This window comes from Dioscorea cayenensis, unplaced genomic scaffold (genome assembly GCF_009730915.1).
Source record: "Dioscorea cayenensis subsp. rotundata cultivar TDr96_F1 unplaced genomic scaffold, TDr96_F1_v2_PseudoChromosome.rev07_lg8_w22 25.fasta BLBR01000122.1, whole genome shotgun sequence".
NCBI lineage: Eukaryota > Viridiplantae > Streptophyta > Magnoliopsida > Dioscoreales > Dioscoreaceae > Dioscorea > Dioscorea cayenensis.
The window spans coordinates 1-67180 of record NW_024086513.1 but is presented as its reverse complement, the minus strand read 5'-3'; the positions used below and the strand labels follow the sequence as shown (position 1 = coordinate 67180).

The following is a 67180-nucleotide window of genomic DNA, read 5'->3' as shown; positions in this document are numbered from 1 at the left end:
ACCTGACAAAAATTTACCCATATTACTTGTACTTCTATTAACGTATTGACTCCCAAATGCATGACAGAGGTATCACATTATATTAAAACAATATAAAATCAATAGTTGATAAAAGTTGCCACTGGAATGAAAAATTGTTTGGCAAGTTCCAAAATCAAGATGAACGCATAGCAAGAAGCACCACTACAGGTTAACAGTTTTTTATGTATTGTGCTAATGGCCACCTTAAGACTTAGATGCATCCTTTCAATTAGTCCTTAATCACAGGGATTGACAAAAATAAATAAAAATAATAATAATTATATAATAAGGCCACAAAATACATTGATCTCTTTGTGGTGCACAGCAACAAGATGCTGTTGTAGCTAAGGACATAGCTTGATCACTTACGGTGCACAAATGACATCAACACTAGAAAGTTAACCTCCTCATAAATCTCATCCTAAGTCCAGCATACAATCATCATTAAAAATAAAATCTACAATGGTCAATATTATCTGCAGTCAATGTACAAGAAACTCCCTGAAGAAGAAGCAAACTCACAGTAGGGAATGTATCATTTGAAGATTGTGCCTTGTTGACATGGTCATTTGGATGCACAAACTTTCCACCACGTTTATGACCAAGAATCTCGGCTGCTCTATTGGCTATCACCTGTGATGATAGAAAAGCAATGGTAATAGAATATCAAAATTACGGACTCTAGAAAAGTGCATCTTAATCAACACAAAACATTTTTTATTGACCTCATTGGCATTCATGTTGCTTTGGGTTCCACTTCCAGTTTGCCAAATCACAAGAGGAAAATGATCATCCAATTTTCCCTCAGCCACCTCTTGTGAAGCTTGCATTATTGCATTCCCAATAGTTGGGTCAAGACCATAATCCATGTTCACCTGTACAAAAGTGTTACTACGCATACATCCAATTTTTAATAATTAATATGAATCACAAAAGACAGACATACTTCAAAGGAACAGAACAAGTTGCCATAGACCATCAGTGGATTGTGATACGAACCAATCATCAAGATTATGAAAATATGACTCCATGGAAAACAAAACCAGCCATCAGATTACATGATTACATCAAATTATTAGGACAATATGAAAGAGCAATGAATGTTGAAAAAGATGTGTATCTGTGCTAATTACTATCCTTAAGCCAGAACTGTTTGCCGGTCAGGATTCCTTCATGCTCAACAACCAACCAAAAAATCTCCCAATAGTAGGATAAATGGATAATCTAAATAAATATATATAAATAAAGAAGATGCCTATCAAGTAAGATGCGGACCACATAGGATATTCATAGGATGAACAAGACACAAATAAACAGATTGAACAAAGCCAGGAGGTAGTTTTCAGGATATTGACTGAATACTGTTCTGAGAACATCTACTCTTGTCTGACAGAATTATACTCCCAAAAGTGGGAAAAAACTATAAATTTATGCCAAAAATCAATAACAAGAACCACAAAAACACAAAAAACCATCAACTTTATTGCAGCCTTGGAGATTCAAAGAGTAAAATTTATATATGCCACAGGATTAGCATGTTTCCCTTCATTAAAAACAAAGAAAAGGAATAACAAACGTTTTCATGGATGAAAGGAAGCTGACATCAAACAGAAAATGACAGCATAAAAAACAATAACAAGAACCACAAAGACACTAGAACTTCAACTGCATTGCAGACTTGGAGATTCTAACAGTAAAATTTCTATATGCCACCAAATCAGCATTTGCCCCTCCAACACACACGCGCGCACAGACACATTTTTTCATGGACAAACGAAAGCTGGCATCGAACAGAAAATAACAGAAAAATCAATAAAAAAAGAACTACAAAACATGAAAAACTTCAAATTTATTGCACGCTTGGATATTAAAACGTAAATATTTCCTTATCCCACCATATCAACATGTTTCCCTCCACCAAAACAAAGCAAAACATTTTCATGAACGAAAGAAAGCTGAAATCAATCAAAAATGTCATTTTTGGTCTTAAGAAGACAACAAACCTTAGCCGCACACTTCTTAAGGATACCAAAAGCGCGGATGATCTGCTCAGGCATGCGCTCGCGCTCGCCGCCAATCTCAAAATTCTGCAATGATCTCTGCGTCTGAGCACCCCACAACCTAAAGAAACACCAAACAAACAGATCCAAACTCAAACCAAAATAAAAAACCAATAAAATAAGAACTTAAGGTTTCGAGATCAAGACTTGTCCGAGGGGACGAGAATGGGGCCAAAAGTGTCGCGTTCCTCGCGGAAACCAGTGGAGATGTGGCGGGAGAAGGCAAGGCCGAGCAGCAGCGGTGCTGCCTGCTTCCGAGACGTCGCCGATTGGCAGGATGCTCGCCGGAGAGCGCTGATCATGGCCATGATTCACAGGCCCAGAGAGAGAGAGAGAGAGAGGTGGAGGCGGGGAAAGGTTGAGGAGAAAAAGAGCTCCATTTTCTACTTTTGAGATATGTTATTAATTATAAAAATTAAAATTTTATTTCCCAAAAAGCCCTTCTTTTCTGTTCTTTTATTGGATGTCATTGTGTGTAATAGGGCAACCGGCCCGGCGGGCCCGACCCGCCAGGTTGCGGTTCACCGGTCCACTGACCCTGATCCAGCCCGACTGGATGTAGAACCCGTCGGGCTAGGTTGGCCTGTCGAACCCGGCGGGTCCGGGTCATAGGAAACCGAGCCTGGAACCGGCCCGGCTTCCATGTTGACCCGGCGGGCCGGCGGGTCGGGTTGCAACCCGGTTTTAAGCCGGGGTTGACCTGTCGGGCCACGAGTTGGGGCAAGCCCAACCCGTAACCGGCCCGTCTCTATGACGGGCCGGTTACGGGTTGTTGGCCCGACCCACCAGGTTAGTGACTCGGCGGGCCGGGGCTGGTCGGGCCGAGTTGTCGGATGGCTCTCTCTCTCTCTCTCTCTCTCTCTATATATATATATATATATATAGTAAGGGTTTCATGAAAATGAGATTATTTTTAATTTTTGTATTTTTTGAGTTTTATTGTAATTATCTGCAGGCATGTGAGAACTTTGAAAAAAAATTAAAAATTGATGGTTTACTCATAAAAAAAATGAGAATATTGCTCAAAAAATTTTAATGTAGTTTTATTGTGTGTGTGTGTGTGTGTGTGTGTGTGTGTGTGTGTGTGTGTGTAAGGGATGAATTAGCAAGAGGATTAAGTAATTTATGAAAATAAGATTTTTTTTATTTTTTATTTTTTTCTGATTTATTGTAATTGTCCGTATGCATGTGCAAACTGGAAAAAAAAACGATGGTCAACACCTCTCCATTAAAAAAAAATTGCATTGATATATTTTTAAAAATAAAAATTAATATTGTTCAATATATTTTTAAAAATAAAAATTAATATTGTTCAAACTTTTTAATGTAGTTATATATATATATATATATATCAATCGTTTTTTGGTCTATTAGCATTGATTCTCCGGTCAAGAGCTATAAGTGGGATCCAGTATCATCATTTTGGCAGGTCCTCCAAAGTTAAGCATCACTTTCTTTAACAGAAGAAGATACAAAAGACACATCAAAAATATCATTGAGGTGAATAACTACTTCTTCGAAGACTGTGTTTGATGGCAAACTAGATCGATAGTCTGTAGGTTGAACAGATGAACCGTTTCTAGCACCAGTCAGGTTTTCTAATTAGACTATAATTGCAACTGAATCAGTGTTGAGTTCACCCCATATGGTGAATTGGATGGAATACCTTGTTTGGATTGGCTTTTAGTATAAGTGTTTTTTTTTAAGTTCTGTAGAAGCACTTTTAAAAAAAATGCTTTTCAGAGTAAGTTAAGTGTTTTTCTGTATTTTATGTTTGGATAGATTAATGCAGAAGTGTTTTTTTATGTGTGAAGTTGTTTTGATGTGAATTTGTAAAAACACTTTTGGAGATAATAAATTACTAAAATGAGCATTCAATGGCTTTTTATTAATTTACTATTATGTAGTGATATTAATAATGATTATGATAATAATAATAACTTAATGTATTATAATTATAATTACAATTATAATTATAATACATTAAGTATTATATAATAATTATTATTATATAATTAATAGTATAATAATAATTATTATTATAATATTAATTATATAATTATTATTATTACCGTTGTCATTAACCCAAATATGGAAATCAAGGATGGTAGAGAAGAATTGAGGGAGATTGATTGTTTGTGAGGGTTACTTTAGTAATTTGATAATCCCAAAATAGCTTCTCAGAAGTGCTTTTCTGAAAAGCACCTTTGGGGCAGCTTCTGAAAAAAAGCTGAATTTTAGCTTTTTTTCATAGCTTCTGCTTCTGTCCAAAAGCCCAAACAAACATGTTTTTTAAAACTCATAAGTGCTTAACTTATAAAAAAACACTTTTGGGCTTTAAAAAAGCCAATTCAAAAAATTAAAAAAAATTATATCAACTTATGAAAAAGGCAAAAGGGTAATTGCAAGCTGAGAGGTTTTTTATGATGATACTTGCTCTGAGAGGAGGGATTAATGAAAAAGAGAAGAGAGAGAATACAAGAGAAAAGGGAAACTAAGAAGGAAGAGAGGAAGAAAGGAGTTGAGCCATAACAAGAGGTTGATCGATAAATCGGTGTTGGAGTTCATCTAAATTTGTTGGAGTGATCCTTGCAAGTTGCTCTCCTCAGCCTTAGGGTTTGCTTCCTCATTCTATACTCTTCTTCTTAATGTGTGTTGTATGAAACTCTCTATTGTAGATGCATTGTTGCTATTCCACTAGTTTTATCGAGTGAGAACCCTTGCCATCCCATACTTGATATAGTGAGCATGTTTAAGCGGCTCTAAAAAGCCCCATGGTTATTCCTTGATTAGAAGGGTTTTCCACATAAAAACCTTGGTGTTTGCTTATTGTGTTGATGTTCATCTCGTTCTAACACATATTGACAAGTTTGGTAGTGTCTTAGGTTTTGTTTTGAAGGTTTGGAGTGTATTGGACCTAAGAAGGTCATACAAGCCTCATAGAACCTCTACAAGTTCGGCTGAACACTGTACAAGAAACATGCGACTGCACAGAGACTGTATAGACTTGGTAGAGAGTTCTTGTGGCAATTTGCTGGCGCATGCAAACTGCACAATGAATAATAACAATGCTACAGTACTAGTGAACAATGATTTTACTAGACCGAGGAATCTTGTTATTAGTGTGTGACACAAACAGACCGCATAGTAAATAGTAACATCACCACAGTGTCATAACACAATAGCATTGCTAAAGCGACTTTCGCTAAATTTTACTCTGTTGCATTATCAGGAACCCCCAATAATCAGTAAAAACCAATATGAACCTGTGATTTATATATGAATTGGAGGTTAAACCATGGTTTTTTTTAAGTAAACAAGTTTTTAGAAAAATAAAAATATTGTATCAAATTAAATTATTTAAAATATCTATATTGATCTAATATTAACCCAATTAATCCAATCGTTCAACTGATAACCCAATGACTCAACACCTCAACCGGTTTAACGTCCGGTCCAGATCAAATAACTATACCTGTGTGAATTAAGCACAAACTAGGGAGACCCATGCAGGAAGTTAAAATCAAGTGAAAATCCATGCAATGTTCTGTCTTCAAATGCACCGAACCCATTCATTAGATCATAGCTGGTGCAGTCCAACCAGTGTTAGAGGGTGAACTTGCACCCGGATCCAACTGCACTAGACCCATTGCACAAGATCTGGGCTACCCTAATCGCCAGTTGATTAAACTCAAAAAATAATCCCACGGATACGATTTTTTGGTAGTTACTACCGAACCGAGATGTGATTCATCCTCACCCGTTAAATAGCCTCAATTTAGTGATTTCTAAACAAAGAACAACAATCTTTTAATGTAATTATTAACCTATCATTATATTATATAATAAATAAATATCAAAATTTATAAAACTTATGATTAAGAATGAGTCACGTCTTACCACGGAACCGAATCACCTGGATTATTTTTCATTAAACTCTACTAGATCCATGCTCAAATTCAGTCCCTCTTTAAGTCAGGTGTGTTTGGACCAAACCGTGAACCCAACACCGCACCCACCTCCCAAACCCAACAAGCCCTCTTTCCAGCACCCAATTCCTCACCAAGTATATATCACTTGCCCTGAACCCATCTTGGCATCCGAACATGTCAGCATGCTTCACATGATTTGAAGATGAAAATGATCAAAGATTCATTGGGATATGTGCTATGATCAAGATATAGGGACTAAGATTGGTCAACGGTCATTACACAATTTTGACACGTTTTGGAACCCGTTTCCAACCAAAACTCTGAATAGTAAAAGTCAACCATGTTGTTTTTAGTACCTCTCATGGTCCATTCTTTGGTTAGCATGTTTTTTTTCTTGTAAGTTTCATAGGACCACTAAAACCCTACAAAATTTTCAATGCTGAATAAATCCCCAATTTAGAAAAAAAAAAAATTCTTATCCATCCTTATTTTAAAAAGTTATTACTTTATTATTATTATATATATATATATATTCTCAGTAGAGCAACATTCCGGTAATATGAAATTTTAATAAATTCCATCACTTTCGTGTGATTGGTTGCTAGAGTCAAATGAAAGATTGTTAAAATTAAAAACAAATTTATTAGATCCCAACAACCTCTCACAAATAGGGCATAAGAAAGAATTTGTCAATAAAAAGATTTATTAACAAAAATAAATTATGAAATATTTTTTTAAGAGCTAGGATAGGATATTATAATATCAAATTAACATCGAATCTTAGCTTGTTAGTTATTTTTAAATACTATTTTTTTGGCAAAAAAAGGTAAAAACCAAAAAAATAAGAAGTGATTGATTACAAACTAAGTTGGCAAATACTAATTCATACCAATTAAATCATATTAGTAATTTTTAAATTTTTTTAATCTCTACACCTAATTTGTATTTTTACTCCAAATGTGTTTCTTTTGCCTTTTTAGAATTATTATTATAATATATATATAAGCATGTTGCTTTTGCATGTTTTTCCTTTTTTTTTTGAAAAAATAATATAATACTCAAACTAAGAGTTGATGCTTGGAATAAGTTGATTCTTGAAATCTTGTGACCTTATTTATAGCCATATTATTTATTTATTTCTCCATTTATTTATTAATATTATCCATATATGAGAGACATGATGACTTGGCACCATCTTCTTCTTTCTTTTTTGTGCTCACATTTCTATATGGCCCATTAGACGTGGCCATTTTGAATCGAAAACTGCGAACCGAACCGAACCGAATCCCAGAAAAACCGGAACCGAAAAACAGTAACTCGTCACTAAAACCGAACCCGAACCTTCATATAAGGTTCGGTTCCGGGTTTCAAAACTTTAAAACCGTGGAACCCGATGGCTCAACCGTGAGTTTCCATATGCTGGGCTCAACCCAGCGCTCACATACTGGCTCAACCAAAGGTTCAAAACAAAAGTATTATATTATATAAATATAATATGAATAATGTCATACTATATAAATAACGTCATTTATGATTAGGTTTTTATTTTGTTAATATCATTAATTAGTAATTAATTAAGTAATTGCATGTTTAAAGATATTTTAAATAATTAATTAAAGATATTAACCAAATTGATTATTGATTAGGTCTAATTTTGAATACTTGATTAGCCGATTAGGTCTGATTTGTGACATTCGATCCAACTTATATGTATTGTCTTGCACGCGAAACTTTTCATACTCATGCAAGAGGATAAGTTATAATTAATTGATTATGCCACAAAATTATTGAGTTACAAATTAAATATGGATTTATTAAAACAATTTAATTAACGAGAAGTACTTAAATATTCAATTCTTTAGTAGATTTCTATATTATTTTTATAATTTAATATAAAAAAACAAAAGACTAGACTTTTATATATCTTCCGTTTTGAAACTTACAAAAATTAACGTAGTTCATATTAAATTATATTTATTTTTATATAAATGAAAAATATACTAAGTAAAAAATGCTCTCATGCAAAACATTTGAAACATTAAAAAAATATATAAATAAATAAAAATAAAAATAAACATGAATATATATGTGTATATATATATCAATTTGCCTGATTTTGTTGATCATTTAAAGATATATATATAGATATTTCAATATATAGATAAAACTCCCAAGATTTTTTTAATTTTAGAACTATGCAACTTATATAAGTATACTAGAAATCAAAAAAAGAAAAAGGAAAAATAAAAAACAATTCCTAAAGAAAAACAAATAACATACATGAACATTAAAAAAATAATAACAACAAAAATAAATAAAACATTGAAACCTGCGTGATACTCGTATACCTACTAACTTAACCTACTATCATTAAATGCAAAGTGCTTAGTTAAATCTATGATTTCAAAGGGCTTATATTAGTATTAAATTTATTCTTGTATTTTTTTGTGTTAATTAATTTGAATTATTGAATTATTTAGTTAAAAACCAAACCGTATGAACCAGTCAAACCGGAACCGTTGAACTAAACCGCCGAGCCGAAGGCAAAACCGAACCGGGAACCGAACCGAACCTTACCTTATTTAGGGCGGTTCGGTTCCGGTTCAAATTTCCTGAACTCGAACCAGCGGTTCGAGAACTGCATCGGCGGTTCCTGAACCGTGGCCATGTCTATGGCCCATGACCAATCAAATTATTATATTAGCCAACCAAAAAATAATCATTATAATAAATTTTATTATTTTCCACATTTATAAGTCCTTTTCTTTTCCACATCAAATTAAAAATTCTGCACAAAAGAATGAGGAAAAATCAATCCGTGGGCACCATTCAATGCTCCAAAAAAATTTGTAATAATGGATGCAATAAAATTAAACAGCAACATCACCTCAAATAAAAAAAATTTTAAAAAACACCAAATCAAATATATTATCATATTTTCATGTTGCAATAGTCACGGAAAATTTCACCATATCATATGAAAGTTTAATTTTGATGATTAAACCATGTTTCAAAAAATTTTATTACTCCCTTTGTTCTTTTTTATCTGTCGTGATTAACTGTATCTCACGTACTAAGAAATTTAAGTATTTTACAAAATTTAATAAAAAATTATTATGGCGTGATTAAGTATTTTATAAAATAATAAACCATGGTATCAAAATTTTATATTTAAGTATTTTACAAAATTTAACGAAATTTAAGTATTTTTTATCTGTCGTGATTAACCGTATCCTTGCGTTAGTTTTGAATTCAATTTAGGGTCTTATAAAAAACTAGCTCCCTACACAAAGAACCGAGTTTAAACCATGTCTTAAAATTTTTATTATAATATATATATATATATATTAACAAACACATATATGGACCGTCAGTGGCGGTGCCAGGACTCATTAGAGGGTGTGGCAAAAGTTGACAGAAAAAAATTTCCAGCCGTTGAATAAATATTTCGACCAGTTAACAAAAAATCTGGCATAAAATTTCCAACCGTCGAGTGAGAAATTTTCGATTTAATTTTTTCTAATTTTTTCAAAAAAATCTAAATTTTTTAAGTTTTTAAAAAAAGACAATCAAAAGATTTAAACAATAAAATGAATACAATTAAAGTAAAAATATATATGAACCAATTTGAACCTAATAGATATATGAAAGAATTCTGGTGTAAGTTGAATGTGTTTTTCCGTTGAAATTATGGAACTTTCTCGGATGTTTGCGTGGTATCTTGAGGCAATGTGTTTTTCCGTTGTAATTTGAACCTAATAGATATATGTACGCAGATGAAAAATCTAATAGATATATGTTTTCCGTTGAACCAATGTGTTTTTCCGTTGTAATTTGAACCTAATAGATATATGTACGCAGATGAAAAATCTAGAACCTTTGTAATTTATAATTATGAAATTTTTCAGGGTTGTCTTGGTAAAATACTCCCAAAATCGGCTATCTTGAGGCCACGTGTTAAAATGAGTTCGCGACGACCCGTTCAAAGAAAGCATGTGGTCCACGCTGAGTCGGTTTCTAAACCTCCACGCTTCTTCATATTCTAAACCGACTTAAATAACTATTAAAAAACCTAATAATTAATCGTGAGATTCAATCTCACTCCAACTGTTTAATCTCCACCGTTAGATGCATTGCTGCAGACTCGAATCCTCGAAGTCATAAGCAAACAATCCGCTGAAGGGTGTGGCGGATGTCCCTCCTCGCCACACCCCGGCGCCGCCAGGACCGTAATTGTAAAGTCAACAAGTATTTATACCCTCATTTTGCCTGAGTTTTGGGTTTAATCTCGGATCTTCTAAAAAATTAACATCCTATGTAACAGACCCGGTATGGATTATATAGAAGTTAGTTTATTTTTATTCATCAGATTTTATAAATAATAATTATTTAAAAAATAACCTTTGTTCTTGGGGAAATAAATAAGTGCTATATACAGTAATTAAAAATAAATAAATAAATAAATAATCAATGAAACATGAATGTGCTTCATGCTTTTGTCGGGATTCTAGTTGGCCGTGCACGAGAAAAAACACGTTCAGACTAATAATAATAATAATAATTTTTTAAATTTTTATAATAATTTTATTACTTAAATGCACTAGATCCTTCCAATTGGTGGGACCCACATCTCTTTCTCTTACTTTATTTTCTAAATTGACTAACCCTAGCCTGTTTTCTCACCTTTGCTCCGAACCCGACACGTTGTCGATCCTGTCCCTTTCTCAATTTCTCGAGGTTAAAATGAAACCAGGTTTTCTCTTTACTTTCCATACATGGAATCCAAGGCTCTGTTTACATACACAGACAAAAACAGCAAACAGCCTTATCCACCAATGCTTTCTTGCCACGTGTCACCTAAAGCTTCCACTCATTTATTTACTAATTTCAAGATTTTTTTGGATAGGATATTTTAATTTATAAAATAATTACCGGCTAAGTTATCTATTTTTAAAATAGAGAATAACTGGTTTTTATTTTACAAAAATAACAAACATTGACTCCGAAAAAGTTATTTAGGAACAAATATTTAAAATAGTGCATCAATTATGAAGATTCAATCTATTTTTTAGAGATAAATTAACTAAGTAAGAAATTATCACGTCATGTGAGGTAATTAAAATTTTACCAAGTGCACACTGGAAGATTTTCAAGAACCTAACAAAACTAATAAACCTCTTTGTCAGCAACCCTGTAGAAAAGGGGAGGGAAATAACATTCTCCCATATAAACCTAATGAATAATGAATAAACAGTACTAGCAACTACAATATTTTTACAGAATAAAATATTTCTACGATATTTAAATAGTATTTATATAATATTATACCAAACAATTGGATCGTGGTTTATCTACAAAAGAAAAAAAAAATTGGATCATTAATCTGTCAATTTTCCATTAAAGTAACAATGCATTGCACTAGGTAGTGGTTGTTCTATTATAAAAAAAATGGATATTATTTTTAGTTAATTTACTTTATTTGACACCGAACACCGGATCCACAGGTCCCACCCCAAACGAAAATATCGCGAGAAAACGGAACTCAAATCCTCATATCGCGAAACGCCACGTCATCTCCCGACAAACCCAACTCAATGTGGACGCCACGACGAATATACACCCGTTTTAATCACCTTCTCGCGTCCGCACTAACCGACGAAAACTCTACTTATCTACGCCATCATAAGCTATCACATCACTTATCATTGATAAGTACGCCTGCTTATCACTTGATAAGCCGGTGAAAAAGAAGTGCGAAACCGCATCGAAGAAAGCGAGACAAAGTCCTCATCTCTTCTCACGCTCTCTTCCTCTTGGCTTTTGTCTTCAATGGGAGCCGAAACCCTAGCTCGCTCTCGAATCCCTTGAATTCTCTTTGCCTCGCCGTGAAATCTCCGAATTCAACCGTCAGATCCGTCTCCCTTGAGGCGTCGCCGCCATTTTGAGCTCCAATTCGACCTCTGCCTTGATTTTTTCTCGTGATTTTTGGGTTGTTTTCTTTGGATTCTCGTGAAAATGTCGTCGCTGAGCCGGGAGCTGGTTTTTCTTATTCTCCAGTTCCTGGAGGAGGAGAAGTTCAAGGAGTCTGTCCACAAGTAAGGCCTTTACTGCTTTTTGAGCGATTTTCCCGGTTCTTTCTCTTTTTTGAATGGGATTTTGATGGCTTGATTGGATTTCATGGGGTTTGGCTCAGGTTGGAGCAGGAATCTGGATTTTTCTTCAATATAAAGTACTTTGATGAGAAAGTGCAGGCAGGGGAGTGGGACGAGGTGGAGAAGTATCTCTCTGGGTTCACAAAGGTTGATGATAATCGATACTCAATGAAGATCTTCTTTGAGATAAGGAAGCAGAAGTATCTTGAAGCGCTTGACAGGTTTGTAATATATATATATATATATATATTGCTAATTGCTCTGTTTTATTTGAAAATTTGATTTTTGTATTCAAATTAAATTTGTTCGATGATGTGTATATAGGCATGACAGAGCAAAAGCGGTGGAGATATTAGTGAAAGATCTCAAGGTTTTCTCAACGTTTAATGAGGAGTTGTTTAAAGAGATTACTCAGCTTCTCACACTTGAAAATTTTAGGTCAGTTGTGTGTTGTGTTTTCTGCTTACACTTATATCATTACTTGAGGTTCTGATTTTGTTTTATCTCTTGCAAATGCTATTGAACTACTTTTCCATGACTGTATTGCTAGAAAGGGAAAAAGTCATTCTTGCTATATAATAATTTTAGTGAAATTCAAACCCAGATGTTTTTTTTCATGGTCAACTCTAATGTTATCAAATAGAGGAATATACACAATTGCTATTTTTATATGGTGGTCAGCTCGCTTTTGTGGTGCAGCTCTCTTCCCAAAAATAATACAACCAGAAGTACTCCTTCAAATAGCAGTGGTGACAAACAAAAAATTTTTAAACCACTAGAGAATGTTCACTGTTGCACGAGTGAGCCCACAATTTGAGTATTGCCCAGTGTTGTGCAGTAATAGAACTGACATCAACCCTTGAAATTGAACATGCAGATCATGGAATATTAAAGTCAATGCTTTTATTGATAAATCTCAGTTGGTAATTTGACTTTTTTTGTATGCCGCAAATGACATTATTCACTTTAAGATGTATCACCTTTGTTTGTGAAAGGAGGTTATATGTATCAAATTTTAAGAACTCAATGTTATCGAATGATATAGAAGGGATTGATCTGTCATGTGGAGTAAGATACTCATTTGCCCATTCTTCTTTTTGTTGTTTCAGTCATTTATCAGGTTATGTGCTTATTGCTCTTTCAATTGAGGAGCCACATTGCTGTGGAGTAGAAATTGGCAATTTGTATACTTTTTTTTTGTGATAAATGACAAAAAACCAACCTTCCTTGAACAGTCATTCTACTTTGGAATGAATCCTTAGTGGTCTGGTTTTTTAATCTTCCTGTCTTGTATTTTCTCCTTTTTTATTTGCAACCAAAGTTAAGTTGATTCATATTATAGGAATATTTTTGAAGCTCTACTATTATTTATTGCTTATGTCCAAGTCCTTTCTCTTAATACCTATGTTAGTTTGAAATGATGTGTTTTGTGAGCACTGTAAAATAAAAGCTGATCAATTATTTAATCTAGCTGGTTTCTTTTCCTTTGGCGCTTTGAACTGCAGGGAAAATGAGCAATTATCAAAATATGGTGACACAAAGTCGGCTCGAAGCATCATGCTTATTGAGCTGAAAAAACTTATAGAAGCCAATCCTTTGTTTCGAGAGAAGCTAGTTTTTCCCACTCTCAAGGCATCACGATTGAGAACTTTAATCAACCAAAGGTAAATAAATATCTTACAGCAATGTCATATCTACTTGGATTTTCCTTTCTGACATGATCGTGATTCCTACTTTATCACCCATGCCTTTTGGCTAACTTTGTGAAATGTGGGAATACTACTTGCATTTCCATTGCTTAAGCATTTTCTTTTGTGGGTTTTGAGAATCCGGACATTGAATTTATGTTAAGTTGTTTATGAGACGTGTGTTGCTAGAATTTATTAGGGATTATATAGTATAGCTGTACTGGCCAATGATTGTGATATTATGGTTTTGACAGCCTTAATTGGCAACATCAACTTTGCAAGAACCCAAGGCAGAATCCTGATATTAAGACGTTGTTCACGGACCATACTTGTGTTCTCCCTCAAGCGGTGCTCGTGCACCCTTCAGTTTCTAGTACCTCTTGCAGCTGTTCCCAAGCCTGCTACATATACGCCACTTGGGCCACATGCGGTACATTTATATCCCGTAACAAATGACTTCTGCACAGAAAGAAAGACTGATTTTTAATATACAGGACTTATGCACTTCAGATGTGCATCTTTTATTTAACTCTTAACCTTGCTATATCCAGCCATTCCCACCTGCGGCAGCAGCAAACGCCAGTGCTTTAGCTGGCTGGATGGCTAATGCTGCTGGTTCATCATCAGTTCAATCTGCTGTTGTTGCTGCACCTACCATATCTATTCCACCCAATCAAGGTCTGAGATTTGGAACCTTTATTTCATGATTCAACCACTGATTACATATTGTATGGTAGTTCTTGTGCTTTAGTTTTAGAAGAAACTTCACATATTTTACAGAAAAAAGTAAACTGCAAAACTAATGATGCTACTCCATAGCTTCTTGGATTCTGTTCATGGCTTTCCAAATGTTTCCTAAAGGTGTTCTAAGTCCATCTACTTTTATCCATGGGAAATCATTACCCTGAAAGCAGCTGATATACATTCACTTCTAATTTGAACATTTTCTTATTTCCGTTGATATCACTAACACAAAAGTTTCAAATGTTCTTACAATCTACTTGTTCCAATTTCTTGTGCTTCACTTTTCATTATGGTAGATTTGAGTTTCTTATCAAATTTGGAGTTGCAAAGCACTATTAAAATATTGACTTCCACCATTCTTTGCTTCACTCTTTTGGAAATTATGCACACACTAGTAGGCTAAATGTTTTTCCTATTTCCTTATAGCTCAATGGACACGGACTCAAAAATTGAAGTTAGTGGTGGATTAATCTAGCAAATCCTTGGAAGGTTGATGTTTAGTATTGTATGTGCATGCCATGGACTTTGTATACAGCTTCAAATATCTAGCCCTAAACTTGAACTTAACAGAATTGCGTAAATATCATTCTTTGATTTTTCTTTCTTATGTTTTGCAAATTTGATTTCAGAACTCCAAGAATAAGGTTTCTCTTTGTAATCTGCTTTTCTTTGTGTTGAACATCACTGGCTTGTCTCTGAAGCAGATTGATTTGATTTTCTGTAGCCATTTGTTTTATCTATGTCATTTTCATATTATAGTGGAATTTGAAGAAGACAATGGTTTTGTCATTATTAATTCTTTAAGCAATCCGGTCAGGATTGATGCCACAATTATTTAAATAAGTGTCAAAGGTAGCACTATAACTAAAAACTTCTGTCATGTATGTGAATATTTCCAAGAGAAATAATTATAGTTGCTCCATGCAACAGTTTCTATCTTGAAACACCCCAGAACTCCAAATACTCTCACTATGACAGACTATCAGAATGCTGACTCTGAGCAATTAATGAAGCGTATGCGGTCTAGTACACACCAAGCTGATGAGGTAATGTGGATTCACATGCATGCTTGACTTTACTATTGTCCTATATAAAATCTAACTGATTACAACCTATCAGCAATATGTTGAAGTTTACTTCTTATTTCTTATACTCAGGTTACATATCCTGCTCCTATTCCACAAATTGCATGGTGCGTTGGATGACCTGCCAAGAACAGTAGCTTGTGCCATGAATCAGGGATCAAATGTGACAAGCATGGACTTCCATCCTTCTCATCACACACTACTATTAGGTATGAAGATGCTTTCGATTTGGACCACTCACCACTTCTGTTTATTTGGTTTTTCATTTCTTACGTTTGCTCTTTGATAGTGGGCACCGGGACTGGTGAAATTACACTATGGGAAATTGGTTTACGGGAGAGGCTGGTGTCAAAAGCCATTCAAACTGCGTAGACATAGCATCTTGTTCTTCTCAATTTCAGGTACTTATCATTCACTGTGATTTCTGGAAAAAGTTCTTGCCTATTAATGAAAATGACTCCAAAACATTTTAAATTTCTGTTGTTGTGGGAGTTTAGATATTTGGTTTTATTTAATTTAACGAACTAATCTATATATATATTATGTGGAAATACATTTAGTAATCTGTCATATCTAATGTTTGTGGAGTGGGAAGGTTGCCTTTGGCAGGTACATTTTTAGTTTTAAATATCTTCATCAGTAACAAAGCAAAAACAAATAGTTGGGACTAATGGCTTCTTGTTGTTGTTGAATGTTCTATTGTTTGAGAAAAACATTCTTAAGCTTTGCATGGAGATTTATTCAGTTATGAGGATCGCAAATATACTCATTTTATAAATGGTGTTGTAGAAATTTGTTTCCATATTGTCTACTGTCATCTCAATTCAGAGATTATGAGTAAGCCCGCTACTCATCATCAGGCATAAGTAGATGATATGTTGTAGTTCATGATCTGATTGTGTTTTCTTTTCTGCATCTCTACCGTGATATATGAACAATTGAATGCTGGCCTTTGAGTGCAATCTTGATATTTACCTCACTAGTTGACATTTTGCCTTTTGTCAAGTCAGTGAATGAGGGCCAATTGAGGTGATTTGGATGCGTATATTTTCATTCATGCCTGCAGTTGTAATATTTACTTGTCTCACATGTAACTGTGGTGCATAAGCTGAGGCCCTCATTCCTGGCAATTATAAGCTGGCTCTCCTTGGGCTGGTAGGCATTTCTCAAGCTTGTTTCTCTTTATTTCAACTGGGTAACTCAAGGTCGTATAGATAACTAAAATTTCTTTATTGTTCAGGTGTTTGAAATATCAATTTTATGTGTGAAGTGTCATTTTGTTCTGTATCTCTTCATCTCTATGCTGATTTGGACAGGTTGCAATGGTTAAAGATACTTCACACATCAGTTACCAAAGTTTCAGTGGAGTCCAGATGGAAACCTGATTGGTGAGTTTCTTGTTTAGGTAATTTGATAATCCTATTCTCTCTATGTGCTAAATTTAACTTACCACTGCAGGTTGTACTTTCAAAGCACTTGATCTATTCATACATGCCTATCAAGCTCCTAATGAGCTACATCAACATATAGAGTGTGGATTTGCAAAGGCAACATCTTATTTCACGTTACTGAAGGAAGATATGATGCACTAATGATTCTGATTTTAAGCAGATTGAAGCTCATATGGGAGGAGTTAATGACATAGCATTTGCTCATCCAAACAAACAAGTATCTGTCGTGACTTGTGGTGAAGATAAGCTTATAAAGGCATGAGTAATAGTTTTTTGTGCTTTTGTTTGTTTTGTATGTATTCCTTTAATAATGCTTTATTTCATGAGTAGGTTTGGGATTTGACCGGTCAGAAGCTTTACACTTTGAAGGTCATGGAGGCTCCTATTTATTCCATTTGCCCCCATCATAAGTGAGAATATACAGGTATGTTGTTTTTGTCATCTCCTCTGTTGGAAACCAGCTAAGTTTAACCCTATCGTGGGTGTGCTCAACCCTTTGCTACTGAAATGATTTTACATATTGAAAGAAGTTCCCACTCACGGTTTCTTTTAGTGAATCTATACTTCTATGATGCAGATTATCTCTTTATTCTGTAAATGACATTTTCAGGCAGGTTAATCATCTATAGTGACTCTCACCATATGATTATTATGCTTATCAAGAAAAAATTAGAAATTAAAACTATTTTTAATTCATATTACGGAAGGCAGATTATATGAAGTAGAAATCTGCATGAGAAATTCATTTATTTATTATTATTTTGAGAAGCTTGTATCAGCTGAAATTTTTATTTGACCAACAAAAAGGGGCACCACCAATGTCCAACATCCTCCTCCACTTTCTTTGTAAGGAATGAAACCAGCTTATGTAATTCCTATTTTTGAAAGCTGTTCATGTTGAGGTGATTGAGCAGTGCCATCTTGATTTATTAGGTTCCTTGAATATGTTCTCTGTATATAAACTCTTGAACTCCAGAATTTTAGTATTATAGCACTGGCCCATTTTTTTAAAGCATTTGTTAGGGAAACACATTTTTAACAATTCTTCCCTTGAAAGAAAAGGGAAGGATCTGTGAATGTTCTTATTTAGGATGCCAGGGTTATCCTTTATGGTTATTTAAGTGAACCCTTCTTTTTATTTCAGTTCATATACTAATATCTTGGATCCTATTCCTTAATGCAGCTTGTTTTCAACATATTGATGGAAATTAAGGGCATGGCTGTATGATAAATATATAGGATCTAGAGTGGACTATGATGCCCCATGCTCGTAACGACAATGTTATATAAGGTTTCCGATGGGAAGCAGGCAAGCTCATGAGATTCTAAATTTAGAGCAAAAAGCTTGAATTCATTCCTTTCATGGAATTCTTATATTATAGCACTACACTGATGTTATCTTTAAGGTAGAAAGCTTGAATTCAATCCTTTTATGGAATACCTGTTACGGCACACAGCACTTATATATATGTTCTCTTGGCAATGTTGAAAGCTTGAATTCAGTCTTTTTAAGGAATTCTCATGTTATAGCGTAGCACTAATATATGTTTTCTTTGCTGTGTAGATTGTTTTCCTGTGGGACTAGCAAAGAAGGAGACTCATTTCTTGTAGAGTGGAATGAAAGTGAAGGGGCAATAGTGAAACAAATATGTTGGTTTCGGAAAAATCAGCTGGTGTTGTTCAGTTTGACACTGATTTCCAAACCACTTTTTGGCTGCTAGTGAAGAAAATCAAATAAAGTTTTGGGATGTGGATATCAGAACATGATCACAAGCACAGATGCAGAGACGGTGGACTTCTAGGTCAGTTTCTATATTATCGCTATAGAACTATATAAATATATTGTAAAAATCTTTGACTCATTAGCATTAACTACAATAAATCTCCCTCACATTGAGATTCAACAAAGAATATTTCAAGATACTAAGCAACGTAGAAGGACACAGATCATGTAGCTTTTGGAAGTCGATCCTTTGAAGCATTTAGAGCTCAATATGAAAGTTCTCCTGTCAAAGGTGGCAATCTGATAACCTTAACATACAATTTACTTTCCCAAGGACACCCTCATGAATAATATGTTTTCAATTAGGTTTCGGTTGCTCCTGTGGTTGCTAGCATCTCCCCAAGCATAAGTAGGGTGGATCGCTTAGACAGAAGCTCTCCTGCAAAGCCATCTCCTATTCTTGTAAGTCACGACTACTGTGGGGAGGTTGGGTTTAGAATAGATATATCTAATGAAAGCTCTACTTTTATCTTCGAACATTGACTTTAACTACAAAAGATGGAATATTCTCCTTGGATGTAAATGTGTAGTTCTTAATGTCATTTATGCATCGTGACTTGCTAAATGTTTTATGGTAATTGAGTTTTTCGTGCTTCTATGGATTTCTTTTCAGAATGGGGATCACCCTCTTCTAGGGGGATGGGAGATCAAAACCCAGGGTACTTGGAGGATTTATCTGATAAAGGCCAAACAATGGGGAATTGTCTGAAATTCTGGACCCGCTTCATTGCCGTGTTGTTCCAATGCCAGAAGGCACAGAGCCTGAGCCAGCAAGCGAGAATGCCGTTACCCTTTATAGTCAGTTTGTAGCTTCTTGGCGCACATTGTCTTTAGTTCCTTGTATGATGGTTGTGAAATTGTTCAGGTTGCAAGACTTCTACACAAATTCCGGGGTGGTTTGGTAGCTCTAGGATCAAATGCTATCCAGAGATTGTGGAAATGGAGTCGGAATGAGCAGAATCCTAGTGGCAAGGTAAGGACTAGCATTTCTTTTGCTTGCTTATTGATGGATCTTTTTGTGTGAAACATCTAAGTTCTAACTTGGTCGGGGTTAAAGGCCACTGCCAGTATTGCTCCACAGCATTGGCAACAAACAGTGGTCTTCTTTATGATCAATGATGTATCAGAAACCAACCTTGAAGAAGCAGTTCCTTGCATAGCACTCTCAAAGAATGATTCATATGTCATGTCGGCATGTGGAGGGAAGGTCTCTTTGTTCAACATGATGATATCTCAAAGGTAAAACCATTGCAGCATTGCTAATTAAATAATTAAGTGTCCATGGTTTTGATTCTGTCATCTATCTTCGACGTCAACACATTTATATTATCTTTTGTAGATAATGACTCACATCTCATGCCCCGCCACCCACTCGAATTTATTTAGCCTTCCATCTACTAGACAATAACATCATCGCTATTGGAATGGAAGACGCTACTATACACATTTATAATGTTCATGGATGAGGTAGTCTTATTCTGCTGATCAGTTTTTGGATTCTCACCACTAATTTCCATTAATGCTTTCTAGTTCTTATGATTTTGATTCAGGTTAAAACAAAACTGAGTGGTCATCAGAAGCGCATAACTGGACTTGCCTTTTCCAACAGTCTTGGCATCTTGGTTTCTTCTGGTGCTGATGCTCAGGTAGAGTTGAATTTCTTCTTTCCCCTACTTAACAAGTTGACTGGTGGTTATGTCTCTCTTATAATTTTGCTAGTGAAAAGCTGTCTCTTACTCTGGGATGGTTTGTTTAATGATTATATTCATAATGATCATTGCTGCAGCTATGTATATGGAACACTGACAGCTGGGAGAAAAAGAAATCCATTGCAATTCAATTACCTGCAGGGAAACCACCTGCTGGTGATACTGAGTCCAGTTCCATTCCGATCAAATTCGCTTGTTAGTATCCCATGAAACACAAAATAGCAATATACGACTACATCCAAAGCGGAAAGGATCCGTGCAGGTAACTAACTGTCTTTTGAGACTTATGAATTACCATTTTGACTTAAATAGTTTCTCATGATAATTGTTTTGGATTTCAGTGGGTTCCCCAAGGTACACTTTCTGCACGCATATCCCATGCAGCTTATTCATGCAACAGCCAGCTGGTTTATGCAGCCTTCTGTGATGCAAACATCGGGGTGTTTGATGCCGATAACTGAGATTAAGATGTCGCATTGCGCCTTCTGCTTATTTATCTTCTCCAGCTGCAAACAGGTACTTGGTTTATCATACTGAACCTAGCCTCCTATAATTAAACATTTGAAACTTGTAATTCATAAAACAACCACTTATACTTTCATAACATGTAATAATATGTACAATTTTCATTGCAGTAACCCTCCAGTGTATCCTCTGGTGATCGCGACACACCCACAGGAACCAAATCAATTCGCAATCGGATTAACTGATGGATCAGTTAAAGTCGTCGAGCCAATCGAGTCCGAGGGTAGATGGGGAAATTCATCGGCCGTCGACAATGGAGTTTCGAATGGCAGGGCAACTGCATCATCAGCCACTAGCAATTCAGCTGCTGACCAGCTTCAAAGATGACAATAATTTTATGCATCAATGTTTCCCAATTCTAGTCTCTGATCTTTTTATTCTATCTTGTGTTGTGTTCTGTCAATAGTGTTTTCATTTACCATTTTTATTTCTATATTTATCTCCATTGTGTACCTGCATAATGTAGTCTCAGGTGGCCAAGTCCAGGGGGTGAAAAGCATGTTCCTGATCGCTTGTATGATATATAATATTTGGAGGCCTCTATTTAATTACATATTTTTAAATTTTATTTTAAAATGTTGCATATTTAAAATTAGAGTAATGTTATTTAGGCTGAATTAATAAGTCGAATGAGTAGTTAAAATGACATGATTGCCAAATTGGATGTTTTTTCTCAGGTTTGTGATTTATAATTTTAAGTTTAGAGAGGAGTTTTTCAATTTACCATTTAATCTAGGAATTGCTACTGATTCGATTTATCTATTTTGTCTAAATATCATTATTGTTACATTATTGCTAGATTTAACTCCCCACAAATATTTGTTAATGTTTTCAGTTAATTTTAATAAATATTGGTATGAAGCTACAAATGAGTCTTTCCGTTCTTGACCATATGAGAATTGAATATATATTATCAAAATTTAAAAGAAATACGTATTATCTTCAACATTTATAAATATTAGAAATTCAATAATAATTCCAAAATAAATAAAAAAGAAAGCGGCTAAAATCTAATAAAACTCAATACTTCCAAACCAAAATACAACAAAACAAACGTCTTCTCACATGCATCTGCTCACTCGCGGTGAGCAACAAACCACATCACAGTGATCACACAACCAATCACAAGTCACAACCCCAAAAAAAAATAAAATAATAATAATAATAATAATAATACGCGAGTGACGAGAAGAATGAATCACGTGACCAAGTAAACCGGCACGTGCGGATGTGCTGACGTGGCAGAAACCCGGTGACTCTCAATCACATTGGACTCTCTGAGGTTCAGATACGGGATTCCAGCCCGTTCGGCCGGGCTGAACCGGAGCGGGCCCGAACCGGACCGGTTGGACCGACACGGCGTCCCCGAACCGAGACTCTCGGTCAAATACAACGGTCCCGACACGGCCCGGTGAGTGGAGTCCCGGTGACCTGAATCCATCCGGTTGTTCTCGTTTCCCCTCGCGTTCTTTCGTTTCCAGAAGAGAAACGCGGTTTTCCACCACTGCTTACGTTTCTTAGATCTCGCCCGGGAATCGTCTTTTGAGATGGGCTTTTGTAGCTTGAAATGATGCCCTTCTATTGTTCCCCTCGTTTCCCCTCGTTTCCCATGCCTCCTCGCCTCCTCCAATACCTTCCCCCCAATAAATAAATAAATAAATTATATATATATACACACACTATAAATAAATAAATAAATAAATAAATAAAGCAAAAAGAAGACAACTTTCAAGTAGACATTTTTTTCTTCTGTTTTCCATAGAAAAACAAAAAGGGGCCACTAGCTTAAAAGAGAGCTCTTTACAAAACGGAATGAAAACAAGGCTGAAAGATTTAAAAAACGGAAATAAAAAATAAAAAATAAAAACCAGAGAAAAGTTCTCAAGAAAAGAGTTGAAAGAGAGAGATGGAAAAACCTGGAAATAATCGAACTGAGAATCGAAGCCGTAGTCGCTGTAGTGCTGTGATCCGGGCATTGGAAATATTGGCCTGGTTTTGCTCCCCATTCCTCCACTGAGTCTTCTCACAAGAAATCGATTTCACTGTTTTCTCTCTTGTTTCTTCTGTTTTTGTTTTCTAAACGAACACTGTTTTGATGAGAACTCACTCATAAAAAGAAGTGGTTTTTTCACGAGCAACCCCTTTGGAAAAACATAAATTACTTTTATGGGAGGAATTTTATAAATATAACCTCAAAAACAATTATATATATATATACCCATCCAAAAGAAAACTTTACTTGTACTGTTATTGTTCTACATCATAAAGGCTTGTGAAATTATAGATGCTAGATCCTTGTGTAACATATTTACTATTTAAAATAAACAATAAATTTTAAAATCCATATAAAATAAAAGTACGAGTTCCTGTAAAACTTACTATATGCTTATTGATATTTTTAATATACACTTATCATATTTTGTTAAATAAAACTACTCGTAAAAATAATTACATATAAATTTTTAAAACAATTACATATTGTTTGAAAAAATAAATACATTAAATTCTAAAAATATTTTTTTTATAGGTGTAATATTCCCTAGCAAAGGAAGGGAAATTAGGGTGATTTTTGAAAATAATAATTTTAACGTTTTTCAAGGGTGTCATTCGTAAAAAGTCAAGCTTGTTTTTTCATATTTATTTACGGAAATGCCACGGTTCTCGAGAAATGGACCGTTGGCGCGCCGGTGGTCACTGCGGATCTTTCTGTATCAAGTGGGCCACTTGATGATGTGATGGACGGTTAGGATTTAAAGTTTTTTGGATTTATGTTCAACATGACCCGAATCCGATAACAGCTGTGAATCAAGCCATTGAACCCGGATCCGATAACAACATTTAATAAATTCCTTGTTTTTTTTCCTTAAACAAAAAAAATTCTTGAGGACCACTAGTTGCTCAGTGGTATCTCATTAAAATGGTGATTGGTCCGTTTAGGATCAAAAGACCTTGGCTTTGTATTATGTATACTGTGTAAGTACAATATAATACTATATAAATACTATTCCGTTCACATTTACTTAATTTACAATAATTAAAAAAAATGGTTAAAATTAGTTGATTACCTATATTTTATAAAAAAATTTCATTACTTCCCAAAACTATATCTATTTAAAACCCCAACTATATGAAGTAGTTAATTGTTGATTTATTGAAAATTGTAAAAGTACATTAAATAAAAAGACAAATTTAAAAAAAATATATATTTAATGCTGTATAAAATTTTTAATGTAACATATAAAAAGTAACAAAGAAGAGCTCCAAAATATGACAAATAAAAATAACGAGAGAATATATAAATATTATTTATTCAGTGTCTATTTAAATCTCTATAAGAAGAGTCTTATGGTTCGTTATATATCATATTCTTAGTACTTTTGTATTCTATTGACAGCCTTTATCGATTTTGTTAAAATATAAACTTGCTCGAAATCTTAATTAAGCAATTTTTCTCAAAACATTTATCACTTTTAAATTATATATTCATCTAATCACTATGAGGATTATTCTATAGTGTCTAATAATAACATAAATTTTATATTTTCCTCTTATTGTTTGCTAGTAAATAACTTAAAGGAGTGGTTGTCACTTGTCCCCTATAAATAAATAAATAAATAAATAAATAGAAATAAATTGCTCTTGTCCTTCATCAAAAGTGATATTTTTACATATAAACTCATGAAAAATAGAGTAATTAACCAATCACAACCATCATCTTCTAAAACCTAAAATCAATTCACGTTATATAAATTATTTTGAATGTATGTAATAGGTTATCATTATTTACATGTCGGTCACTTTTTGCATGATAAATCTCTGAAGATTTTTCAGCTTATTATAACTGTCACGATTGATCCATAATGCTTTTTAATCAGTGTTTATTATTTTTTTATAATTTATAAAAAAATATTTTTTTACTTGAATTATACAAATTTATTTATTTTGACCCATTAAATTTTTTTTAATGCAGAGCGACAATTCAAGGTATTTATACTAAAATTATAAAAATTCATCAACAAGCAACGGAGCAAGTGCATTTTTCCCAAAAGAAATTCACCGGAGACACCAGCATGGCAATGGGTATCTTTTGCGGGTCACATTTTTCAGGTGCATGAAAATTTATTATGTCGTTAACTCAGTAACTGATGCAAAGAACGTGGAACTAAGTCACGGCTTCTCACGCATTTGTTCCTTCTTGTCTTAATATCACCGCCCAATGGATCACCTATCTCCCTTCAAACAGCAAAGTTTGTCTTTTCAAAGTGGGGCTCAGTTATATAACCAATCAGAATATGACACGTCATATAACAGCAAGAGCTGAAGAGCATTTATTAATGGTCATTGGGTTCGGCGCGTCTTCACGCGGGCGCACTTGGTTTGTACTTTGTCGTTCAGGCTTGCAGGTGTGAACGCGGTTCAGCCGTGGTGGGCCCTTACATACGTGGCTTTTTTTAATTGGTTGGTCATTTAATATCGCACACCCTTTGCACATGCCCAACGAGATGGGCTTCCAATAGCGAGCCCAAGCCCGGCCTGCAGTATGGAACTCTTTATATATATGTATATATATATTCAAATTTCTTTCAAAGGATATGTATGGATGGAGATACACTAATTATAGCTTACGGACCGATTTCTTAAAAATAAATCTCATTGTTATGCAATTCTAGAGGAAGAAACAGATCAATTTTTTTAAAAAAATCCATCAAGATTTAATTAAAACAATATTATAAATAATACTTAAGTCTAAAAATAATACTTCAGTTTATAATCCTGGTTGTTTATGAATTGGCTAATGACTTATCACTGGATAAAAAGTGGTTGTCTACTCTACTCCTTTATATTTTATATATTTCAATTATCATTAACATGCCCTTAGGAATATTTTCATAATTTTTTTTATTAATTCCTATTGTTTTTTTAGTTTTTTAAATTAACATAGCATGATTAATTTTTGTAATTTATTAAAGCATAAGAGTTCATAGCTCAACGAGACATCTCCACTTGCTTAATATCAAAGTAAAAGACTTTAATTACTTTAAATTCAAATACTCTCAATATCAAAGTGATGATAACAAGTTTTTTTTTTGCAGGAACTCAATCTTGCAACTTGAGCCTGCATCCCTCATATAAAAATGTAGGGTTGAATGTTCACTTTCTTGCCATGTGCACGTCCGGACTTGTCCATTTTGTAAAATAATAATAATAATAATAATAATAATAATAATAATAATAATATAATGACATAATTTATGCTCATTGACACAAGCATACTAGTTAAAACACAATCATAATTCATAGAGCAGGTATACTAACTCACTGAACACCATCCTTAAACTATTACCGCATTCATACATCAATATACTCCGTATCAAGAGGAAAAACGTAGACTCCTAATATCCTTGCTGATAAGTGGGCGTTATGCATCTCCGCGAGTTATCGTGTGCTTGATCAGAGATTGCCCATCGTCGCCGCCGCGAGATCTCTTCTCTGATTACCGGCGAGAGAGCAAGAGAGAAGAGAAACGAAGAGAAGAGAAGAGAAGAGGGTACTCACCCTCGCCGGCGCTGCGAGATCTCACATCTATTATGATTATCTCACTTGCAGACTCACTAGAGAAGTACTTAATTAATGTGTCATTGTGAAATGTATGATTTACATCCCAATTCAAGGGCAAAAGACAACTTTATAGCTAGCCTAGCCCCACTAGGGCAAGTAAAGGTACTAGTTTGATCATCTCGAGGGTAGCTATAAGCATCTGGACAGAAACCCTTAAAAAACCTAGTATAATTAGTTGGTCCACAGTTACCTGAGTTGCAACAATACTCATCAGTTTTGAACAAATCGCAAGCGTTGTTACATCCACCGTTAGTCTTCAGCTGAGCTGGACATTGCCCGTTGATATCGGCTGAGCATTGGATCATCCCACGCGCACACCCACTGGTCGGACTAAATTCCATGGGCACATTAAACCCATCAACCAATGAGATATCAATAAAATCCAGGTTGTTGATGTCTAGCCCAAACTCCGCAAGTGTGTTAGGTGGTTTGCCATAAGCTTGGCATTCCAAGAGACCATTGCAGTCACCGGTTTCACAACTGCCATGACCAGAGTTACTAAAGTTGCAACCGGTGCGAGCCCAGATACGACCACCAGTGGTGCGAACATTTACATTTATTGTCCATGTTTGATCTTTATCGAGCTGTTTGCCTCCACCGGGGATGGCAGCTGCCCATACAGTGTAAGAGCAACGGTTAACAATTTCAAATGTGGCATTGTTCTTAGGGCAGAAAACAACCCTATAATCAGTCCCTCCAATACAAGTCAAAGTGTTGCTGTCATCATCCATAGGGTAGCTATAAGCATTCGGACAGAGTCCTTTAAAGAAACTAGAGTAGTTTGTGGGCTTACAGTTTCCAGATTTACAACAATATGTTGGCTGTGATTGAAGGAATTTCTGGATGTGCAGTGAATCAGATTCAACATACCCCAATACCAAACTTGACCCACAAGAGTTTTGGTGATAGTGAATCAGATTAGAGGTATGGGGTCTGATCGGCAATATCTGAAGATATAGAATGAATGGTGGAGATTCAAAGATCTAGGGTTTTTGGTTTAGTTCGAGGCAAAGAAGTTTAATGCGGTTCAGTGAAGCCAGATTGTGCCACGTTTAGATGTGACTCACCAAGCCTAGTCTAGTTGCTATGTTATTTGTTTTAATGGATGATGAAATGTTTTTTTTTTTCTAAGGTTTTCAGTTGCTCTAAGTATATGTATGTTTTTCCTGTATTGTTGGTATGGAATGAGTTGCTGTTGTCTACTATGATTGTGTTGCTAAGTAAATGAAGATTCTATCAGTGGTATCAGAGCTTGTCAGGTTTGGTGTTCAGTTCTAATTAAAGTGTTTTGTGGTGATGTGTAAGAATGGTTGTGTGAAGTGTTCTTGGTGTGTAGTTGATGGATGGTGTTTCTTCATGGAGTTGTGAAGGTTGTTTTCATGAGTTGTTGAATTTACAGTAGAGGCTGGTGAAGGGTGAAGATAGTAAAGCATCAAGGAAGTAGGCTATTGTTGAAGAGCAGAGGTTTAATGGCTTCAAGTTCTTCAGGTGTTCCTGAAATTTCTTGTTCTCATTTGCCTATATTCAGAGGTGAAGGGTATGAACACTAGAGTCATAAGATGAAAACTTTTTTCAGATCTCAGGGTTTATGGAAAGTCATTGAGAATGGTGTAGTGAAGGAAGGGCCTGAAGAGAAGATGATGGAAAGTGAGAAGGAAGATGCGAAAGCTTTGTTTATACTTCAACAAGCTGTGGATGACACGGTGTTTCATAGACTTGTGAGGTTTAACACTGCTAAAGAAACATGGGATAAGATCAAAAGTGAAAATCAAGGAACCTCAAAGATGATTTCAGTGAGGCAACAAACTTTGAGACAGAAATTTGAGTTGTTGCAAATGAAGGAAGAAGAATCAGTTCAGAATTATGTAACAAGAGTTTTGGTGATAGTGAATCAGATTAGAGGTATGGGGTCTGATCTAATTGATTTGGAAGTAGTTTCAAAGGTTATGAGAAGCTTGTCATCTAGATTTGTTCATGCTGTTACATCCATTGAAGAAGCTAGAGATGTGTCAAAGTTAACATTGGATGACTTAAGTAGTTCCTTGCAGGCTTATGAAGCGAGGTTTGATCAATTTGAGAAAAATGTGAACAAGGCTTTTGTTATGAGAAGTTGTAATAATATCAGAAGTGGCCTGAGAGGTAGAGGAAGAGGAAGGAGTTTTGATGGACAAAGAAGTGGAAGTGATGGTAGAAAAACTGAATCAAGGCAGCAATTTGATAATCTGAATTCATGGCAATCAGGAAGAGGAAATGACAGGTTTTTTGGCAGATTTGCAAGAGGACAAAGGCAATTTGGTGGCCAGAGGTTTGGTAGAAGAGATTTTCAGAATGTTCAGTGTTTCAGGTGCAAGAAGTTTGGTCACTATCAGTCACATTGTTGGTCTCAAGGTAGCAGAAATGCTGATGAAGGGTCTTCTAGTTCAAATAGCAATCAGAATGCAAGTGAATTTGGTAGCTTATTTATGGTGTACAATGGAGAACCTGGTGATGATTCTTCAATCTGGTTATTGGATAGTGGCACTTCAAACCACATGACTGGTAAAAAGGAGTTGTTTCATTATTTGGATGATAGTTTGAAACATAAAGTTAGATTGGGTGATGACAAAGAGGTGGATGTGCTTGGTAAAGGGTCAGTGTTGATTCATGCTCATGGAGAAAAGAAGTTGATTCATGATGTTCAGTTTGTTCCATCTTTGGCCCATAATTTGCTTAGTGTGGGGCAATTAATTGACTGTGGTTATGACGTAAAATTCAGCAAAGAAGGCTGTAGAATTGAACATGCTCAAACAAGAAATGTATTATTCAATGTTCAGAGAAGGAACAACTTGTTTCCTGTAGGGTTTTTCCAGACTTGATATGACAAATGTGGTTGTCAAGGGAGATGAGATTGCAGAATTATGGCATAAGAGGCTTGCTCATTTGAATTTTCAGGGAATTCAAGTACTACATGATCAAAGTATGGTGATTGGTCTTCCAAGTATGAAGAAATTGCAGCATTGTGAGGGATGTATGTTTGGAAAATTAACAAGGTTGCCTTTTCAAGCTGGCAGGTCATGGAGAGCAAAGCAGAAGTTGCATCTATATTGAGCTTAAGGTCGTGCATTTAGCCATTTATCTTCTTGCCCCTGTTTTTCATGTTTGTTTGCTTGGGGACAAGCAAACGCTTAGGTGTGGGCATGTTTGAATGTACGTATTTTATACATATGTATGCGCATGTTTAATGTATTTGATTGAGGATTCGATGCCTTTTTATGATTTAATCATTTTATTTCGTGTTTCAGGTATAAATGAAGCCTAGGTGAACTTAACGATGAAATTTGAGAAGAAATCAACACCGAATGTGTCGTTTTAGGGTCATGGGGTACTGTACGTGCACTGTAGCAGTCTGAAGAACGAAGATTTGGAAGAAATGCTAAGTTTGGAAATCCTCATTGACAACCTCACGGCCGTGAAGTCAACAACAAGGAATTTTTGAGTGCCGCAGTACTGTAGTAGTTACTATAGCAACTTACTAAATTTTTCGGCCCGTTTTCTGAGCAACCTCACCACCAGTATTATGATCGTGAGGCCACCCGCAAGCTTGGTCAAAGTCATCCCTTTATATGCTTTGTTAGGATTTCTTTTGAGGGGAGGAGGCCTTCTTTTTTATGCTTACCACCACCACTCTAAATCCGTGCTAAAAGCAAGGCTTTAAGGGCATTTCCACGAAGGATTCAATGAGAAAAGCGTGATTTTGGGCGAGATCTACTCCTAGTGCTTGTATTGAGGAGGTTGAAGACAAGGGAAGCCACATCTTGTGTGGCTTCTTTGGAAGCTTCTCCGGCTTTCATTCTTTGAGGGAGTGTTTCTTATGTTTTGTTTGGTTGTTTGCATGGATTTCTTGTTGTATTTGGTGACTATGAACGACTAAACCCCAAGGTCACCGGATGTAGGTGAACCTAAACTTGTGATTGTATGGATGCTTAGTTATTTCTATCGTATTTTGGCTTATTTGTGATTCTTGTTTGGTGTATTTGAATGCCTTATTATGCATGAGAACTCTGTGTATCAATTTCTAGGTAATGCTAGGTTGCATGACCATTCCCCTAGTGTTCGACTCACCAAACTTGGAAGGGAAACACATATAAATACACCGTGACCATCGGGTATTTGTACCACTCCTATTCTAAGGTTAAGTACTAGCTTGTATCCTAACCCTAGCTTCAAAAAACCACTATTCTCATTGCAATCGTAGGAGGATTTGGGCGGAAGTAATTCTGTATCCAATACTCGTATCGGATTAGGGGTCAATTACCGTGACCATCGGGTTGACCTAGTCTAGGGTTTTCTCGGTCCAATTAGCCATTTACATGTTAGTTCTAGCACCAGTAAACTTCTACAATACTTCTGGAAAATGCTTCCGAATCCACTCTTTCATCGAGGCCACATGAATGGGTACAAATCCATGCGGTAGATCGCGTCGCGTCTTCAATAAAACCACATTGATGAAGATCTTGCTAGTATTGCATAAGTCGGAACAAATGAGTGTAATTACCTTTGTGCCCCTCCACTTTGCGTATTCGCTCAAGCATAATGGAGGTTGGCGCACACTCACATGTCTTTGAGCATAACTTGTCTCTTTACGTTTGTTCAATCCAATACTTCATCAACAAATGTATTCATGATCTGCTTTTGGTTCCTTTCTTCCACAATTATCTCCACAACCCTAAATGCACAAAAGAACACATATACACACGAATAAACGATAAAATCTGAGAATAGTAATACTCAATGTAAGGAAAAAAAATACTTTATATTACTTATACACAAGCACTTATCAATAGGAAATGAGAATAATACATTTTCTTGTAAAGAAATTGTCTATCTTTCTTCATTATTATGACTACTAGAGTTCGAAAGGAGGATATAACCATTAGAGTTATGAAATGATAAAATAAATATTTGTAATTTATGAATAAACTAAGTTGTTATAAAGAAAAATAAATAAATGCTTTGTTGTTGTAGTTTTTCTTTTATATATAAATGTGAATGAGCTATGTGTCAAAAACTAACACACATGAGAAGCTCAACTCTATGATATCTATACTCTCACCATAGGTGTGTCAAAAATTAACACACATGGGAAGCTCAGCTCTACAATATCTATACTCTCACCATAGATGTATTAGAATTTGAACTTAACCTCTCAATGGAACAAACATCTTATACAAGTGACCTAATACGGATAAACTAAATGGTCATTAACATTTTTTGATGATGTTTACTTAAAAAAAGTGATTGCATTAAAAAAAAAAGAAAAAAAAAGTGATTGGATCACATGTTTTTTTTAAACTAAAATTTAGTTAAATAATAAATAAAAAAGTCGAAGATACCCAATTTACTTAGTATGGACTTCTTGGGGGTTGAGAATTAAATTTAAAAAAAAAAAGAAAAACTAACTCAAATAGGTGATTGTACCACATGTTTCATTATTTTTTTATTAATTAAAATTTAGATAAATAAATAAAAAAATCAAATGTGCTCAATTTATTTAATGAGGACTTTTTGCGGCGTTTGGGAATTAAATTTAGAAAAGAATAATAGAAATTGTCTCAAATAAGACCATAAATAAATAGGAGGAAGTACCCTTCCTATAAATTATGGAATATGTTATACAAGCTTTTGATTATATGCTATTTTTGAATTAATATAATAGAATCCTCATCCTCTAGTTCATTGATATGTCACAAATCTTCCTAGTTGTCTGATATATCATAAATAGATCTATCCAAGGGCTGGGCTATCCGCCAAGCCCGAAGGTCCTCCTGAAAAATAGGAGGGCTTGGACAAATATATAAAGCACAATGTCCAGACATTGGATAAAAAAAAAAAAAAGAAGCCAATTTTAAAAACAAGTTGGGTTTGGTTTTCATTGTTAAAAGCCTGGCCCAGCCCGAATTATAAAATATATTTATTTGTTAGTTTTGTATATACTTATATATATAATGATTTGAATTTTCATTGATTATTTATTAATTAGTTTTATATATACTTATATAATATATATTTATTATTTATTGCGATTGATTATAATGGTTTGAATTTTAGTTGTTGTGATTGAATAAATATTTGTATTTGGTATTTTAATTTTTAAGTGTTTTGTAGTAAAATATTGTATTATATTCGTATATTAATATTATTGTTAATTTTTTTTATAACTTATATATTATTTGATGAAAAATCTATTTAGACGAGTTTTGACAAGAGTTAATGCCCAGATTTTTGAGCTGGGCCAGGTTTAAACAAGCTTGAATTTTAGTAATTATGAACAAAACCCGGCCAGTCCATGGACAGATTTAATCACAAATCATCATTCTTGGTTTTCCACCAATTTTATCGTAATCCATTGTAAGAGCCATGTCATACCCAACACTAATAACACCAATGTAAAATGGCGTTTCTTTTGCCTGTTTAGATAAGACCATGCTAGACCCGTGTTAACACTACAACTCATCTTTATCTATATCTATCACCACCTTGGTGTAGTTATTTCATATCAATCTCTCTCTCTATTCCCCATTCGGAGAACTAATTAAGCATTGCTTGCTAATCCCATCCCACCATGGAAGTGAAAGTAACAAGCTCCACCATCCTCACAATCCCCATCTCTCACCCTTCCGACGTCCCCCATACCATCTTTGACCGCCACGCCCTGAACAGGCACATAGCTGTTCTCTATGCCGTCACTCCTCCCACCTCCACCAACGCTGACATCATCTCGGGCCTCTCCAAGACCCTTGTTCACTTCCCAACTCTCACAGCCAACCTTTCAACCGACTACCATGGTCGCCCTTCGCTCACTGTCGGAGCCCCTGACGGAGGTGCACTTGTCGTTGAAGCCACTGTGTCATCCAAACTAGAAGATCACCTACCTCTCACTCCCTCATCAGATTTCAGACTCCTCCATCCTGAAGTCAATGATGCAAAGCACTTGCTCCAAGTTCAGCTCAACCGGTTTCAGTGCTGTGGGCTGGTCATTGGCGTCACCACCCACCACCGTGTTGCTGACGGACGGTCAATGGGCTCTTTTTTTGTGGCATGGGGGAAGATGGTACGTGGTATTCCCATTGATCCCCTTCCAGTCTATGATCAGTCGTGGCTCAAGCCTCGGGATCCCCCTCTGGTGAAGTTTGATCACTGGGGGAATGAATTCATCCCTCTATCTCCTCTACAAAATGAGTTTAATATCACTCCAGTTTATGTTGATCCTAGTGAGATCACCAACTTGTTGTTGCACTTCTCTCCAGAGTTCATTATGGCAATTAAAGCTCAAACCAATAAATTAAGCAATGAGAAACACACCACGTTTGAGACACTAGCAGGGTATCTGTGGAGGAAGGTGACCATAGCACGACAGTTAGATGGTGAGGAGTGTACCATGCTTGTTGTGCCAGTGAATGGCATGCGTCGGTTACAGCCTCCTGTACCGCTGGAGTTTTTTGGTAACTTGGCTCTAAATGCATATCCGAAAACAAAAGCAAAAACATTGATAGAAGGAGGGGTGCTGACGGCGGCGGGGATTGTTCGTGAGGCAGCGAGAGATATGGGAGATGACTATTTCAAGTCATTTATTGATTTTGGTGAGGTTTACGGGGATAGAGATCTTGTGCCTTGCCATGAGAAACTTGGCAATGTGCTCTCACCAACTATGGAGGTTGATAGCTGGTTAGGGCTTGAGTTTGATGAGATTGATTTTGGTGGAGGTGGAAAGCTTTGTGGTATTTCGCTCTCATGGGTGCCTTTCGAAGGATTGTCAGTCCTCATCCCTGCTTTGTGTAAGGATGGTGGCGTGGATGTTTTTGTTTCTTTGTTTGAAAAGGATGCAGTGAGATTTAGGGAAATATCTCACTCATTAGATTAGGTTTACGAATTAGTTTCTCTGAGTCTTTTGGACTACTATTGATTAGGTTTGATGGTTATATGATGGTTGAATAAAGTCTTGTTGCATGGTGATCATAATGCATGCTGGATGTATTAGTCATCGTACGTTTTACATTTTCAATAGGAATGTTTAGTAATTTGCTGGTTTGGAGACTCATTCTAATATTTTGAGTTTATTATACTGTATCACTTGCTTTCCTACCTTGGTTAGGATGTGATGTAATAAATAATTAAATTTAGTAAATACCTTTGGATAAAATGAGGAAAATTAAATGCTAAACAAATCAAAAGATTTCTTGGATAAATCCTTCTCAACTATCCTAATTTTTTCAAAAAAAAGAATTTTATTTATTTGAAAAATCCAAAACTTTATTCGTTGTGCTTCTAACAAAAGCAAAACTATAATAATAATAATAATAATAATAATAATTTTAAAAATTTTAATTCATGTTTTTCTAGAAATATTTCTGAAATAAAAAATAAATAAATACTAGCCGGACGCATTTTTGACGAATAGGTGACAAGGCCATTTAAGAGATTGTTAAATTGATAGATAGTTATGGAGATGCACCAGTTACGGTGGTTTAAGGATCTTCTAGGAAAATCCTCTTGTCTTGTAACCTTGAAGTAATGAAATCATTATTTCTCCTACAGCAACCCACAACAGTAATGCCAAGGGAAGGTTCGAACCCTTACCCTCCCCCTAAGAACTTTTGTGGCATACCATTAGGCTATTCAATGGTTGACCAATAAACATTTCATGTAAGCTCTTCATTCCAATTTCACACCTCAAAATGATTTTTTCATGCATAAACCTAAGTAAGCATAACAAAACATCCTGCGCTCATTTTATTGTATATTGGTAAAAACAATGGATTATTTTACTTACAAAAGTATTGGCGTAATAATTTTTTTTTTAAAATACAAATTAAGGACTTATTCCAAAAGTGCATCCAACTGAGTCGTTAATAGCCCGTAAAAAAGGCCTCCAATTTTTTAAGAAAATGTTGAATGTAATGAGATCTGAAAATGGAAAAACTACCTCTCTTCCAAAAAAATAATTAATTAATTAAGATGATGTATTCAATTTGTAAAAATTATTCTTCAAATATGTTAATCTTTTTAAAATTTTATAATGCCTAAATAGCCATTTTTAATAAATAAATAAATAAATAGAGATGACTTTTAGATAATGCGTAAAATGTTGAGTTTGAGTTTGGAGGATACCAAAACTAACGTGAATTTTTAGGACTAAAATAAACTAGATATGCTTATATAAAAATAAAATTAATAATAAATTTTATTTGAAAAAAAAATATATGGCTTCTCTAATGTTTAGACCTTGAAAGAGAAAAACAAATCCTTAAGATTTAGGTCCCTCAATTTGAATAAGCTTTTCAAAAAAATTTATTAGAAGAGCTTTAGGTTGAAGTGCTCCTGGAATTAGTTGAGTCGTGTGCTCATGATCTAATAAAAGCTTCAAACTTTTTCTTTATTTATATTAGATAGGAATTTTTATTTGGAGTAAAAATAACAAATATCACTATATATATATATATAGGTTACAAATACAAATAAGATAAAATACATATTGATATTCATAAAATCAATGAAAACTTTTATTTAAGACATTAAATAAAAAATTTAACTTCCATTACAAATAAAACTAATTATTATTAAACAAACAAAGTAAGAGGGGAGAATAATACATTTACTTCTCAAGAAATTGTGTACCTTTCTTCATTCTTGTGACGACTAGAGTATCAAAGGAGGAAATAACCATTAGAGCTATGAAATGATAAAATAAATATTTGTAGTTTGTGGATAAACTAAGTTGTGAGAAAAAAAAAAGATATATACTTTGTTGTAGTTTTTAAAATGTGAACAAGCGGCATGTCAAAGACTAACATATATGAGAAGCTAAGCTCTACAATATTTGTGCTCTCCCCATGGATGAGTTGGGGTTTGAACTTAACTCCTCAATGAAATGAAAATCGTATGTAAGTGACTTGGTATGAATAAACTAAATAGCCTTTGACACTTCCTGCTGATGTTTACCAAAAAAAAAAAAAGTAATTGCACCACATGTTTTATTACTTCTTTTTGTTAACTAAAATTTAGTTAAATAAATAAAAAAAATCAAAGATGCTCAATTTACTAAATGAGAACTTCTTGGGGAGTTGGGAATTAAATTTTAAAAAGGATAAAAAGAAACTGACTTAAATAAGTGATTGCATCACATGTTCTATTGCTTCTTTTTGTTTACTAAAATTTAGTTAAACAAAGAAAAACAAAGTTGCTCAATTTAATTAATGAGGAATTCTTGGGTTGTTGGGAATTAAATTTAAAAAAGAAAAAAAAAAACCACTCAAATAAGACCCAAAATAAATAGGAGGAAGTACTATTCTAAATAAATATTAGTTGGACACATTTTGTTTCTTGTTTTTTTACGAATAGGCGACAAACACATTTTATTTAAGGGATTGTTAAAGGGACAAACAAGTATTGAAATGCACTAGTTGCGGTGGCTTACGGATCTTTTAAAAAAATCTTCCTATCCTGTAAGTTAGAGGGATGAAATCACTATTTTTCATTGATAGGACACACACCCTAACCCATGAATAGTATTAATGAACAGTATTTGACCCCAGGTATATAATCCATGAACAGTACATGAACAATATTGCCGGGGAAGAATTCGAACCCTTACCCTCCACCTTAGTATTTTTGTGTCATAATATTATGTTATCCAATGGTTGACCAAGATAGATTCCATGTGAGCCTTTTATTCTAATTTGATTTAATTTCCTGAACAGTTCCTTTCTTTTTTTAAACTTACTTTTTTAGTCCATTATTTCAAATTGCAACATTGTAGTTCTTCTACTTCTTTTAAGTGAGCTATGTTAGTTCCCATAAACAATAAATCTTAACTCTAAAATGGACTAACATGACTCACTTAAAAGTAATAAAGGGACTAAAATGTTACAATTTGAAGTAAAGATTAAAAAGTTAAGTTTGGAAAAGTAGAATGATTATTTAGAGAATTATACCTTCTAATTTTACACATCAAAATGAATTTTACATGCATAAACCTGAGTAAACGTAACAAAACAACATGCGCTCATTTTTATTGTATATCCATAAAAACTTAGGCGGAACTACATCATGAGAAGTGGGGTCCATGGACCCCACTTTTTTTTAAAAAAATTTACCTTATATATATATATATATATATATATCATATTGGCATCAATTGGACCCCATAATAATTCGGTCCGACAACTCATTAAGATTGTGGACCCATTTTAATTTTTAAGTGAGCATTTTAATGATTTTATTATTTTTTATTATTTTTTTCAAACCTTTTTTACTCTCTCAAAAGCTTAGTAATTAGTATGCCCTAGTTTTAACCAACACCACCTCTGTTCTCTAAACAATTAGCATCTGCCGCATCTGACATTTTTTTTCTCAATTCTCATCTATAAGGCATAAGCTCACCACCAAGTGACCAAGGTCCAAGATCCAACTAATCCAAGCCTCGAAGGAGTGGACTTGAGTCTTACGCAGGTTGGTACTTGATATCCATCATCCATGGTCCATGGACCATGGCCTTGAATTTCCTTGATCTTGTGTTTGTGGTTTTTTATAATTATGACTATGTGACAATGAGTGAACATCATTATTTATGATATTCCTAAAACCTGAATCACCAAATTATCTTGGATTTTGTATTTTTTTTATTATATTTATTGCTTTGAGCCAACCTTTTAGAAAGTTGGAAATTGCTTTGAAAATGCTCCTGTAGTTGTGTTGCCCTTTGTTTAATGTAAATTTATATGTTTGGATCAGTGAATTTCATAAATCATAATTGTTGTTTGTTTAAATTGTTCGATTAATCAATTTCATAATTGCTTGTGTAGTGTGTTGACCTATATCATGATATTATTGAATTTATTGCTTGATTAATGAACACATAATTCATAGGATTATAATTTATTTGCTCATTATGTTAATGAAATATGCATCTACTCATAGGTTCATAATTTATATTTATATTTATATTTATATTTGTGTTGCAATATATTGACATGATTCAATTCTACAATTTATCTTCCTATCTATTAATTAATTTCTATTTATAAAAAAATGTATTTTAGTATTATTTTAATATTATTTTTAAAAACATGAACAAAAATTCTATTTAATCGAATAATAGATATGATTATTAGACAATTACTTATTTGTACGAAAAGAACCATTAATATAAATATATGGACCTCATAGTGTAGAAATTCTGGATCCGCCACTGCTTAAAAACACCTAATTATTTTACTTACAAAAGTATTTTTCCAATAAGCTTTTTTAAATGTAAATTAAGGACTTATTCTAGAAATGCATTCGACTGAGTCTTTAATTAGCCCTTAAAAAAGCACTCCTATTCCTTAAGAAAATATTGAATGTAATGAGATCTAAAGATGGCAAAACTACCTCTCTTCCAAAAAAGTAATCAATTAATTAAGATGATGTATTTATTTTGAGAAAATCATTCTTCAAATATATTTATTTTTTTAAATTTTATAATGGCCAAATAGCCATATTTAATAAATAAATAAATAAATAGAGATGACTTTTAGATAATGCGTAAAAAGCTGAGGTTGAGTTTGGAGGACACTAGGGGTGTAAATGATACACCTCTACTCGCAAGCTACTCGGGCTCGACTCGGTGAAAACTCGAACTCGGCTCGGTCACAGTCGAGCCGAGCTCGAGCTCGAGTAGCTCGAGTAGTCGAGCGAGCCGAGTTCGAGTATTATGATACTTGGCTCGAGTGCTCGCGAGCTCAATCGAGCATGTATGTATATATATAATATTAGATTTATTTGATAAAAAAATCAAGGGAAAAAACTTTCGAGCTCGAGTCGAGTCTCGAGCTCGAAAGCATAATATTTATGGTTATTTTCGACTTTTTTTCGAGCTTAATCGAGGCGAGCTCGAGTAGCTCGATTTATGTACTCGAGTCGAGCTTGAGCTATAAAAATAAATACTCGATCCAGTCTCGAGTCCCGAGTATCGAGCACCGAATTTTCAGTCGAGCTCGAGCTCGAGCTCGCTACTGCTCGGCTCGAACTCGATCGATTACACTCCTAGAGGACACCAAAAGTAACTTGAATTTTTAGGATTAAAATAAAATAGATATTCTTACATAAAAATAAAATAAATAATAATTTTTATTTGAAAAAGAAAATATATAGTGTCTCTAATGTTCACACCTTGAAAGAGAAAATCGAAACCTTAATATTTATGTACCTCAATTTGAATAAGCTTGCCCAAAAATTTTATGAGAAGAGCTTTCTGTTGAAGGACTCCTAGAATTAGTTGGGTCTTGTGCTGATGATCTTATAATTTATAAAGGCTTCAGACTTTTTCTTTATTTATATTAGATGGAAATTTTTACTTGGAATAAAAAATAATAAATATCACTATATATATGGGTTACAAATACCAATAAGATAAAATATATATTGATATTCATAAAATCAATGAAAAAATTTATTTAAGACGTTATTAAAAAAATAACATCCATTACAAATAAACTAATTATTATTAAACAAACAAAGTTAGAGGAAAGAATAATACATTTTCTTGTGAAGAAATTGTATACCTTTCTTCATTCTTGTTAAAACTAGAGTATCAAAGGTGGAAATAACCATTAGAGCTATGAAATGATAAAATAAATATTTGTAATTTGTGAATAAACTAAATTGTTCGAAAAAAATAAAGATATATACTTTGTTGTTGTATATATATATATATATTTTTTGATAAATGTGAACGAGACATGTCAAAGACTAACATACATAAGAAGCTAAGCTCAATAATATCTGTGCTCTCACCATGGGTGAGTCGGAGTTTGAACTTAACTCCTCAATTAGACAAAAATTTTATGTAAATGACTTGGTATGAATAAACTAAATAATAAAAAGAAGTAATCGCACGGCATGTTTTATTACTTCTTTTTGTTAACTAAAAATTGGGTGGGTGTTGGGGGGGTTGGGGGTGGGGGTTGGGGAATTAATTTTAAAAAAGGTAAAAGGAAACCGACTTAAATAGGTGATCGCACACCACACGTTTGATTGTTTTTTTGTTTGCTAAAATTTAGTTAAGCAAATTAAAAAAAAATTAAAGTTGTTCAATTTACTTAATGAGGACTTCTTGGGGTGTTGGGAATTAAATTTAAACAAACCATCTCAAATAGGACCTTAAATAAATAGGAGGAAGTACTATTCCTAATAAATACTAGCAAGACATTTTTTTTTTAATAAATAGGTGACAATCATCTCTCATTTAAGGGATTGTCAAAAGAACAAACAAGTATGTAACTGTATCAATTACGGTGGCTTATGGATCTTCTAAGAAAATCCTCATATCCTACAACCTTAGAGAGGTGAAATCACTGTTTTTCCCGCACATGACTCACACCCTGACCCCGCGAATAGTATTGATGAACAGTATTGGACCCCCGGGTGTATAATTCATGAACAGTACATGAACAATATTGCCAAGGAAGAATTCGGACCCTTACCCTCCCCCTTAGTATTTTTTGTGTCATACTATTGGGTTATCCAATTGTTGACCAAGACAGATTCAATGTGAGCCCTTCATTCTAATTTGGTATAATTCCTTGAACAGTTCAATTAATTTTTCAAACTTACCTTTTTAGTCCGTTACTTCAAATTTTAACATTTTAGTACTTCTATTTCTTTTAAGTGAGTTATGTCAGTTTCTGTAAACCCAAAATCCTAACCTTAAAAAGGGCTAACATGTCTCACTTATAGTAATAGAGGGACTAAAATGTTATAATTTGAAGTAAAGGATTAAACAAGTAAGTTTGAAAAAATAGAAGGATTATTTAGAAAATTATAACTTCTAATTTTACACCTCTAAAAGATTTTTACATGCATAAACCTGAGTAAGCATACAAAACATCATGCACTCATTTTTATTGTATATCTATAAAAACAAAAGATTATTTTACTTACAAAAGTATTTTTCCAATAAATATTTTTTTAAAATGTAAATTAAGGACTTATTGCAGAAATGCATTAAATTGAGTCTTTAATTAGCCCTTAAAAAAGCCCTCCAATTCTTAAAAAAAAACATATTAATCTGTAATGAGATCTGAAGATGGCAAAACTACCTCTCTTCCAAAAAATAACTAATTAATTAAAATGAAGTATTTATTTTGTGAAACTTATTCTTGAAATATATTTATTTTTTTAAAATTTTATAATGCCCAAATAGCTATTTTTAATAAATAAATAAATAAATAGAGATGACTTTTAGATAATGCTTAAAACACACCAAAACTAAAGTGAAATTTTAGGATTAAAATAAAATAGATATGCTTACATAAAAATAAAAGAAATAATAAATTTTATATAAAAAATAAAATATATGAAGTCTATAATGTTTAGACCTTGAAAGAGAAAAACAAAACCTTAAGATTTATGTCCCTTAAGTTGAATAAGCTTTTACCAAAATTTTATTAGAAGAGCTTTCTGTTGAAGCGCTCCAGTAATTAGTTGGGTCGTGTTGATGATCTTCTAATAGCTTCAAACTTTTTCTTTATTTATATTAGATGGAAATTTTTAGTTGAAATAAAAAATAATAAATATCACTATATATATATAGGTTACAAATAACAGTAAGATAAAACATATATTGGCATTCATAAAATCAATGTAAACTTTTATTTAAGACATTATTAAAAAAAATTAACATCCATTACAAATAAACTAATTATTATTAAACAAACAAAGTAGGAGGAGAGAATAATACATTTTCTTGTGAAGAAATTCTGTAGCTTTCTTTATTCTTGTGATGATTAGAGTATCAAAAGAGGAAATAACTATTAGAGCTATGAAATGATAAAATAAATATTTATAATTTGTGAATAAAACAAGTTGTTAAAAAAAAATAAATAAAGATATATACTTTGTTGTAGTTTTTTTTTTTTTTGATAAATGTGAACGAGCGACATGTCAAAGACTAACATACATGCGAAGCTAAGCTTTACAATATTGGTGCTCTCACTAGGGTGAGTTGTAGTCTGAACTAAACTCCTCAATGAGTCAAAAATTTTAAATAAGTGATTAGCGCTAAGTGCTAAATTGACCATATTTTTTATATCATTTACACTACGTTTAGAATGAAAGTTTACTTGTTTAGCACCTCATTAGTACGAAATTTCATTTTTTTGTTCACAACAACTTTTATTTCTGTTTTAAGAAAAAAGAAGCAAATTCGGCTGAGTTTTGAAGCAAAATGAAGTAAGTTGCTAAATTGAGGCTGCACCACGACTGATAGCGAACGTTATGGAAATTTATCACACTTATTGTCTATACTTACCACTGTCGTGATTAAGCCATGGTAGCATGGAACCACCAAAAGCAACACAGAAACCACAACAGCCTCACAACGGCCATTGTGAAGACCATCACGGCCGTTGTCAAGACACATAAAGCCCAAAGACCATGCCATGACACGACTTGTAGCCCAAATAATAACTTACTCACCACATGCATCACAACGTCTATGGTGAGGCCGTGGAGGAGCTGATCGCTATAAATACCCTATTTTTCTCTAAATTCGAAGAGACTCTTTTGTCGAATAAGGTAGGACGCCCAAATTTCTAGAGATTTGAGTGGAGGGAGATAGAGTTTCTTCCATATTCCAGTGGATTCCGGTGGATTCCTCAAGAGTACGTCAACGAGCATCATCAGAGAAGATCGCTCGTAACAGGCATCTTCAAGGATCATCATCAGAGGAGCGTGAGTGACACACGTCATCCAGACAATCTTGGAATCCTCTAATCCCAACCTTTGGAGAACTATTGGAGGGAGTTAGTCTAGGAATCAAGGTTGTCAGACCCGGCCCGGACAATGACCCGGCTAAACCCAGGGGTCATGGGTCAATGGGTTCGACCGGGTCGAACCGGGGTTGAACCGGGGTCAATAATTAAATATAAAAAATATTATAATAACTAATAATAAGCAAATATAATATTAAACCCATAATTATATTATAAAAACCTACTCAAATTTGATATTTAAATTGATAAATGACCTTATATATAGTAGAGTTTTCTAATTATGTCATTTATTTTTACATTTTTTTAAATATTTACAAATTTAATATATTAATATATAATTATCGAACTTCTCTCGATGTTATTTATTTATTTATTTGTTTATTGGTTGATTTTGTTAAAATAAATAAGAAATTTAATTCACTAATTCTTATATCTCAATTGAGTTTTTATTTTGTTTTAAATTTTCTTATATTTTTTATTTAATTAGAATACTTTAATTTTATATTTTTTTATAATAAAAATTACACTCATTTATTGTTTTATTTTCTTAATAAATTAAATTTTTTTAGAAAGTATTTACATAACACATTAATATATTTTTATTTTTTTAAATGTTACTTTTTTTGTTGGTATGTTCATGATATATATATATATATATTGTAATTCTATTTATTGATTATAAATTATAAATTAATATTAATAAATATACACGATTTTGTGATTTTTAATGAGAAAATAATAATAAATTATTAAATAATGAAAAAAAAATAAACATTGTGACCCGATTGACCCGGCCGGGTCAACCGGTTCCCGGTTGAACCGCCCGGGTCACCGGGTTAACACCGGGTTTTTTAATACCCGGGTCAATGGGGTATACCCGGGCCGGCCACATGGCCGGTTCCCGGTTTTTCCGGTTGAACCGGCCGGGCCGGTCCGGGTCTAACAAGCTTGCTAGGAATACATTGAACGCTTATTTATTCTTTATTTGATCTTGTGGCCCTTTTGTGCTTTGATGCATTGCTTTTTATGATCCATAAGAGCTTAATTTGAGGGTAATTGTATCTCTAGGTCCCTTAGTTATTATTTATGAATTTCAATTGATTAATACATATTGTTCTATTTTGGTAATCATTGCATATTCTTAATTGATTATTAATGTTGATGTGGATGAGGAGGTTATGCCAAAATGTTGATGACGCCCATGCCATGATAGATCTATGCATGCTCTAAGAGGTTAGGCATATTTAGGTTTCCGAATTAAGGATTGATTGCTCCTTAGGCTTAGGGTTTGTTTGGTGACACACCCTTGCGTGTGTGTACTACAAGTGCACAAGTCGTTGAAGTAATAAAATACCCCGGTGAGTGGGTAGTCTAATTCACAGGGAATAGATGTTCAGAAACAAGAAGTATTGCTATTTAGCTAGAGTGAAAACCAATTTGTGATTTGATTCAAGATATTAATGCAAATAAAAGTAAAAGAGAAAAGAGAAAGTAGAAGGAATAAAGAGAGGTAATCGATGGTAAAATGGGGTACTCAGACAGTGCTTACCCTAGGACTATTGTTTCAAGTGCAAAATTAATATTATGCCTCCTAATTGAAGTTTCATGAGTTGTGGAGATCCAAAGACACACGGTCAAAAATCTAAGGTCAACCCTGATTAGCCCTCTACACTATGCTCCCGCGGAAAGGGATACTCTCAACACCTCACACTATGTGGGACTGCTTGATAAGTGTTTGTGTATTAGTAATACGAAGTATTCTTTTCTTATGATGAGCATTATTTTTCTTAGATTTTATCGCTTATACATGTGTATTTGTGTTCTTTTACGCATGTAGGGTTGTGGAGCCAAGTAGATTGCGAATGCACTTTGTTGATGAAATCTTGGAGTGAACAAACGTGGAGACATAAGTTGTGCTCAAAGATATGTAAATGTGTGCCAACCTCCATGTGCTCAAGCAATTACATGGATTGGAGGGGCACAAAGATAGTCACATTTTCGTGTTCCGACTTGTGCAATGTTAGCAAAATCTTCATCAATGTTATCCTTTATTGAAGAAGTAATGCGATCTACAGCATGGACGTGTGCCCGTTTATATTGCCTCGATGAAAAGTATGGATTCGGGAGTATTTTGGCGGTGTAATGCAGCAGCTACTGTAATAAAATCACTGTAGCAGTTACTGTTCACAGATTGCTGAAAATTAAAGTTCTGCAGATTCATACGGGCGTGTGGAAATTCCACACGCCCGTGTGGATTTCTGATTCCAGCCATATTTAAGCCGCTATTTCAGCCCAATTGGAGAATCTTTATCCCATCTTTTGCTCATCTCTTCACCATCTTTGGTGGCGCCTGCGGCTAGGGTTTGAAGAGGCTTTGGCTAAGCTTTTGGCGGTGTAATGCAGCAGGCACTGTAGCAAATCATTGTAATAAATTACTGTAGCAGTTACTTTTCACAGATCGCCGAAAAACGAAGTTCTACAAATTCACACGGGCATGTGGAAATTCCACACGCCCGTGTGGATTCCTGATTCCAGATCTATTTAAGCCGCAATTTTAGCCCAATTGGAGAATCTTTCTCCCATATTTTGCCTATCTCTTCACCATCTTTGGAGGCGCCCGCGGCTAGGGTTTGAAGAGGCTTTGGCTAGGCTTTTGGCGGTGTAATGCAACAGGTGCTGTAGCAAATCACTATAACAAATTATTGTAGTAGTTACTGTTCACAGGACGCTGAAAAACGAAGTTCTGCAGATTCACATGGGTGTGTGGAAATTCCACACGCATGTGTAGATTCCCGATTCCAGACCTATTTAAGCCGCGATTTTAGCCCAATTGGAGAATCTTTTTCCCATCTTTTGTCCATCTCTTCACCATCTTTGGAGGCGCTCGCGGCTAGGGTTTGAAGAGGCTTTGGCTAGGCTTTTAGAGTAGTTCGACGGCCTTCGACACTGAGTTCCTTCGGACAAGGAACCCTTGAAAAGGACGTGACCACTACACTAGACCATCGACACAAATACCAAAGGGTTTTATTCATAGATTGCATATCTTTACTTTTGATTTCATTATTGATTGTATTGTGATCCATGGAGAGCTAAACCCTTAGAGGGTACTTGGACTTATAAACCCTAAGATGTTATTGTTTCATTGACCTTTTATTATGCTTTCTTTAATTGATGTCTTTAATGAAGTTCCAATCTTAAATGTTTGTTGAGTTGATTTTCCCTTACAGTGATACTAGGGTTGAGAATCCATTTTGGTAGCCTTTGTGGATGAGTGACACACCATGAGGGTTAGACAATGCTAGGTTGGAAAAGGTTGAGAAGGTGAGTCGAGAGGTAGCGGAACGTCCAATTTCCCTTCCTGTGTGATTTATTCTACCTCTGTATTCCACAAGTTTTTTTACTGTCACAATAGAGTGAAGTGCTAAGAGACGAACTCCCCTGGAGCTTAGTTGCGTGAGCAATAGAGTGCAGCGTTAAAGTAATCCTTAGTATCTAGGGTTTAGTTGTGACTAGGGGTCTTTTGCTTGGACCAAAGGGTTAGACCTACATTTAGGAATAGGGTTTATCACTTAGAGTCCCTAGAGCTTTAAGCAACCTTAACAGTGTGAGGCGTCGAGACTGAATGATTTCTCCACTGGGGCATAGTGTAGGGCTAATCACATTTAACCTTAGGTTTGGGACCGTGTGTTTTAGGATTTCCACGACTCATTAAACATCAATTAGGAGATATAATGATTGGTCTTGCACTTGAAACATTAGTCCTAGGATGAGCAATATCTGGGTACCACTCTTATTGTCGATTGCCTCTCCTATCTTTTATTTGCTCCTCCTTCCTCTTTTTTTATTTCTATTTGTATTGATTTGTTCACTTCACTATCGATTCATCTTCAATTTAGTTAGATAGCAATCTTTATGTTTCTGATCACTATTCCCTGTAGATACGATTACCCTCTCACTAGGGTATTATTACTTCGATAAACCTGTGCACTTGCGGTCAACACACAAAAGGGTGTTGTCACTGCTTGAGGTTTTAGGGACTCTAAGTGATAAACCCTATTCCCTAACTTAGATCTAACTCTTTGGTCCAAGAGAAAGACCCCTAATCATGATTAAGCCCCAGGACTAAGGATTACTCAACAATTCACTCTATTGCTTGCACAACTTAGCACTTCACTCTATCATAATCACATAGAACTATTTGAATATGAAGGTAGGATAAATCACGTCAAAAGTGAAAGGGAACGTTCTGCTATCTCTCGACTCACCCTCTCGACTCTCTTCAATCTCGCTAAGTCTAACCCTAATGAAGTTGTCACTCTTTCAACGAGTTACCTAGATAGATTCTTAACCCTAGTGTCACTCTAAGGGAAAATCAAATCAATAAACACACAAGATTAAAACTCAATTAAAACATCAATTAAAGAAACATAATAGAAGTCAATGAAACAAAATCATTCTAGGGCTTACAAGTCCAAGCACCTACTAGGGGTTTAGCTCTCCATGGAGTATACAAAGTCAAAGATGAAATAAAACATAAGTGCAAGTAATCCATAGAGATAACCCTCTTCTCATTCATGTCGGTGGTCTTGAGGAACTGCCTCGTCTTCTCCAAAGACTCTTTCGTCAAGCCTAGGGCACACCCCGCTGAATCAAAGCCATCGAAATCTCCCCCAATAACTTTTCTCTGAAGGAAATCAATGTCAAACACCATAGGAACACTCCAAAATCTCAGCAAAAGCCTCTCCAAACCCTAGCCGTGCTCTCCCCAAAAGATAGGCAAAAGATAGGAAGAAGATCCCCAACACAAACTCTTAAAGCGATATTTAAAGGGTTGAAATCGGGGATCCACACGCCCCAATGGAAATTCCACACGGGCGTGTGGATTTCCAAGTTTATCATTTACTGTACACTGTGAACAATATATAAGTGCTATAGTACTTTCGGTACAGTGCTCCCGACTTAATTTTTTTCATCGAGGCCGCATGATTTAGCACACATCCATGCGGTAAATCATGTCGCATCTTCACTTTCAAATACATTGACAATGTTACACAAGTATGAACATATGAATGTGACTGCATTTGTGCCTATCCAATTTGTATATTCATTTGAACATTTTGGAGGTTGGTACACACCCACATATTTATGAGCACAACTTGTGCCTTGATCCTTGTTTGTCCCAAGAGTTTCCTCAACAATTGCGTCCATGATCTAATTTTGCTTCCTTTCTTCCAAACTTGTCTCCACAACCCTAAATGCACGAAAGAGCACAAATACACATGAATGAGCCATAAAACCTGATAAAAGTAATGCTCAATGAAAGAAAAGTATACTTAGTAATACTTATACACAAACCCTTATCAAACTTCCCCACACTTAAGCTTTTGCTTATCCGCAAGCAAAATAAAACATTAAAGCATTTAAGTGTAACAATTGAAAGCGCTTGGCCTTAGGTTCACCAAAAGTATGCAAAAGAGGCATTCTAAAAAAAGGAAAAATTCAAAAACTGAATAAAAAAATATTATTTCCCTAGCTAAAAACTTAAAATAAAAAAGGACAACAAACCCGATATTATGTAAGTGTGTGTAAACTCATTCAAGTCAACCCAACATGTACTCCTCAAAGTTCTTATTAAAGATGACTTATTTATAAACAAAAAGAGAATGTAGTAGCTTTACACATCCTCTAAGGTAGCCCTTTCCTAGATGGCCGCCAAGGTGGCTTTCACAATTTCGAGGTGATAGCTCTTTCTACCAGGGTAGTAGCTTTCACTCATCCTATTAGATAGCTCTTTCTCTTACTACGGCATAACTAATATCTGATTTATGAGAGTAGTTTCATACTTCATAGGTGGTAGCTCTTTCCACCCCCAATGTACAAACAAACTATTCTTTTTTTTCACAAAAATTTAAACCAAAACAATGCTAAAATAGTCCCTTAAATGTTGAACTTGAGTTTCCATAATGTTTAATGAATGAGTAGTGCAACAAGAAATAATCGGGCAAAAATTCCTTAAAATTCAAGTAAAACTAGAACATAATGGTATTCAATGTTCAAAATTCTCCCAAACTTAAGAATACAACCGTTGCAACTAAGGTGAACTGCTATTTGCTAGATGAGCATGAAAATATAATGCATAAGTATAGAATGTGTATAATGTGAACTTCCCCTACATTTAAGATGTACATTGCCCTCATTGTATGCATGCAAGCACGATAAAGATGTAAAACAATCAAAACATGTGTGAAGATGGCCAATTGAAACAATACTCCCCTGAACTCTTAATATTGCATTTAATGGAGTTAATTTCATTGAGAGTTGAGTTCCAATGGGTTGTGGAGCACACATGGCCATATGGAATGACACATGATTTGCCAATGACTATTCCTTAATTCCAAGACTCATAAGACCATCTACACGTATACACAAGGGGGTTCAGTAAAGCTTAACAAACAAGACAAAATTGAGTCTATAAAGATATGAAAATATCGAGGTCATGTCTCGCTCAAGTATATGCTGGAGTATGTTGAGACGCGCTATTATCTCAGAGTGGTTTGCAGCCTGAGTAGCGCGAACCTCTGCCAAGTCTGTCTGTAACACCCCTACAGCATCCTCAAGCCTCTCAAAGCGATCATAGAGTTGAGATGGAGAAAAGATACGAACTGGAGGTTGCTCTTATGCTGCAGGGGTTGCCTCAGTGTCCATTTACTCCTACTGTGGTTGAGGAGCAGGCTGAGATCCCTCTACCTCATCTCCCTCACCCTCGGCTGTCTCTGGTGGTGGCATGATCTGTTAGTGTAAGCCCTAGCCCCAAGACATTGTATGAACTCTTATTATTTGGATAATTATTATGAGGCATCGTTTTATCTATTATTATTTCTGTACATAGTTAATAAGATAAAATATCCTTGAATATTGGTTATGTTCAAGTGATCAAAAGTGTGATTTGGATAGTAAAACCTTGAATCATAAACTAGAACAATATTCTAAATGTCCCTAGTCGATTATTTTCATGGGAATGAAAATAAATTAAGACTAGTATGTCTTTCATGAGATGACCTTGTTTTATGGGTCATAGGATATGGGATATTAATCAAAGGACATAGATACATGTTAGGGAATAGTGTACCTAGATTGATCCGCTCTCGAGAACACTACATGGTTGTAAAGTCATAAGTGATTTTCTCAAGCAATTCTTGTACTTGAATCCTTTGACCTAAAATTACTATGGATCTTGGATGATCCTTACATGCTTTAACTTATACCTAATGTCATTCATAATTAAGTGACAAGTACGGGTATAATTGGGCATGTCGCGGTTTATGCTGAGAGACATGAGTGAAGTGAAGGGATTGTCCCTCTCTGTATAGAGAGTGAATATCACCGGCCACTTGATTAGTGAAAGTGAGTAGTGCATGGCCACGCCCAAGGGAAATGATGAGAGTTATCATTTACTTGACCTAGTCAGTTCACTAAGAGATTAAGAAATTAATTAGCATTAAAATAAGGATGAATCGCTCTATGCCTTATATTAATTAAGATAGTCAGTGGCAAATGATTGTATGAGGTTGGAATAGGTTCCGTTAATTCTCAAAACTGGCCTTTATTTAATATTGGGTAATCATATTACCTTGCTAGAGAATAATTATGATTTATGAGCATAAAATTATTTAAGCTCATTGCTAATGTTAAATGGACCTACAGGATCGTACACTAAGAATGCCAGGATCAAGGTTCAATATTTGCTACTTATTGGACCACCTATTTAGGGTTTTGGTGAAAAATCTAAATTAGGTGGAGCGAATAGCTTATTCGGGTTAGGTCTTATTAAGTGTTGCTCCAATCTAATCCATTTGGTTAATTAAAATGGTTTAATTAATCAAGTAAAGAAGAGATACCTAATTTGAATAGGAGTGAAGGGTTTTTTCGTAAATTAGGGTTTTGGGTTTCCAATATAAATAGATGGTCTAACCCTAATATGAAGTAGAGAGAAAAAAAAAATAGAGTGATTGAGAGATTGTCTCTTTAGAAACCCTAGCCGTCTACAGCCCCTTTTCTCTTGAATCTCAAGTACTTGCTATTCGAACCAAGAAACAAGTGTTGTTTCTTAAGGTACTAGCATACCTTCTTGATTCCTAGAGGCATTCGTATGTACGTGATAGTAGAGGGGAGTTGCGATTCATAGTCCCTTTTCGATTTTGAGGAAACAAATGTGAGTTTAGAATCGTCATCAAAAGAAAGGTATAACTTTTAATTATCTATTTATCTAGAATTTAATCCTAGTTCCGCCATGCATTAGGGTTTTATCATTTTTACTTGCCGTTAAAAAAAAATTTTGTTATCCTCTGCATTTTGGCATGTATTTTTCACATGATAATTCCCTTGTTAGAGTGATAAGATCCCAACATGATCATCACATAAGTGCTCGGTCAATACCTGTGCATCATACCCATCAATCTCATAGTCTCTAGGCAGAAGGGAGATGACACAATGGTCTTCTCGGCCCCTCTAATCGCGTCGAGTAAACCCATCCCCATGATGAGTCTAGTAATGTACGGGCCGGAGAATAACACCCCAACTCTCGCGTACTGTCCTTGGTGATGCAAATACTCAGCCATAATGTGTCCTAGGTGGAGTAGCTCACTTTGAACAATAGAATACAAATACATCAGCTCCTATCAACTAAGGACCCCTGTACTGTCACCATGTCCGTTCACTGATCAACTGAAAACAGTGTGGATATATTTGTAGTCCGATCGTGAGAGGTACGTCACTTTGGAAGTCCCAGGCTCATACTGTCCCTGGCCATACAGCATACGATATGTGCGCTGTGGAGTTAAGCTGTGAGGATAATCAGTTGGTAACTGCTCGTACTCCTCAGTGTCAATATAAGGCTTGTCATATAGACTAAGTCGAACATAAAGTTGTGTCATGCTCATGATGTGATACTGTCCAAAGGCTCTAAACTATATAGCGTCAATAATCGTGAAGCTGGAGTACGATCGGTCGAACTTAAATGATGCAAGTACCTCTAGCGTCAACATACGGATAGCTGGCTCTCTAATGGATAATAAACGTCGCCAACTACCCACCAACAACAACTTGTCGACCTCTTGTGCCATCTCATCTCCTAACTAGACCTCTAGCAATGCACTCAGATCAGGATATCGAGACTGGCCAAACTTCAACTTCGACAACCACTCAAATCTTGCTTGATGTTCGAGTATGGCGAACTCAAGCTGCTCGTGTGAAGGCTCACGAGGATGCTTGCCGGCCAACTTCTTCGATCGGGGAGCCATTCCTACAAAAATTGAAAAGAATCGATCAAATTTAACTTGAAAAACAATTTTGCAGAAATCCATACGGTCGTGTGGAAATTCCACATGCCCGTGTGGATCTTTGGGGCGCGCCACTGGGTTAGTTCTAAAAACCTAAACACACAATTCCTGTATGGCTTAAATTAAAAGTTAATTAAAATTTGGATTCCATGTCTTTCGTGCTTAGTTTGTTTAATATGCGAGTGATGAATGTTGGTTGGTGCTTTCATGGGCCTTAGCTGTTTAAACGGCAAACATGTCATTTTATTTTTTATATGGCATGGAGTCATTATATTTTTGTGTATGGCCTGCGTGTCGTCGTTAGTTTTGTTTTTTATTTTATATTATATAAAAATTAAAGACAATAGGACTTGATGAAGACATAGGCCCAAAGGTTGGTGGGAGAGCTCGTCGTGGCACAACCAGAAGAGGAACTTGCCGGAGATAGTCTCTAGGCTTAGTATTTTATGGCCCATGAATGTCACATTTATTTTTATTTTTTATTTATTCCTTAGATATGTTTTGGATGAATGGAATTCCGCTATTGCCATGTAAGCCGTAATTATTCCCAACAATAGTAAGTCATGAAAATGTCTTCCCTTACTTGAAACTTGTCAAGACATTGATCATCGAAACACGGGTCATGCCAAAGCTGAGAGCGTTAGATTATCTTTGTGATTCAAGTGTTGGCATAATGATTATGGCCAACACTCGAGTAAAGGTTTGACTTAACATGGGTAGTGGGACAATCCTAGCCCTAGGAATTGAAAAGATTGGGTTGTGCTTTAACACTAAATGTTAACCCTATTATATCCAAGAATCACATGTGATGTGATTGGAAAGAGTTCCTACCTAAATAACCTAGTCTTGGGTGTACAAGCTCAGCTTGACCAAGATGAATTGAAATATGGATCTTGGCCCTCAATAAATCACTAACAACAAATTATTTATATTGGGATACTAATTCGTAACTGTGGGAAAATTTTTAAGACCTTATAACTGAATCTTGCTTTTAATTTTGTGTAGATCATAATGACAACCAATAATGCAAATCTATAAAAATTTTCGTTGCGATTTGTCCTTGAGAAGGACAAGCTCAATGGAACTAATTTCCTTAATTGGTCTCCAAACTTGAGAATTATTCTTAGTCCATTGAGAAATCGTTGTTTGAAGCACCGACAAGGAACACTATGACTGCTGTTAAAGAGGCATTTTACAAGTCAAAGAATGACCCTAATGATGTTACATGCCTCATGCTGGCCACCATGAGTACAGAATTGCAAAAGCAGTTCGTGGATATGGAGGCTTATGATATTATGGTGCATCTTAAGGAAATGTTCCAAGAACAAACCAGGCATGAAAGTTTCATTACCACAAAAGCCCGTAGGAGATCCTTGAACATATCCCATGTCTCAAAAAGAGACTCTAATTCCACTTGCGCAAAAGAGGATATTTCATTCCTGAGCCTCACAGATTTTCCACTAGGGAAATATCGTGCTAAGAAAGCTTCCACCATCTCCTCCCAAGTAGTGATCGATGCTCTAGGCAATGAATGTAACCACTACTTCGCTCTCCCCTTTAAGGAAAATGGGAAGACCCTCAATTTGATGGCATGATCCGTGACCCCATTAATCTTGAGCATGTTGCACACTTCCAAGAAATTCTCAATGTGGTTGTTTAGATCATCATCGGCCAAACCATTAAACTGTACTGACTATTGTAACATATGGATAAAGCCTAGCATGAGCCCAAAATTCTGAGCTATAATTGGTTTCCTCACAATACTGGATTACGTGCCAAAAGCTATGGGTCTTACATAATCTGAGAGTATCCTCGATTGCTCATGATATTCAGCCATATTATCAGACCCTTCAACTTCTATGAATCTTTTTTTCAATTTCTAGATCATCTTCAACTAATGTAGAAGGGTTACCTCAGGTCATAACCTGGACTTGCAATCAAAGAGAGAAAACAAATCAGAACAATGAAGAATAAGAAAATATGAAATAGAACAAATGATGAATAGCTAAAATAACCAAGTGCAAATGCTTCCCCAAAACACCTATTTCCCGGCAACGGCGATAAAAACTTGACACACCCCTTGCATGTGTGTACAAAAGTGTGTGGATCATCGAAGTAATAAAATAACTCGGTGAGTGGGTAGTCGAATCTACAAGGAATACATGTTCAGAAATAAAAAGTATTGCTATTTAGCTAAAATGAAAACCAATTTGTGATTTGATTCAAGATATTAATGCAAATAAAAGTAAAAGAGAAAAAAGAAAGTAGAAGGAATAAAGAGAAATAATCGATAGTAAAATGGGACAATGCTTGCCCTAAGACTATTGTTTCAAGTACAAATCTAATATTATGCCTCCTAATTGAAGTTTAATGAATCGTGGAGATCCAAAGACACACGGTCCCAAACCTAAAGTCAACCGTGGACTGCTTGAGTGGGACTACTTGAGTTCTAGGGACTCCAAGTGACAAACCGTATTCCCTAATTTAGACCTAACTCTTTCGTCCAGGCGAAAGACCCCTAATCACGATTAAGCCCCAACACTAAGGATTACTCAACATTTCACTCTGTTGCTCGCACAACTAAGCCCTAGTGGAGTTTGTCTCTTAAGACTTCACTCTATCATGATCACAAAGAACCCTTAGAACATGGAGGTATGATAAATGATGTCGGAAGGGAAAGGGAACGTTCCGCTACCTCTCGACTCACCCTCTCGACCCTCTTCAATCTCGCTAAGTCTAACCCTAATGAAATTGTCACCCCTTCAACGGGTTACCTAGATAGATTCTCAACCCTAGTGTCACACTAAAGGAAAATCAAATCAATAAACACACAAGACTGAAACTTAATTAAAACATCAATTAAAGGAAACATAATAGAAGTCAATGAAACAAAATCATCCTGGGGTTTACAAGTCGAAGCACCCACTAGGGGTTTAGCTCTCCATGGAGCAATATAAAGTCAAAGATGAAATCAAAAATCAGTGCAAGCAATCCATAAAGATAACCCCTTGTCGTCCGTGTCGATGGTCTTGAGAAGCCTTCTCGTCTTCTCCAAAGACTCCTTTGTCAAGCCTAGGCCACATTCACTGAATCAAAGCCGTCGAAAGCTCCCCCAATAACTTTCCTCCGAGGAAAATCGATGTCGAACATCGTAGGAATGCTCCCAAATCCAAGTAAAAGCCTCTCCAAACCCTAGTTGCGCTCTCCTAAAATGCAGACAAAAGATAGGAAGAAGATCCCCAAAACTCTTAAAGCGCTATTTAAAGGGCTGAAATCAGGCATCCACACGCCTCTGTGGAAATTCCACACGAGCGTGTGGATTTTCAGGCTTCTCATTTCCTGCGCACTGTGAACAATAAATACTACAGCACTTTCACTACGGTGATTTACTATAGTAAACTGTTATAGTATTTTCGCTACAATACTCCCGACTTTGTGGTAGATCATGTCGCATCTTGCTTCCAAACACATTGATGAAATTCTTGACAATATCACACAAGTCATAGCATATGAGTGTGACTAGCTTTGTGCCCCTCCAATTTGTATATTCATTTGCACATTTTGGAGGTTGGCACATACCCATATATGTATGAGCACAACTTGTGCTTTGATCCTTGTTCGGTCCAAGAGTTTTTTCAAAAATTGTTCTATGATCTATTTTTGCTTTCTTTCTTCCAAATTTGTCTCCACAACCATAAATGCACAAAATGGCACAAATACACACGAATGAGCCATAAAACTTGATAAAAGTGATACTCAATGTAAGAAGAGTATACTCAGTAATACCTATACACAACACTTATCAATTGGCCTCTTCTCGTATGATTCTTGCACTTAAGGCAAACACAAGAGGCTGGGGCGGAAGAGGTTCCATCTTAAGTTCATAGTGATTTAGTCCTAGTCGCCATAGCTTATTGGAACTGGCAGGCCTTTGAATTTCCCGGTTTAACCCTAGAACACTATTGACACTTAACGCCTACCGTAATTAATAATTTGGATAACTATAGTACATACTCTCAATTCCTTTTAAGTGTGCTTAACGATGTCTCCAATTATATTGTTTAATAGTGTTGTATAAGTAAACTAAAGAAACAATGTAAATGATTAGGCTATTAATTATGTGAAAAGGAAGTAATAGGAGCCTCTCGTCATTTCTGGGGAAATATGCCTCTCGTGTTCACTCATGAGGTATTACTTAATGACCCTTACACTTGCGGTATTACGGACAAATTGTAATATTAAGTGCATACTTGGATACTTATATATTTGCATAATTTACAAAACTCATAAACCGTTCGTCAGTAAGTGACTTGGTATGAATAAACTAAATAGTCATTGGCACTTCGTGTTTATGTTTACCAAAAAAAAAAAAAAAAAAGTAATTGCAGCACATGTTTTATTACTTCTTTTTGTTAACTAAAATTTAGTTAAATAAATAAAAAAAATCAAAGATGCTCAATTTATTTAATGAGGACATCTTGCGGGTTGAGAATTAAATTTAAAATAAATAAATAGAAAATGACTTAAATAAGTGGTTGCACCACATATATTATTGCTTCTTTTTGTTTACTAAAATTTAGTTAAACAAATAAAAACAATCAAAGTTGCTCAGTTTACTTAAAGACAACTTCTTGGGGTGTTCGGAATTAAATTTAAAAAAATAAAAAAAATTTAAAAAAAAAAAACCACACTCAAATAGGCCCTTAAATAAATAGGAGGAAGAACTGTTCCAAATAAATACTAGCAAGACACATTTATTTCTTTGTTTTTTTTACAAATAGGCGACAATCACCTCTCATTTGAGGGATTGTCAAAAGGAGAAATAGGTATATATGGAGATGCACTAGTTACGATGGCTTATGGATCTTCTAGAAAAATCCTCCTATTCTGTAATTTTAGAAGAGTGAAATCACTGTTTTTCTCACATAGAACCCACACCCATATATGTGAATAGTATTAATGAATAGTATTGGACCCCAGGTGTATAATCAATTAACAGTACATGAATAATATTGTCGGAGCATAATTTGAACCCTTACCCTCCCATTAGTACTTTTATGTTATACCATTGGGTTATCTAATGGTTGACCAAGATAGATTCCATGTGAGGCATTCATTCTAATTTGGTATAATTCCCTGAGCAATCCATTTACTTTTTCAAACTTATCTTTTTAGTCCGTTAATTCAAATTGTAACATTTTAGTAATTCTACTTCTTTTATAGAATTATAACATGGCTCACTTAAAAATACCATCAAGACTAAAATGTTACAATTTGAAGTAAATGATTAAAAGATAAATTTAAAAAAGTAGAGGGATTATTTAGAGAATTATACCTTATAATTTTACACCTCAAAAATATTTTTACTTGCATAAACCTGAGTAAGCATAAGAAAACAACCTGCACTCATTTATATTATACATTCATAAAAACAACGGATTAATTTACTTACAACAGTATTTGTCCAATAAATCTTTTTTTTATTAAAATGTAAATTAAGGACTTGTTCCAGAAATGCATTCAACTGAGTCTTTAATTAGCCCTGAAAAAGCACTCCAATTTTTTAAGAAAATATTGAATGTAATGAGATCTGAAGATGGCAAAACTACCTCTCTTCAAACAAAAGTAATTAATTAATTAATTAAGATGATGTATTTATTTTGTGAAAATTATTCTTCAAATATATTTATTTTTTTAAAAAAAATTTATAATGCCCAAATAGCCATTTTTAATAAATAAATAAATAGAGATGACTTTTAGATAATGTGTAAAACACTAAGGTTGAGTTTGGAGAACACCAAAACTAATGTAAATTTTTAGGATTAAAATAAAATAGATATGCTTACATAAAAATAAAATAAATAAATAAATCTATTTGAAAAAGAAAATATATGGCGTCTCTAATGTTTAGACCTTGAAAGAGGAAAACAAAACCTTAAGATTTATGTCCCTTAATTTGAATAAGCTTTTCCAAAAATTTTATTAGAAGGGCTTTCAGTTGAAACGCTCCTGGAATTAGTTGGGTCGTGTGCTGATTGATCTTACAAAAGCTTCAATTGTTTTCTTTATTTATATTAGATGGAAATTTTTACTTGGAATAAAAAAAACATAAATATCACTATATATATATATATGTTAACAATCCCAATAAGATAAAATATAAATTGATATTCATAAAATCAATGAAAACTTTTATTTAAGACGTTATTAAAAAATTAACATCCATTACAAATAAACTAATTATAAAGTAGGAGGAGAGAATAATACATTTTCTTGTGAAGAAATTGCGTACCTTTCTCCATTCTTGTGATGACTAGAGTATCAAAAGAGGAAATAACCATTAGAGCTATAAAATGATAAAGTAAATATTTGTAATTTGTGAACAAACTAAGTTGTTAGAAAAAAAAAAATAAAGATATATATTTTGTTGTTGTAGTTTTTTTTTTTTATTTTTGATAAATGTGAATGAGTTACATGTCAAAGACTAACATATATGAGAAGTTAAGCTCTATGCTCTCACCATGGGTAAGTTGGAGTTTAAACTTAACTCTTTAATAAAACAAAAATCTTATGTAAGTGACTTGGTACGAATAAATTAAATAATCATTGACATTTCCTGCTAATGTTTAAAATAATAATAATAATTACATCACATGTTTTATTACTTATTTTTGTTAACTAAAATTTAGTTAAATAAATAAAAAAAAAAATCAAAGGTGCTCAATTTACTTAATGAGGACTTCTTGGGTGTTGGGAATTAAATTAAAAAAAAAAAATGAATAGAAACCGACTTAAATAGGTGATTGCATCACATGCTGCTTCTTTTTGTTTACTAAAATTTAGTTAGACAAATTATCAAAATTGCTCAATTTAGTTAATGAGGACTTCTTTGGGGGTTAGGAATTAAATTTAAAAAAAAAAAAACCACTCACATAGGACCTTAAATAAATAGGAGGAAGTACTATTCCAATAAATTATGGATTATGTTATACAAGCTTTTGATTATATGTTATTTTCAATTAATAAAATAGAACACTCAGCCTCTGGTTCATTGCAATGTCACAAATCTTCCCAGTTGTCTGATATATCATAAATCATATTTATTGGTTGCTATAATCTAAGAGCCATGCCTTACGCAACATGGCGTTTTTTTTTTTCCTTTAAATAAATTAATAAATAAACCTCTAGAGTTGTTGCAAAGCAAGACCTTGCTAGACACGAGTTAACAAACTAACTCATCTTCATCTATATCACCACCTTCGTGTAGTTAGTTCATCTCAAACTCTCACTCTCTCTCTCTCTCTCTCTCTTTCTATTCCCTGTTCACAGAACAGAGCATTGCTTGCTAATTACACAATGGAAGTGAAAGTAACAAGCTCCACCATCCTCACAAGTCCCATCTCTCAGCCTTCCGAGATCCCCCTCACCATCTTCGACCGTTTCGCAACCAACAAACACATCGCCGTCCTCTATGCCTTCACTCCACCCACCTCCACCAACGCTGAAATCATCTCTGGCCTGTCCAATACCTTTGTCCACTTCTCAAATCTCACTGGTAACCTCACCACCAACTCCTACGGTCGCCCTTCGCTCACTGTCGGAGGCCCTGATGGAGGTGCACTCGTCGTTGAAGCCACAGTCTCATCCAAACTAGAAGATCACCTGCCTTTCACTCCCTCACCGGACTTCAGACTCCTCCATCCTAAAATCAATGATGCAAAGCACTTGCTCCAAGTTCAGCTCAACCGGCTCCAGTGTGGCGGGCTGGTCATTGGAGTCACCGCCCACCACCGTGTTGCTGATGGCCAGTCCATGAGTACTTTCTTTGTAGCATGGGGGCAGATGGTGTGTGGTGTCCCCATTGATCCACATCCAGTCTATGATCAGTCATGGCTCAGCCCTCGGGATCCTCCTCTGGTGCAGTTCGATCACTGGGGGACCGATTTCATCCCTCTTTCTCCTCGACCAAATCAGTTTTGTGTCACTCCCGTTTATGCTGATCCTCGTGAGATCACCAACATGTTGTTGCACTTCTCAACAGAGTTCATCATAAAGCTCAAAGCTCAGACCAGTGCATCAAGCACTGTAAAATACACCACCTTTCAGACTCTCTTAGGTCATCTATGGAGGATGGTGACGATAGCTCGGCAGTTGGATGATGAGGAGTGTACGATGGCTAGAGTGTCAGTGAATGGCAGGCCTCGTTTACAGCCTCCGGTGCCGCCGGAGTTTTTCGGTAACTTGGTTCTGAATGCATATCCAAAAGCAAAAGCAAGAGAATTGATAGAAGGTGGGGTGGTGATGGCGGCGGGGATAGTTCGAGAAGCAGTGAGAGATGTTGGAGAGGATTACTTCCAATCATTTATTGACCTTGGTGAGGTTTATGGAGATAGAGATCTTGTGCCTTGTTATGATGTGGATGGTAATGTGATTTCACCAAAACTGGAGATTGATAGCTGGCTAGGGTTTAAGTTTGATAAGGTTGATTTTGGTGGTGGTGGGGCTTTGTGTGCTTTCTTGCCTACATGGATTCCTTTAGAAGGGTTGTTAATCTTCATCCCTGCGTTGCCTCCGGATGGTGGCGTGAATGTTTTTGTTTCTCTGCTTGAAAAGCATGCAGAGAGATTTAGGGAGATATCTCACTCTTTGGATTAAGGTTAGGGTTTATCTGGTTAATTAATTAGTTTTGATGGTTATATGATGGTTAAATAAAGTCTTGTTGCATGGTGATCATAATGCATGCTGGATGTATTAGTCATCGTACGTTTTACATTTTCAATAAGTAAATATTGGAGGTGTCTAGTAAATTGCTAGTTAATTTGCAGACTCATTCTAATATTTTGAGTTTATTATATTGTATCATTTTCTTTCCTACCTTGGTTAGGATGTGATGTAATAAATTACCTTTGGATATAATGAAGAAAATTAAATACTAAATAAATCAAAAGAGAGTTTTGGATAAATCCTTCTCCACTATTCTAATTTTTTCAAAAAAAAGAAGACTTTGAATTTTATTTCTTTCGAAAATCCCAAACTTTATTCGTTGTGCTTCTAACAAAAGCAAAATAATAATAATAATAATAATAATAATAATAATAATAATAATTTTAATTCATGTTTTTCTAGAAATATTTCTAAAATAAAAAAATAAATACTAGCAAGACATTTTTTTTTTACAAATAGGCGACAAGCGTTTCTCATTTAAAGGATTGTCAAAGAGACAAACAAGTATGGAGATGCATTAGTTACTATGGCTTACGGATCTTCTAGGAAAATCCTTCTATCTTGCAACTTTTGGAGCGGTGAAATAACTGTTTTTCCCACACAAGACCCACACTCAGACGTGTGATTAGTATTGATGAACATTATTGGACAGCCAAGTGTATAATCCATGAACATTACATGAACACTATTACCGGGGAAGAATTCGAACCCTTATCCTCCTCCTTAGTATTTTTGTGTCATACCATTGAGTTATCCAATTGTTGACCAAGGCATATTTCATGTGAGCCCTTCATTCTAATTTGGTATAAGTCCCCGAATAGTCCCTTTACTTTTTCAAACTAACTTTTTTAGTCCGTTACTTCAAATTGTAACATTTTAGTCATTCTACTTCTTTTAAGTTAGCTATGTTAGTCCCTATAAACACTAAATCATAACCATTAAGAGGGATTAAAAAATTATAATTTGAAGTAAAAGACTAAAAAGACAAGTTTGAATAGCATAGGGATTATTTAGAGAATTAGACATTCTAATTTTGTACCTCAAAAAATTTTACATGCATAAATCTTAGAAAGCATAAGAAAACAACTTGCACTCATTAATATTATATATTAAAAAAAACAATGGATTGTTTTACTTACAAAAGTATTTGTCCAATAAATCTTTTTTTTAAATGTAAATTAAGGACTTATTCCAAAAATGCATCAAATTGAGTCGTTAATTAGCCCTTAAAAAAACCCTCCAATTCTTTAAGAAAACATTAATCTGTAATGAGATCTGAAGATGGCAAAACTACCTCTCTTCCAAAAAAATAATTAATTAAATAAGATGATATATTTATTTTGTGAAAATTATTCTTCAAATATATTTATGTTTTAAAAATTTTATAATGCCCAGATAGCCATTTTTAATAAATAAATAAATGAACAAATAAATAAATAAATAGAGATGACTCTTAGATAATGCGTAAAACATTGAGGTTGAGTTTGGACACCAAAACTAACGTGAATTTTTAGGATTAAAATAAAATAGATATACTTACATAAAAATAAAATAAATAATAAATTTTATTTGAAAAAAGAAAATATATGACGTCTCTAATGATTAGACCTTGAAAGAGGAAAACAAAACCTTAAGATTTAAGGGTCAGTGTTAGGGTTAGGATTAAGGCTGCATTGAAGATCACCTACATAGAAATTTCCTTGAGAAAAAAAAATGGAAAAAAATAATGCTTGTTATTCTTATTTGCTTAGTTAACCGACTTTTTTTTAATTATGTTAAAATAATTGTATGCAATATTTTTTACAAAAAATTTTAAATTAATTTTTTTTTTCATATGTGATCAAAACATCTGTATAAATGATAATGGAACTATTTTATTTGCGCACAGTTAAATTTTTCTTATAGGAAAAATTATTTGGTGGTTCAAGTGGTTTGTTTATAATTTAATAATTTTTATTAGACAGGTGAAGGACATTCAAATACTTTTATTATTTGGGTTTTTTTTAATTCTCAACTATAACAACACTTTTATTTTTTTACTACCGAGTAAATAGGTGGGTGCATTTGTGAGATGAGAGCACCTTAATTTTTTATTAATTAAAATGTTTTATTTATATTTCAAATTATATTACCGATTTTGCAGCAAGAAAATTTGCCTAGTGGTAGGAAAAGATATAATCAAATATCTCATTTCTTTCTCCTATTCACTGATTTTAGATAAATTTTGTACAAATCATCTTGTGTAAATTTGAGATATTCTATTATAGAGTGAGACATTCACTTGTTAAATACGTGCATAAGTGTGGAGTAAGCTCAATATAGAAAAATAACCTTAGAAGTTATTTTGGAACAAAACTCATGTTTTCTTGAAATAATTCATTCTCAATTGAACTGGCAAGGCTGATCACCTTTGGTGTGTTATGTGGGTCATGAGTTATCACCTTTCTCCTGATTACATCACTCAAGCCATTCATGAAATAACTCAAAGCCTGCTCCTTGGTAATTTCCAATAATTGTGCCAATAGCATCTCAAAATGCTGGACATAAGCTTCAATTGAACTTGTTCGGATTGCAGCCAATTCTTCACATGGATTTTCTACACCATTGCTTGCAAATATCTTAATTAATAAGATTTTCCAAAAAAATTTATTAGAAGGGCTTTCTGTTGAAGCGCTCCTGGAATTAGTTGGGTCGAGCTAGTGCTGATGATCTTATAAAAGCTTCAAATTTTTTTTATTTATATTAGATGGAAATTTTAAATTGAAAAAAAAAATATCACTATATATACATATATATATATATATATATAGAGAGAGAGAGAGAGAGAGAGAGAGAGAGGTTACAAATAACAGTAAGACAAAAATATATATTGATATTCATAAAATCAATGAAAACTTTTATTTAAGAAGTTATTAAAAAAATTAACATCCATTACAAATTAACTAATTATTATTAAACAAACAAAGTAGGAGGACAAAATAATACATTTTCTTGTGAATAAATTGTGTACCTTTTGTTCATTCTTGTGACGACTAGAGTATCAATGGAGGATACAACCATTAGAGCTATGAAATGATAAAATAAATATTTGTAATTTTTGAATAAACTAAGTTGTTAGGGAAAAATAAAGATATATACTTTGTTGTTGTAGTTTTTTTGATAAATGTGAATAAAATTGCGTGTCAAAGATTAACGTATATGAGAGCTAAGCTCTACAATATTTGTACTCCTCACCATGGCAGGTAGATTGGAGTTTGAACTCACCTCTCAATGAGACAAAAATCTTATGTAACTGACTTGGTACAAATAAAGTAAATAGTTATTGACATTTTCAGCTGATATTTACCAAAAAAATATAATTCACCACATGATTTTTATGTTAATTAAAAATTTAATTAAATAAATATTCAAAAGATGCTCAATTTACTATAATGAGGACTTCTTGGGGATTAGAATTAAATTTAAAAGATCAGAAACTGATTTTAAATAGGTGATTGCACCACATGTTTTATTGCTTCTTTTTATTTGACAAAAATTTAGTTAAACAAATATCAAAAGTTGCTCAATTTACTTAATGCAGGCTTCTTCAGCTGTTGGGAATTAAATTTAAAAAAGAATAAAAAAAACCCACTCAAATAGGACATTAAATAAATAAAAGGAAGTACTATTCCATTAATTATGGAATATGTTATACAAGCTTTTGATTATATGTTATTTTTCAATTAATAAAATTAAACACTCGTCCTCTAGTTCAGTGCTATGTCACAAATCTTCCCAATTGTTTGATATATCATAAATCATCATTATTTGTCTTCCACCAATTTATCCTAATCCATTCTAAGAGCCATGCCTTACGCGACATTAATAACACCAATATAAATTGGGGTTTTTTTCCCCTTTAAATAAATTAATAAATAAACCTTTAGAGTTGTTGCAAAGCAAGAGGGATAGTTACATTGGTTGCAAATATTAGATGGAAATTTTAAATTGATAAATATCACTAGTATATATATATATATAGAGAGAGAGAGAGAGAGAGAGAGAGAGGTTTACAAATACCAATAAGACAAAAATATATATTGATATTCATAAAATCAATGAAAACTTTTTATTTAAGACGTTATTATTAACATCCATTACAAATAAACTAATTATTATTAAACAAACAAAGTAGGAGGACAAAAATAATACATTTTCTTGTGAAGGTGTGTGTACCTTTTGTTCATTCTTGCTTGACGACTAGAGTATCAGCGAGGATACAACGTGAGAGCTATGAAATGATAAAAATAGATATTTGCTAATTTTGAATAAACTAAAGTTGTTAGGATAAAAGATGTATACTTGTTGTTGGTAGTGATCAAATGAATGAATGGTTTGCGTGTCGAGAACTAATGTATATGAGGAAAATGAGCTACTACGATATTTAGTACTGCTCTGTACCATGGGTTAGTTAGAGAGTTTTGAACTTACTGCTCCTCAATGGGACAAAAATCTTATATAGCCCGGCTTTGGTACAAATAAACTAAATAGTTATTGACATTTCCGCTGATGTTACCAAAAGATATAATTCACCCTGTGTTACTGTTAACTAGATTTAATTAAACAAATAAAAATTCAAAGATGTAATTTACTATAATGAGGACTTCTTGGAGGAGTTAGGAATTAAATTTAAAAGATCAAAGAAAACTAATTTAAATAAATTGTTTACACATGTTTTATTAGCTTCTTTTTATTTGACAAAAGTTGATTAAACAAATAAAAAATCAAAGTTGCTCAATTTACATACAATGCAGAGCTTCTTCAGCTGTTGAGATTAAATTTAAAAGAGAATAAAAAAACCCACTCAAATAGGACATTAAATAAATAAAAGAAATATATTCCATTAGTGCCCATGGAATATGTTATACTGTTTTTTGATTATATGTTATTTTTTCCAATTAATACATGAACACTTTAGTCTCTAGTTCAGTGCTATGTCACAAATCTTTGTTGTTTGATATATCATAAATCATCATTATTTGTGTCTTCCCGCAATTTATCTAATCATTCCAGAGAGCTATACCTTCTGCGACATTAATAACAATATAAAATGGGGTTTCCCACTAAATAATTAATAAATAGCCTTTAGAGTTGTTTCAAAACCAGAGGATAGTTACATTTGGTTGCAAATGTGGATTCATTTTAAATTGAAAAAATAAATATCCCTCTATATATATATATATATATATATATATATAGAGAAGGAGAGAGAGAGATTTCTAAATACCAATAAGACAAATATATATTGATATTCATAAAATCAATGAGAAACTTTTATTTAAGGCGTTATTAAAAAATTAACATCCAAAGCTACAAATAAGCCTAATTATTATTAAACAAACAAAGTAGGAGGGACAAAATAATACATTTCTTGACAGAAGAAATTGTGTACCTTTTATTCATTCTTGTAGCAAACTAGAGTATCAATGGAGATACAACCATTAGAGCTATAAATGATAAAATATTTGTAATTTTTGAATAAACTATAAGTTGTTAGGAAAAATAAAGATAGCAATGCAT

General features: G+C 34.3%; 4 protein-coding genes and 2 pseudogenes across 4 annotated transcripts; 3 read left to right on the top strand and 3 right to left on the bottom strand.

The window, feature by feature from the left end:
* Nucleotides 1-543: 543 nt before the first annotated feature.
* Nucleotides 544-2446, bottom strand: LOC120253593 (fumarate hydratase 1, mitochondrial-like; the record flags this gene model as incomplete). Its single annotated transcript, XM_039261908.1, has 4 exons — nucleotides 2229-2446; nucleotides 2025-2142; nucleotides 747-896; nucleotides 544-654 (listed from the first exon to the last, which is right to left on the bottom strand). Coding segments are annotated over exons 1-4 (540 nt in total), but the record flags the coding sequence as incomplete, so codon positions are not given.
* Nucleotides 2447-11795: 9349 nt separating this feature from the next.
* LOC120253592 lies at nucleotides 11796-21621 on the top strand (annotated as a pseudogene).
* A 533-nt stretch (nucleotides 21622-22154) lies between these two features.
* Nucleotides 22155-23247, bottom strand: LOC120253594. Its single transcript, XM_039261909.1, has 2 exons — nucleotides 23067-23247; nucleotides 22155-22783 (listed from the first exon to the last, which is right to left on the bottom strand). Exons 1-2 carry the CDS (start codon nucleotides 23154-23156, stop codon nucleotides 22349-22351), a joined length of 525 nt encoding a protein of 174 aa, XP_039117843.1. The 5' UTR covers nucleotides 23157-23247; the 3' UTR covers nucleotides 22155-22348.
* A 3570-nt stretch (nucleotides 23248-26817) lies between these two features.
* LOC120253591 lies at nucleotides 26818-27500 on the bottom strand (annotated as a pseudogene).
* Nucleotides 27501-33243: 5743 nt separating this feature from the next.
* Nucleotides 33244-34865, top strand: LOC120253589 (agmatine coumaroyltransferase-2-like). The gene has a single exon (XM_039261905.1). It carries the CDS (start codon nucleotides 33371-33373, stop codon nucleotides 34667-34669), a length of 1299 nt encoding a protein of 432 aa, XP_039117839.1. The 5' UTR covers nucleotides 33244-33370; the 3' UTR covers nucleotides 34670-34865.
* Nucleotides 34866-60064: 25199 nt separating this feature from the next.
* LOC120253590 (tryptamine hydroxycinnamoyltransferase 1-like) lies at nucleotides 60065-61834 on the top strand. Its single transcript, XM_039261906.1, has one exon. The coding sequence runs from the start codon at nucleotides 60254-60256 to the stop codon at nucleotides 61550-61552; it is 1299 nt and encodes a 432-aa protein (XP_039117840.1). The 5' UTR covers nucleotides 60065-60253; the 3' UTR covers nucleotides 61553-61834.
* The last annotated feature ends 5346 nt before the right edge of the window (nucleotides 61835-67180 follow it).

What these genes read in the sequence shown, in the direction of transcription:
- LOC120253589 (XM_039261905.1), top strand. Translation starts at nt 33,371, where the DNA reads ATGGAAGTGAAAGTAACAAGCTCCACCATCCTCACAATCCCCATCTCT.
- LOC120253594 (XM_039261909.1), bottom strand. Translation starts at nt 23,156, where the DNA reads ATGGGGAGCAAAACCAGGCCAATATTTCCAATGCCCGGATCACAGCAC. An exon ending in CTCAGTTCGATTATTTCCAG is followed by an intron (nt 22,784 to 23,066) that starts GTTTTTCCATCT and finishes ATTGGGGGGAAG; the next exon opens with GTATTGGAGGAGGCGAGGAG.
- LOC120253590 (XM_039261906.1), top strand. Translation starts at nt 60,254, where the DNA reads ATGGAAGTGAAAGTAACAAGCTCCACCATCCTCACAAGTCCCATCTCT.